The 62,698-nt window shown below is 52.1% G+C and overlaps 1 protein-coding gene across 1 annotated transcript; it reads left to right on the top strand.

The window, feature by feature from the left end:
- The first annotated feature begins 2,941 nt into the window (after positions 1-2,941).
- On the top strand, positions 2,942-22,526 carry CD101 (CD101 molecule). The gene is given in 11 exon segments (XM_059816912.1): positions 2,942-2,987; positions 3,771-3,776; positions 4,171-4,548; positions 5,479-5,895; positions 9,055-9,438; positions 10,214-10,597; positions 11,568-11,972; positions 16,935-17,342; positions 18,194-18,589; positions 22,329-22,504; positions 22,506-22,526. Coding segments are annotated over 11 exon segments (3,021 nt in total).
- The last annotated feature ends 40,172 nt before the right edge of the window (positions 22,527-62,698 follow it).

Here is a 62,698-nt window from a genome sequence, read left to right as displayed (position 1 = left end):
GGTCAGCACTTGTCTGTCCAGGAGGTTTCCAAGTCACCGTGAATGCTGCCGATTGCTGCTGTGCTCTTTCAGGCAGAGTCTAACTTCACCCTGGCTGCACTGGGCTTGGTAAAACTTTCCATGCTGCATTTTTGGTGGTGTTTTTCTGGAAAGCTTTGACCCAAAGTGGCTGACCAGCATCCAAAAAGGGTGCCTGCAAAGGGATCCAGGGAGGCAAGAGGAAGGAGAATGGGTATGGAGGCATGCCATTAAAGATGGTCATCACCTGCGTGAAAGCCAAAGCCAGTGCTGTGGGCAAATTGCCTCCCAGCCTTGTGCTCTGGAGTGGGAGATGGCGGTACTCTGCGGGGGTGTGCTGAGAGGTGGCCCTGCTGCTTGGGTGCTGGCAGTAGCCGTGCTGTGCCAAGGGCTGGAGGTCAATAGCGTTTAATCCCCATGGCCCTGGTGCAGCACTTCAGCTCACCAGGTGAGGTGCACGGGCGCAGGCACCGCCTGGCTCGGAGGCGGCAAATCCTCTCCTCCTTGTAGGTATGGGCAGAGACCGCCCCTAAGAAGCATGTTTCCCCCTCACTTCCCATCTGGTGTCATCCCCAGGAAAATAGGGTAAGGGGATCTTTCTCCCCATGGATTTGGCTTCCCTGATGTGGTTTCTAACAGCAATGCTGTCTTAAAGAATTCTCTGAGCCTCTTCCTTTGCCCTGCCTTGCGTGGTTAATAGTCCTGCTGTATGTCTGGTTGCACTGATTTCCCAGGGAGGAAGAGAGTAGGTTTTAGACTGCACAGTCCCAGGAAGAGGGAGCTGTTGGTTTTGTTCACAGACCATCATCATTGCTGGTGATAGGCCTGGGCCAAGCAATCCTATTCTCCCTGGTTTCTCTGTTGCAAATGTAAACAGCGACTCATGCATCATTAGAGTTGCAAACTTGGAGTTAAACTGTCCCCGTGTGTGTGTTTATCTGCACACTGACTGTCGGAAGCTCACTGAGTTTGAACTCCAAGTTTCCTTTCCATTTACTCTGTTGCTGTAGCAGAGATGCTTTTCCCTCCTCCAAAGTGGTAAGTGGGTTGGCTTACTGTCAGCAGGATCATCCCTGGGGCACTGCTAGCAGCGGGTTGCTCTTGGAAGGCAAACCTCTTAATCCCTTTCCTTCTGAGAAGGGAGGGTTTCATCCTGCAGTGGGGAACGGAAGCTTACCGTGCAACTATGGCTATATGCGTGGCTGTGTCCTACTGCTTATGGGACATGGGCCCTCCTCACCAAGAGGTGTGCTGGGGCACTCCACCACTTGCCAGCCTCTGCCCTATCTGCTCTCACCTCCTCTGTGGAGGCAGTGTGTGGGTTCCAGCCCTGTTTTGCATCCTTTTCCCCAAAAACAGGTGCTGCTCCTCCACTCCATTTCATTGCAACAATGGTGGGTGGCAGGGGACAGGTGAGATCCCGCAGGGACCTCTCTGTCTGCTGCAACAGCCCATCCCTCTGGCCTGCATTTGGCTTTCTGGAGAGCTGCGTAGTGCTACAGGAGCTGCGCACGCAGGCTGACGAGGAGGCGGCTAATGGAGACGCAAGCCTTGCAGCGAGGAGCCTCTGCCTCTATTTCCTGGCCCTGCAGGCTGTCGTATGAATCAGTTTATTAAACTGGGGAAGGAGGGACCTTGTGTTTGTTTTGGTTCGTTACATGAATCTTGTTCCTTCTAGGAGTCCCATGGGATCAAGCAAAAGGACTTGTTTTATGGTTGGTTTTTGCTTGTGAATCCCTGAGCTAATTTAGCCATTCAGCTGATGCCCCAGCAGCGCAGTGGGAGCAGCGTGGCTCAGGGGTAAATGCTTTGTGCTACCATTCTTCCTGGGGGGTAAAAAAAAAACACCAACCCCCCCTGAACAACCAAAACAACCCTCCCCCAAACATCCCTAATCATCTATTCTGGTTTGAGCCCCTTGCTAGTGTTTGGCTGCGTGCCCGAGAGGCTGGGTTTCCCAAGCCCGGGGTGTACCCCTGTCAGCCTCCCACCATGTCCCTGGCACCTGCCGTCAGGAGCAGGCCTCAGGCCACGTGGTGCCGATGGCGCGATGCCGATGCCACTGCTGCGCTTGCCTCTGGGGCTGCGGCCAGCAGTCACCTAGCCTCAGCCTTCCCAGCGCGGCTCCCTGTGGCCTTACTGTCCCTGCAAGCAGTGGTGGTCCGGGGTGCCCTGCATGCAGGTACCTGCCCATGGGATGCGCTTATAGGAGAGTGTTCCCGGCTGATTTCTGGCTGAGTGGTGATCCTTCAAGAGCTGATAAGCCACCTGAGCTGGGCTGGCTGTTACGATGGAGGGTATCCTGCCTGTGTAGCTGATGGACTGGTGGGGATGCTGTGGGAGAGACAGTCCACTTGGGGTGCTCTACTGCACCCCAAGGCAGAGCTTGGTCAGCCATCCTCGGGGAGCACTGTGCCAACCCAGCCTGTACCTGAGGCATCATGCTGCAGTCTGCAGCTATGGAAAATAAATAGCTGGGGGGAGGTTCAGCCCTAGAAATCTGCCCCCATCCCTCCCTGGGGTCTGGCTCCTTGCCCCCTCTGTTAGCAGGGAGCAAGCTACTCCACGCAACAAAGCGGGAGTTGCGAGGCAGAGGGTTAGCCTGTGAGCTGCTGTGGGACAGCAAAGCCACAGCCGGTAGCGCTGGGCACCTGGCCTGCACACAGTGGCAGGAGGGGCCTTGGGCATGGGCATCGCCCTTGCCCAGGCGGCGTGAGGCCGGAGTGCCGGCTGTCACCTCCCAGAGGCATGTTACTTTGCACCCCGCTCCCCAACCTCTCTCCGCCGTTTCTAAGCAGAGGAAACCACCACCACCAGGCAGCTTCCTCCTAGCCACTTTCAAAATTGTGGGGTGGCTGTCGCCATCACTCACAAGAGCCTTCCACCACCCCCCTGGGAGATGACCCAAGCAGAGCCCTTTCCCATGGGGCTGGCGCGGTGCCTGGCGGCTGCCTTCCTCCTCCTCCCAGGTGAGTGCCCTGCACTGTGTTGGGGGCTTTCCTTGGGCAGGTGAGGGGGAAGTAAAGCACCCCCTTAGTGAGGATGGGACCTTTGCAGGTGGGTGGCTCAGTGGGGCACCTTGCTAGGGCTGTGGGGCCAGGATGGTCCTGCTGTGGGGAGTGCTGCTCTGGCTTGGTGGCTGTGGGAAGAGGTGTGGCGGCATGTTCTCTTTTCGGCACTGTAGTTTCACTCCAAAGTGATAGCCCAGACCGGGGTAAGGTCTCGGGGAGGGGACGTGTGTGCCCCTGTTGCGTGGCTGCTGGGAGTGTGGAGGGGGTTACCTCACCCCCCTGCTTCCCTGGGAGGGGTTTTCTGAGGGTTTCTTAGGCTGTGCTGCCACCAGCTCTCTTCTCTGGCCCTGTGTCCGTGGTTGGTTTTTGACTCAGTGCCCACGTCCTGTGGGCATTTTGCTCGGTGTGCGTGCTGGGCACCAGAGTAGAGTGAGTGTCACCACTGGGAGCTCTGCAGGAGGGGAGGGTGCATGGGTGGCCATCACCTCCCCAAACCCTCTGCAGGCAAAATGGAGGGAGCCCTTGATGCCTCTCAGTGCCCCTTGCCTTCAGAGGAGCTCTTGCTGGCCCCCTCTCCCACACCCTCCCCAGTTTCTGTCCATGGAGCACCTCTGCAGCACCCAGCCTGCCAGTTCCCTTCACTGTCCCACGTCCTTTGGCTTCTGCGTTGCATCTCCTTTTCTGATAGTGGTCAGCTCTGGTACCTGCTCCCTTCCCCCCACAGCTTATGTAGGACTTGAGTCCTTGGTCCTCTTAATTTTAGCACACCACAAGCTTCCTCCAGTGATCTCAGCCTGGTTGCTCCTCCCCCTGAACAGCTGGCTGAGAGATGCTCTCCAGCCATGAACAAGCTTGACAGCCCTCTGGCCACCATGGTCTGGTCTCTGTCGTGTGACCCAGTGTGCTCGGAGACAAGAAAGTTCGGAGGTGGAGGTCTGTTGTTACAGGACTTGTTCTTACAATTGCAAGGAGCGTGAAGTCCCTTGGACTTCGTGCTTCAAAGAATGAGACGGCACAGCAATTCTTTTCAGTATTACATTGCGGTCCTGTGCACGTCCAGACTCACTGCCATTTTGGGTGCGCAGCTCTCCGGTAGCATATACCCCTGCAAACACCACATGAGCTGACTGTTTGCCGGCAGGTTTGAGCACTGGCCAACGGGTGGTGACTGTTCAGAAGGGGCCCCTCTACCGTGTGAGGGGGTCCCACGTCACGCTGTGGTGCAAGGTGAGCGGCTACCAGGGCCCGGCGGAGCAGAACTTCCAGTGGTCCGTCTACCTGCCCTCGGCCCCCGAACGGGAGGTGCAGATCGTCAGCACCGTCGACCCCTCCTTCCCCTATGCCGTCTACACCCAGCGTGTGCGCAGCCGGGGGATCTACGTGGAACGGGTGCAGGGGGACGCTGTCCTGCTGCACATCACCGAGCTGCAGGACCGGGACGCTGGGGAGTACGAGTGCCACACGCCCAACACCGACGAGAGGTACTTTGGGAGTTACAGCGCCAAGACGAACCTCTCAGGTCAGTCCTGAAGGAGAGCCCTGCTCTATGCTGGGCAGGGGTGCAGGCAGGCTTCCCCTGCCGCTCCCTTCGCACTGGGTAGAACTACTCATCTCCTGGTCCCTGACAGAGCAGCAGCTGGGGAATGGGGAGATTAATGGGACTGGTGGACACAAATTTTCCTTCTCCCCTCCTCACTGTGGGATTGCTATCCTACCCCTGGGTGGCCAAAGTTGGGATGCCCAGAGGTCCCTCAGCAGGTTGCTCTGGCCATTGCCTCCCAGCCCGGGCAAGGGAAGGGAGAGGAAGCCCTTGCTGTCCCATGGCCTGACTTTGCCTTCAGTTCCTGATGTAGCCACAGCATTTCACAGCCAAATGCGTAGGAGGGCAGGAGTTTTCAGGCTCTGTGCATTAGCTGTTGGTGTCCTCTCAGGTCAGGGTATGGGACTCGACCCAAGCAGCATACCCACAGAAAGAGGGAGGGAGCAGCTCCTGCAGAACACTGGGAGGAGGGAATGCAATGGGGTGAGGAAGCAAATGGAAAGGTCCTCTGTGACCCCACCAAGTCTACACAGTGGTATGGTGCTTCCATCTGGTATTCAACCATTTCCTCCTCTATCCTGGTCGTGTGCCAACCTGTACTTGGGATCATGAGGGGCTGCTCGTTAATCTCCTTGGGGTTGCCTAATTAATACTGCCTATAGTTTGTCTGAAGAGGGTACTGGAGAGAGATTCACTGTGCTTTCTTCCCTGCTGAGGTTTTAACCACTTCACACCTTGGTGTAGGCTGATAGAAGCCTTGTCAATCAGCTACAAAAGAGATTTCTCCTACTCTGTCAGATCCCTCAGGGCCTGGCTACAGTTTCATAGTGACCAGCAGGTTGCCCATCGAGGCCAAGAAATAATTTTTCCCGTGACCCGCTGCTCTCTGTGTTTCTCCCCCATGCTCAGTGATCGCGGACACCCTCTCGGCTTCCATGGTGCCCCAGGTCCTCACCCGTGCCGAAGGGGAGGCGGTGGAGCTCACCTGTGAGGTGTCCAAGTCCACTGCCCAGCACACGCATCTCTCTGTTGGCTGGTACCGTCTTCAGGGAGCAGGAAAGAGCCATGCTGATGAGGTCCTCACCCTCTCTAAGGACTTCGTCTTGAGGCCTGGGCCCTCTTACGCGCAGAGGTTTCTGGTGGGGAACGTGCGGCTGAACAAGGTTGGGAACACCACGTACAAGCTCTCCATCGGGGGATTGGAACCGTCCGACTGGGGGCAGCTGTACTGCGAGGCGGCAGAGTGGATTGAGGATCCTGATGAGACATGGAAGGACATCTCCCGCAAGCAAACAGGGAGGACGTCGCTGGCGGTCATGAGCCGGGGTAAGGCCCCTGCAAACTCACATGTTGGCTCCAACTCCTTTGTGCATTCAAGGGTCTATAGCAGCAGCCTTCAGTGGCCTTTGCCTGCCTCTGCCACAGCCCAGGGACCCACCGGTGGGTCTGGCTGCCTCTGCCAGGCACTGAGGGGGGCAGGCTGGGCTCAGGGCCATGGCAGCCCCTGGTTTGGGAGCTGTTGGTGCTTCTCGCTTTGGAGGTTCACGCAGCCAAATCTCCGATGCCAGAAGCGATCACGCAACCTCACGGGCCCACGTGAGGTGGTAGCAGAGAGAGCAGCGTGTGCCTGCAGCAGCCTGCCACAGCTCTTGGCAGTGTTAAGCTCCAGTGTGCGGAAAACTGCATTGTTAGACTGCCTCGGGGGTCTCATGGCCTCAAAAACTGAAGTACACAGCAATCAGCTGCCTGTTGTGGTGCCTCGGCCACGGGCACTGAGGGACACGGGGATGTGCTGTGTGTGCTGCAGGGCTCTAGTGTCTGCTGGAGGTGGCTTGTCTGTCCGTGCTGTCACAAGTCTGATGGTCTCCAGAGTAACTGGTGTTGCTGTTTATTAGACCATGCCTGTGTCTCCTCCTAGTAGTTCATATATGGCAGTAATGAGACTGTGGGTCAGACTGGGCTTTGAAGCGGGCGCACCAAGCTCCTGGCTTATGCTCTAGGAAAATGTAGTATTAGGTATTGAGAAAGAGGAGACTTAGACCTGCTACCACGTATGAGATGGATTAAAATAGGAAAGTTTGAAAACCAGCCCCTTGCCAGTGCTGCCCATCCTCCCCCACTACACTGTCTCTGCCAGGCACCTCCTGTTCCCTCTGCCCAGCAGCTTCCTATGGCTCCTGGCATCTGCAAGCTCTGCATCATCTCGCCCAGGGCCAGTGGGAAAACCCCTCTCTCCCCGCTGCCCTGGGATGGTTACAGCGCTGTGTGTTTGCTGCTGCTCCTCTGAGCACCCTGCCTGCCATCCCTCCTGCCACAAGCCTTTTGCTGGCTGCAGTCCCTCACCCTGCTCTTCCCCCAGCTGCGTGTGGGTAGCTGTGCCCAGAGGAAGGGAAAATCCCTCTTTCCCACCAGTAAGTTTTACCTCAAAGCAGCCAAGACAAGGCTGTGTGTAGTAGTATGCAGTAGCATGCAGTGAAACGGGAGCAAGTCTCTCACTGAAAACCTGCCTGGGGAGGTGGTGTACCCTGTCCCCACGCCTCAGGGCAGATGGAGGAGGCGGTGAGGGGAACCGGGAACTGGGAACCTGGGTCTTGCGGGGGAGGGTGGTGAGTCAGAGCAGGAAACCAAAGAAATGGATGAGTAAGGGCCAAGCACCCCATGTGCAGCTCAGGGGGGCAAGGTATTGGGGGAGGGAAGTGCAGTCTCCCACTGTTGGAGCCTGGTTCCCCAAACCTGGCTGACTGGCAAAGCTTTATTCCCCTTATTACGCACTGTTTGCAGCAATGGCTTTCCATGTCTGCTCCTGCCTGGAGGGCAATGGCAGTCGGTGCGCTTTCCTGCATCTGCTTGTTTAAGAGGGTTCATCATGACTGGTAGTGTGTGGCTTCAGGTACCGGTGCCACAGGATCGTTTAGAAGTAGAGAAACCTTGTCAGTTTAATCTTTGCCCTGTGGTAGCTGTTAAGGGTAGAAAGGAGACAGATGGGCTATATGGTGGTTGTATTAGAGCTGCTGGTATTGCTGGGGAGGAAACAGCGGCGGGTGTATGAGACCTACATCACATCTGCAGGGCCAGGGCCTCACTCCAGCATGCCATGGGAGAGCCTGAGCTGTGGGACTGAGTGCCCCGTCACGCCGGGAGCCGGCGACCACTCTGACTGTGGCCAACTGCTCCATCAGTTTCTATAAACTCTCCAGCAAATATTTGGGAATGCCAAACATAACTGCAGTGGCTGGGATTCCTGCTCACAAACTGTTTATAAACCGGTGTTTAAATTCACAGGGTACTCTGCTTTCAATAAATCATTTGAGTCCTTCCAGTGGCAATCTGGGAGCTGCTCTGTTTTATCTCCAAACTACAGCACGTAGCCTTGCCCTTGTTGTTAAACACGGGGTCACCACAGTGACCCAAGGAGATGGAGTGGTGTGAGCCAGGCTGCCTGCCCAGGGAGTCGGGGCTCAGCCCTATCTCCTGTTTTTCAGTCATGCCAATGCTGTGTGGGGTCACGGTGCAGGGTTTCGGGGTGCCCTGCGGGTCTCTGCCTGCAGCTGCTCTCCAGCTGGGCTGAAGCCGGGAACCAGGGGTCATTAAAGGCAGAGGTTTTGCATGCCCCGTGAGGAAGGTGAATCGTGCCATAGGACCCAGAGTCAGGGTCCTTATCTCAGGTGCGGCTGACTGGCCAAGAAGGTCTGCCAAGGAGAAGATGGCTTTGTGCTCCCCCTCTTTGCTTGGCACCTGCTGCTGGTCAGTATGGGGGGCAGGACAGGGGTTAGGAGATGACCTCCACCTCCTCTTGCTTCCCTCCGACCTCCCCATGTTGCGACAAGTCTTGACATTTCTGCTTTCTGTAGGAACTGACCCCAAACTTCTCCAACTTTGAGAGTGTCTCTTGCCCACATCCTGCAGCAGCCGGTGAGGGCTGCAGCACACGGGACCAGCAGCATCAGATTCGGACAAGCAGCTTGAATGACAGCCCTCCATGCACCTTCTCCCACCACAGACAGCAGAGTTAAAAACACCGCTGAGCGATAAAGCCCCTTTGTGCCGCTTTCTGGTTTAGGGGATATTTGTGACATGAAGCAGAACAGCTCCAGGAGACAAGACAGAGCAGCCCCCCCAAAAAGCTTATGTCTCTGGGTTAGGGTAGCCCTCAGTTTGGATGCCTGAGCTGAGCAAAGGGTGGCTGTGGCCTAAGGCTGTCCCAGCGGGTGCTCTGTGCTGAGGAGGTTAGCTGCCCCGAAGTGGGGAGCTCAGCTCCTCAGGGCTCTGGTGGTTCTTCCACCTGCCGCTACTGGTTAGTGCCTGGATCTGGTAATTGTCTCCCCATAGGCAAAATTTTCCATCCTGATCACTTTTCTAGTGAAAGAAAATGTTTCAGTAGCGAATTCCCTCTAGTTTCCCTCTGCAAGGCCATTGGTGCTGCCAGGTGGGAGGGAAGTGTGGGCAGCGCCACCCAGCACCTTCTTTGCTTTTGATTGCCCACAGGCAGAGACCTCTCCGTGGACATTGCTGCTGCTGAAAGCTCCCTTTCTGAAGGTGATACCTTGCAGCTAAATTGCATGGTGGGAGCCCAGAAGAGCAGCAGCAGGCAATTCCAAGTGCTTTGGCTCCTCAATGGCATGGAAGTGGCCAAAGTTGACCCCCATGGGGTATTGATTTGGGAGGAAGAATATGAGGAGAGAGCCAAGCTGGGGCAGCTCCGAGCATTCAAGCAAAGCAACACAGTTTATGTTCTCATCATCTATGAGGTGGGACTGAAGGACAACGGCACATACCACTGCTCTGTTTCGGAGGTGAACACTCCTGGAGACTTTCACAGCATCCAAACCAATCTGTCATCAGGCATCCAAGTCGACGTGAAGCCAATAGGTTAGTAAAACCTAATGGCTGCTCTTCTGGGTAAAACCTACAGTGATCCCCAACTGGGGAACGCCTCAAGTCTGGCTTCATGTTGGCAGGGGTAACACACCTGCTGTTTGCAGAAAGAGTGCAAAGGTGGCATAGATTTTGGTAGATAATAATGGGAAAAGCACTTGCTCTGGCAAACATTAGCATGACAGATGTAGCAGCTGTCAACAAAGTGTAAACCTTTAGCTCAGTCTCTTTGCAGTAAGTTTTGGGGCAAATAGGTAGAGTTCTGGGGAGGCTGGGTCCTCTGGTGTCTTTGGTACAGAAAATTGGGAGCAATGCCTGTTGCTACTCCTGAGGATCACAGGATGACCCAGCAGAACAGGTACTTCTGGACGGGGGGGTCATTGCCATTTCCATCAGGGTGCTTGCTCTCACTGTTTTGGAGGGATGACTTGTGAGAAAACACTCTAAAAAAAGGTGTGTAAGAGACTCTTGGTTTCCTTGTAATAGCTAGACAATGACTATTCTGATGTAGCAGGAGCTGCCTGTTGGGACTCTATTTCTTAAGTATTTCTTTATGCATCCATGTCCCAGGAAAGACATTAAAGAAGAAAAAAAAACCCAAAATCTCTCCCCAAAGTTATAAGAAAAGGCTGGTTGAAAATTTCAGACAATTCCTCTCTTATTCCAATGTCAAGATTTATCTAGTCTCTCCATTTAATGCCACAGTATCTCTGGCTTTCTCTGAGGAGCACAACAATGTCCCCTCCGACACAGTAACTGTTGTTTGCAGAGAGCCACATGCGCCTGTCCGTGTCCACCAGCACGCCACAGGTCATGGCAGGAGATGCCTTGATCCTTCTTTGCGAGGTGCAAGGAGCGACCAGCCCTGTGTCAGTGCAGTGGTGGCACTTGCCACCACAGCACCCGGGTCCTCGGGTGCCGGTGGCCACCATGGAGCAGGACGGCACCCTGATCCTGGGCAGCGCCTACTGGGACAGCAGGACTCGAGGGAGCCTCCGGCTGGAGAAAGCAAACTCCAGCGCTTTCACCCTGGTGATCCCCAACACGTTGGATGAGGGCGACAGCGGGCGGTACGGGTGTGAAGCAACTGAGTGGTCCCGAGGCCAGAGCTGGACAGAGGAGGGGGAGACAGCAGTAACAGTCAGCTCCATGGGTGAGTTGGGCCATCCCTGTTTCTGGGCTTTCAAGCTGGGCATGCTGGAGGCAAGGCTGGAGAAGTGGGTGGACACATGTGGGTAGGACAGAGGTCTGCTGTGCCCTGAGCTCCGCTGCTGATGCAGGGTGACCTGGGGCTGATCACTTGGCCCTGGAGTGCCTCAGTTTCCCCATTTCTAGCAGGGTGTTTGAGTCCTCCATGAGATGTTTTTGGGAGAAACAAGTGGGACACAAGAGCTAAAACGCCCGGAGACCTGAAAGGCAGTGGCTTGCTCAGCAGGTCTCTCTGACTGTCTCTTTAACTTGAAATACAAAATATCCATTCTAGCAGCATAATTACAGTAATTAAGCTCAACAAAGGCACTTGCTGAGTTGTATGGTGGTCTTTGTCAGAGTTACACCCCGGGTGCTGGCATCTGATCGCTTCTCCTGCCCTCCTGTCTGAGCACAGAGCTGCTAACCTCCCCGGCATGCAATGCCCACACTGTTTCTTCTTTTGATTGCTGGAATGGGTGCCTATACGGAGAGGCAGCTTTTGGCTGTGATTTAGGGTGTTTTTCCTTTCTTATTGCTGGGCTGGGTCCCTGAGAGCACCAGTCGGGCCACAGGAGTTGTTAGGTTTTTGTGGGGGTGGAAAGAAGGAGCGAACAAGGCAGCAGCATCAGCAGAGGATCGCTGGCTCCCTGACATGGGGTGGGACTGGGGAGCCTGGAAGAGAGGGTGCTTGGGGGGGCTGGGGGTGGGAGAGCAGGGGGTGAGGAAGGAGAGGCCAGGAACTGTGTGGGGCTGGAAGAGCACAGTGAAACTCGGGGGAGAGCGGCATCGGCAGAGGAGCAGCAGGACTGCTGGCTGCCATGGGGCTGCGGTGGCTGGAGCAGTGGGGATGGGGCTACATGGGAAGGGTGGTGGCAAGGTGGCATGGGGCAGGATTTCTGTCCTGGTGCCAAAGGCTCTCTCCTCCCGAGCAGGTCTTGGTCTGCACACCACGCTGAGAAGCCGAATTGCCACCGTCAGATATGGGCAGAGTTTTGAACTTTTCTGCCAAGTGAGCGCCAGCTACACCCTTGAGGAGGTGCCGATGTCCGTGGGGTGGCTTTTCCAGCCCAGCCCACCCACGGGCCACTACCACGAGTTGGTCCGGGTCTTTCCCAGTGGCACTGTGGCCTGGGGGACAACACAGCCACACTTCCAGGGGAAAGCCCAGCTGACAAAGGCTGCCACCTCCTTCAGGCTGCGCATCCACAATGCCGTAGCTGCTGATGAGGGAACGTACCAGTGTGAGGTGGAGGTCTGGAGGAGGAACATCCTGCCGCTGGGGCAGGCGGCAGCCACCGCCAGGTCCAATGCTGTGGGGATAAACGTGGTGCTGCCAGGTAAGCAGCGCCACGGGCACTTCATCAGCACAGGTCTCTTCTTCTGCAACTTTTAAATCCATCAAACATAACTAGGGCCAACCAGGACGACTGATGGCTGGGATGTCCCCAGCGGGGTCACCTTCCAGGGCCACACTAGATGTTTCTGCCTGCCCTGTTTCTTCCTCAGAACCCACAGCTCCTGACGACACTCTTGGAGGCAAATTTGGTGTTGGGGAGCGGCAATGTCTGTTTGTTTGCAGATTATGCCAAGCATGTAGGGATCAGCCTTGCCACTAGGATTTTAAGCCTTGTTTCTGGGAAGAAGTAGTCCTCCCAAAGAGCCCAGTTGAATGATGGGGGTGCGAGGTGCCTCCCATGGTGTGGGCTTCTGGGGTGCTGGAGGGCAGTGGAGAGAAACCGTCCCCCAAAGCTGGTGCTGGGATATGTCTGTGTCCCCCTGGGCTTCCTCCAGTGTATTTGAGGTGCGCTGAGAAAGCGCCAGGGCTCTGCCGGGCTGGGAGCCAGCACTGAGCTGCAAGGTGCTAGGGGCTCTGGGTGGAAGTACCTCCTCCCGGGCACGGCTGGGCTGCGCAGCTGGGGGCCTGCCCAGGGTTCCCTTTTATGGCCACCTCTGCAGGCAGGGTCCGCGCCGCCACTGCGCCTGCCAGCACCGCACAGGGAGCCTCGTCCTCTTATGGAAAAGAGATGTTGCAAATGCACTGCAGCCTCTCAGCCGGCTCACCGTGTGCCTGCTCCCCGCCACCCCCGGCAGCAGCACGGTGTCGGCTTGCTCTGCTCAAGGCTGGGGCTGTTGGAGGAATTGAAGGGGTTGTCCCGGACAAAACCTCTGAGTTGGTGGAAGCAGGCATGAGAATACGGGTTGGTTTTTTCCCCCTTGTGTCTGTTCTGCCAGCAAAGGAGAGTTCTTGCTCTTTTTTCATGCATTAAGTGCTTCTTCCTCTAATCCTTGGATTTTTGGGATCACAACCCAGGGAACTGAAATTATGCATTTTCTCTGTTTTTTAACTGATGGGTTTGCTGTAACGTAAGCTGATACATTTCCTTCCCTGTTCGGGTTCGTTTCCATGGTGCTCTCCCTCCTGCTCCGCTGCTGCTCCTTCCTCGCCCCTGCTGAGCTGGGTGCTGGGGTGCTCCATGTTATACCTGAGCTACAGCCAGCCAGGGGCAGGGGGGTCTGCGGCGTGGTACTGAGGCTAGGGGTGACAACAGACAACATCTGTGAGCGTATGTTAGTAGTGTAAATGGCATTAAAACAAGCAGGCATAATTGGGCATAATTGTAGAGTGTCTACACAGAGGAGACAGTCGCAGCGGAGCAGCAAGATACGATGATGTTTGCCTCCAAATGTATTGCAGCTGTTACTGGATACTGCGACGCTGTAAAGATGGTGGGAACTGGGAGAGGGCGGTGCACAGTGGGAGGTGGCTGCTGGCTTCTCTCAGAAAGGCAGCATCAGCCAACAAAGGATATTTGGGAAGGTAGAGAAGTAAGCCTGGGAAGGAAGCCGGCTCTAGCAGGAATGGGATGAGGCGAAGCTGCAGAAAATGAAGCTGCAAAACATGAAAATCACCAGCCTGTTCCTTCAAGTGTAAAATCTTATGGTTGGAGCCTGCAGAGATACTGGAGTTCTTGACTTTTGTTTTGGCACTTTGTTTACCACTCAGTGTCAGTCGGTGCTTTAGGAGTTTAAATGCCACTGTGGATCTGGCCTGTAGATTCAAACAGGAGGGATGTGTGTGAAAGTTCGTAACAGGAGAGAAAGGAGGACATGTCTTTTCCATTTCCAGCTTCTTCAGTAGTTCAGCATCTGACCCATGGTGGGGTCCCACAATTAATGCCCTGGGCAGGCAGGTGCTGTACAACCCTAGCAGGGATGCTCCCATTAGCCTCTCAGCGCAGCTGCCCGCGGTGGCTTCCCCAGCTCCGGAGCGAGCTGCGGGGTTGCTTTGCACGAGCCGCCCCTCCAGCCGGCCAGCCCACACAGGTCCCTGCAGCGGCCATGCCCTTCCCTGTGCTCCGCTGCTCCCAGGCCGGGCAGAAAGTGCGGAGTCAGCAGGCAGGGTTCACAGCAAGATGGGCAGCGAGAGGCTTGGCTTGGTTAATTAAACGGAAAATGAAAGGGAAAACAGCACTACACTTTTCCGTGCCAAAGGAAAAGGCAAGCGGCTGCTCTGCCCTTTTGGGTAATTGATCTTTAGCAGGAGTGAGCGGAGACTTGGAGTTGAAAGAAGGACGCTTTGCAGCAAGTGCTCTTCTTCCTCTTGAGGTGATCTTCTCCAAGAGCGTAACAGCAATTTTTCTCATCAAAATCAAGTGCTCACAGCAGCGGTTCCCATGGCTCCTCTCTGAGCTCTAGTAGCTTTTGCTTCTCTGGAGCATTTTCTGCCCTGGTGGGTGTCAGGCCGGGCCGTACGCGAGTGAGACCCGTCCTGGGCAGTTTGCTGTCTCCTGTGCTGGCAGCCTCTCTGGGTTTGGGGAAAGGTCCTGGGTTTTACCCGCCTGCCCCTGACCACAGCAGCGCTGCCAGGAGGAGCATGCTTTGAGTGAGGTACACATTTTTGTCCAGCTTTTCTGCAGCTCTTTTTTGCTGGGAGATGTGGCAGAGCTGCTTGCGATGGCAGCTGCAGCTGGGGAAGGCACATCCATGTGTCTGACGTGGGAAGACTGTTCCCAATGTCCACCACCACCTCCCCTGGTCCTGCCTGCTCCTCTCCTGTGGCCTTTGAAATGGGAGCAAAGTCTCCAGTTAAAATACCTGGGAGTACTTTTTCTTTCCCTTTGGCAGAGTTCACTTCTGGGTCCCTGAATAAAGCTCCTGGACTTCAGCAGGTTGGCTGCGTGATATTCCTGCTGTACTGAGCAGCTGAAGTTAAGAACCCAAGGGTCTTACTTTTTCCAGTGTGATCAGTTCACCTGTCACAGAAACACAGGATGGCTGAGGTTGGGAGGGACCTCTGGAGGTCATCTGGTCTAACCCTCTGCTCAAGCAGGGCCACCTAGAGCCGGTTGCCCAGGACCATCTCCAGATGGCTTTTGAATATCTCCAAGAAGGGAGACTCTCCCACTCTGAAGGTTTGTGCTTTCTTAGAGCTGACTCTGGACTGGGTGCGCTTTTAACTGCTGAAGTTGGAAGACATCAACTTGCATCTGGTTCCTAAGTACGCCCGAGTCTACTTGGTCTCTGTGTGTGTGGATATGATGAATTTGCACAGCTTCCTAATTAGGGTGATTGCCTTCCTGTCTCTTCTGCTTCTTGGCCTTACCCATTCCTTCAGAGCAGGGCATGTGCACCGTGAAATGCAGGACAGCACCTTGTTGATCCCTTGGGAGCGGCCACCTCCCAGTGACTGTCACTGCCGAAATCCTCACCGCTGAGGTGAGGCAGTAAGCAGATATTGGGACTTACGGACATGCAAGTCCTACTATAGAGGAAACTGTCTACCTTTTGGTGAAAATGTGTCTGTTTGCAGTGTGGAGAGAAGAGGAGGAAGTGCAATAGGGTGCAAAGAGAAAAAAGCAGTGTAAGTGGATGTGAGCAGGGAGATTTTGTTCGCAAATTTGAGACGGAGGCAGCGACAATGGACAGGGATGTCAAGGGCCATCAGTTGGGATATTTGGCACTGATGGGCCTCGAGAGACAGTAACAGTCTCTGAAGTGGTTTGCTTGAGTTTCAAGAAGAAATGCTTGAAGGCAGAGGAAGTGTGTGGGCTCTCTCCTGCGGTGTCCCTCGTCCCCATCAGCACCTGCAGGAGAAGCCGCAACTCCCTTCTGGTCCACAAACTTTCTTCCTAACCCGCTGCTGTCGCATCCCCTGGGGAGATGCCGTGGAGGACAGCACCCTGCTCAGCCTGCGGCCGAGGGCATGGGACTGAGCCACTCCGCAGGGGCATCTCAGCGTGTCCTCTGCAGCCCGTCCCTGAACCAGCACCCGGCACGGAGCTTAAGGGAGCTTGGTTGCCCTCAGCGTCCGTGGCACAAGGTGTCCCGCTGCTCAGCTTGTACACAAGGAAAATCCCAAGAATGGGAACTCTGCCTACAGTCCCTTAAAACCCTGACGGTGTCTCGTGCTGAGTAATTTCTGTCTATCCATAGGTAGATATCTGTGTGTACTCCTTCACCTGACTGCTGGCTCCATCTGACAGAGGTGGTGTCTCAGCATGGAGGGGAGGGCTGAGGGGAAACACAGGCAGTCGGAGGCCCTTTGAAGAGACCGGTTCACAGCCTTTCCGCTGCTGGAGAAGGAAAGGCACCAGCAACGGGTGCTGTGCAGCGGGAAGGGGGTCCCTCAGACCAGGAGCAGCAAAGGCGCATCGGCCGGGAGTGACCGTGTACCCTGCCAGGGGGGCAGAGCTGCAGGCAGCACTGAAGCTCTCCTCTCCTGAGCTGCTCAGTGCTAAATTGAACAATCGCTGGGTATAATCACAGCAGATGTTCAGGACCGTGTTATGTGATTTATGGTTAATAACCACAGCAAACACCTGAGATGGCAACTGTTAGTGAAACCCATGCACTCTCTATAGTCTCTCTGACATAAGACATTTGTTCACAGTCTCTAAAGCCATGGGCTGGTTTTGTCACATATGTGTGAGCCTGCCAATAGAAGCAGTGGTAGATGGACAAGTTTGCTTCAGACAGAGGCTTTGCCTCCAACATGGCGGCTGCCTCAATCCCCACGTTCCTGCCCCATGGTCCCACAGATGCCTCCTCCGCTACTCCCCTGCCCAGTAGTGATTCCCTGCCACAGTTCAAATAAGGGTGTGTGGTTTCTCTCCTTCCCTCCTTCCCCCATCCCCCTTAGCGCTCCTGCTCCAGCATCCCCTAATGGGTCTTTGTCCTCTGAGCATCTTCTTCCTCCCTCTTCTTTCTGGGGTCTCTCAGGCCAGCCTTGTTCCTCTCCTTGCCAGCATCCCTGTATTGGCAGCTGCAGCCAGCATGATTATTTTGTTTCTCCATTTTAGAAAGCAAGCTTCAGGTATCTACGAAAGAGAGCTCTGTGGAGATTGCTGGTGGTGCCAACACAGCCATTGAGTGCAAGATCGTGTTTGCCCAGAACAGTTCTCAGTTTGCCATTACCTGGTACCTCCTACCTCCTTCTCCGGCAGATGCAACCCCCTTGCAAATCGTAAGGGCTGACTACAGCAGCATACTGGAATATGGGGCTGAGTTCAGCTCTCCTGCACAAAAGTCCCGGTTTCTGAGCCAGAGGGTGTCCAGCAACGTTTTCTGGCTGCGGATATTCTCTGCGAACCCTGGGGACCAGGGCAGGTACTTCTGTGTGGTAGAGGAATGGCTGTGGCTGGTGGATGGCTGGTACAAACTTGGAGAGGGAGCATCGGGAAGGACCACGCTGGAGTTCAAGCTCCCAGGTGAGCGGCAGTTATCTCTTGCATAGGTGCTGCTGGAGGAGGTTGGAGCTATTTATGATAGAGGACTTGCCAGGCCTCTCCTAAGCTGTCAGGACACAGGAGAACCAGCGGCTCTGGTGCTGGATCTGAGACTGAGGTGTCAGTGCCTCTCAAAGGGAAATAGGGGATTAGGAGGGTTTACCACATCCCAAACCAACCAAGCTGGTATTTTTGCCACTGGCAGATGATGTCTAATGCTTCAGAACAAAGTGAATCATGGCATTTTCTTTTCCCTCCAACACATGGTGCGCTTGGTTGGTTGCACAGTGCTGTGAATAGAGAATTAGTCCTTTCCTGGTATTCCCAAGCACCCTGAAGCAAGAGACAGTGTTTTTCCCCACCCTGCTCCCCACAGCCACAGAGAACAAGGCTGAATGCTCAGCTGCTCCCACCTTGGGTACTGCACCGCTGGGGTGCATGGTCGGTCTGCCTGGCTCAGTTCTTCCCTCTCTCTCAGCATGACCTGGCTTATGGTTGCAGCCCTAAATAAAGTGGATCAGAGAATTCCAGCTTCCTAAATAGCTTTTGGTCCAAAGGATGCGTTATCACTTATTTGGAGGGGGTGGGAAGTATTACAGCAGAGGGTCGTGAACAGTGGGCAGAGATGATGGGGGGAAAAAAACACCCCAGGGAGAGAATGAGTCACAGGAGCAAGGGGGCCCGTGGGTGTCCTGGAGATGCTCTTCCAAGAGGCCATCCTAATCCCCCACGCTTCACTCCAGAAGATTTCCTTCAGGCTGTGGGCACAGGCAGGAGTATTTCTATGACAGCACAACAGCACAATGACTCTTTCTGCTTGTCTCCCACCCCAGAGCGTGAACTGCACCTGGAGAAAACCAACCACAGCATTTCAGTGAGGGAGGGCGAGGAGGTGACGCTGCATTGCCTGCTGCGGGGTGCCCGCCCGCCCACCGCCCGCCTCTCGGCCACCTGGTTTCGGGGGGAGAAGAGCAGCCATGCCAGGCCCCTGCTCACCCTCCACCACAACGGCGTCATCGAGTACCCCCAGGAGAGGCTGGCAGGGAGGCTGCACCTCCGCCGCCCCGCTGCCGGCGACTTCAGCCTGACGCTGCACAGCGTGGAGGAGGGCGATGCTGGTGTGTATCACTGCCAGGTGCAGGAGTGGCAGCAGCAGAGCGAGGAGAAGGACTGGGCTCTGCAAGCCTTGGCGTGCTCGGGGTACACCCAGCTCACCACCACCCCGCCAGGTAATGCAGCTGGGCGCGAGGGGCTGCTTAACCCGCACCGGTTCCCCCTTAGCTGCGCTGGCATGCGTGGAGGGGATAACAACAGCTCTCTGCTGGTGATGCCGGCTGCAATGGCAAGGATGCAGCGGGGCCGGGAGGACTTGCTAAGGGATCGCGGTGGGGGTCAGTCCTGGGGAGATTGCCAGAGTTGTGTTGGGAGCCAGGGGAGGGAGGGGCGCCCTTCGAGGGACACGCACTATCGGTCTGGCAGAGGAGGCAATGAGATCCCAGTCCCACCGATCTGCCAGGGCTGAAACCCGGGTGCTTGGCATTGTAAACATTGGAGGTGGTGATCAGATGAGACACCAAGAGCTCCACCTGTGAGGCAGGTGGTCCAGAGGGTACTGTTGAGTCCACCTGTGTCTGCAGTGCTTTGCAGCTTGTGGGCTCTCTGTGGGACTATGGGCACAAACCCCTGCTCCCAGTCGTGCCATTTGGGCCAGAATGCTAACTGTTTTGGGGAAAAATCTCTTGGTGTGATTTTTCTGGCAAGTCTATCTCCAGTTAGGTCTCTAAAAAAAGCCTCTGTCCTCTTGAGGTGAGTTGGGGTGCATGCTGGATGCAAAAATAGAACTGGATTCTTGTGGTGGGCTGACCCTGGCTGGATGCCAGGTGCCCTCCAAAGCCACTCTATCACTCCCTTTCCTCAGCTGAACAGGGGAGAGAAAATATAACAAAAGGCTCATGGGTCGAGATAAGGACGGATCACTCACCATTACTGTCACGGGCAAAACAGACTCGAATTGGGGAAATTGGTTTAATTTATTACCAATCAAAATCAGAGTAGGATAATGAGAAATAAAACCTTAAAAACACCTTCCTTAAAAACATCTTACCCCCACCCCTCCCTTCTTCCGGGGCTTAACTTCACTCACCATTTTCTCTACCTTCTCCCTCCGAGGGGGACAGGGAATGGGGGTTGCGGTCAGTTCATCACATGTCATTTCTGCCACTCCTTCCTCCTCACACTCTTCCCCTGCTCCAGCGTGGGGTCCCTCCCATTGGAGACAGTTCTCTGTGAACTTCTCCAATTCCCACAGGCTGCAGTTCTTCACAAACTGCTCCAGCCTGGGTCCTTTCCACAGGGTGCAGTCCTTCAGGAACTGCTTCAGGACTGCTCCAGTGTGGGTCCCTGTGGGGTCACAAGTCCTGCCAGCAAACCTGCTCCTGCATGGGCCCCTCTCTCCACGGGTCCACAGGTCCTGCCAGGAGCCTGCTCCAGTGCAGGCTTCCCATGGGGTCACAGCCTCCTTCAGGCATCCACCTGCTCTGGCGTGGGGTCCTCCACGGGCTGCAGGTGGATATCTGCTCCACCGTGGACCTCCATGGGCTGCAGGGGCTCAGCCTGCCTCACCATGGTCTTCACCACGGGCTGCAGGGGAATCTCTGCTCCAGCGCCTGGAGCACCTCCTCCCCCTCCTTCTTCACTGACCTTGGGGTCTGCAGGGTTGTTTCTCTCACATATTCTCACTCCTCTCCTCCAGCTGCAATTGCTCAGGTTTTTTTTTCCTCCCCTTCTTAAATATGTTATCCCAGAGGCACTACCACCGCTGCTGGTTGGCTCAGCCTTGGCCAGCAGCAGGTCCCTCTTGGAGCCGGCTAGCATTGGCTCTATCGGACACAGGGGAAGCTTCTAGCAGCTTCTCACAGAAGCCACCCCTATAGCTCCCCCCCCCCACTACCAAAATCTTGCCATGCAAACCCAATACAATTCTGCATACCGAATTTCAAAAAAATAAAAGCAAAGGTTTCAGTGAGGCGCACACAATGTTTTTAGGGAGGTAACAGGCAGGAAAAAAGTACTCTCTTGTTGCTTCTTTGGGGAAATAGGAGGCTTGGATGACTCATGTCTAGGAAAAAATATGAACTGTGAAATCAATCATGTTGCACCCAGCTGAGAATATCCTGCAGTTCTTCTCGTGCCTTCAGCCCTGAGGTTGCCATGCCCAAAGCCAGCCTGGGTGCCCATGCGCGGTTATAGCTTCTGCAGCAATTACCAACACCGACCAACATGGAAGAGCTCAGGGGGACCCTGTAGAGCCCTCCCTTGTGCCTGCTACAGGCACAGGCAGGCACGGAGCCTCCTTGCATGACTCTGCACCTACAGCAGAGCTAATCTGAATTTAATTGCACAGGGAAGGACTGACAGCACTTCATCCCCCTGCTGTTACATTCCTGCTGTTGTCCATCACCGCTCCCTCTAGCACTCAGATTTCTCCTTCACCAGCTTCCTCTGTCTCTTGTTACCCGGTACTGGTGGAGTAACCATTGCTAAAATTGCTCAGTAACTGCTGGAAAATTCTCCTCCAATTGTTGCGTAAGTGTTTTTGCCAAATGGTTTTCACGTTTTTCACAAAGTCCAAGAGATTAGCTGGGTGGTGTTTTTTCTTTCTCTTTTTGTATGTGTTTCTCCAGTGATGCAGGTATCTCAAAAATGCCCCTCTGGCTCACAGATCTCAATGTTTTGGAGAGGAAGCTTTCTGAGGAGTAATGACACAGCCAAGTACAAGTATACCCATAACCAGGAGTAATTTCAGCTCTAGTGCCTGATGTGGATGCTGCCCATTAGGATACCTCCCTAGTACTACAGAGGCATTCGTGTAGTGGAGACTTCACCCCGTTTTTCTACAAGAGAGTAAATGCTGCTTCTGTCTATATGGATGGGGCACAGAGCTTCAGAGGTAGAGAGGTAAAAGCCAGTTTCACAGCCAGGAGTAGCCCCCAGGTTGGTTCATCCCTAGGGTCACACCTAGCCCACCAGGCTGTGTGGGTCCCCCATGGACAGCTTCAAATCAGCAGACCCACATGCTCAGCATGGTTCTGCAGAGCAAGCATAAAGCATCTGCACATGCATTTTGGGTGAGGAGGAGAACTGAGGAACAACACTTTGAGATGGATAAAACAGACCCAAAGGAATTGGCGTGACCCTTCATGGTAGGGCAGGTGCATCTGAGGCCAGTCTGTGGTGTTGAAGCTGTGTGCCAGTGAAGAGGTTTTGATGGCCAGGATTAGTTGGTGGCTGTAAGGACCCCGGGACAAAAATGGAGAGGCTGAAAACGAGAGCTTTTCAGCTAGCATGGGGCTGACCAAACCCAGTCTTTTGCAGTACCCAGAGGGTCCTGCAGCAGTACAGGCAGCCTCCACCTCAACCAGCAGCTGTTCTGCAGGAGCTGCTGGGGATGGGGCTTGCAGCTGCCTGCAGCTCAGCATGGCTGAAATAGGATAGCAGAGTGGCAGAAGCAAGGAGGGGCAGGTGTTTGGGGGAGATAGGGACCTCCTTGATCTGGTTTCCTTTGCATTCCTCTTGTCCCTCCTTGTTCTGTGGTGCAGCCTCTGGCAGACCTCTGCCTCACCCCACTGTCACTGGTGTCGGGTAGGGACCCAGGGGGTGAAGAGTATGTGGCTTTTCCTTAGTGAGTGCAGTCTGGAATGGGTTAGCCAAAGAGCCATGCTGTTTATGTTGGGATGCTTCAGCTGAATGAGCCAGAGCCCTGTCTGACTTCCCAAAACAAGAAATTGAGGCAAATTACCTGGTTTCTCTCCCCCTTCTCCTCAGGTAGCCAGTATGAATTCTTAAAAATTGGTAGGTGTTGAAGACTGAGGGAAAAGCAGTAAGATAACCTATAGAAACAGTAGGAGAGAGAAACTCGAACTAGCTTGGGGCCTCACCTACTTTTTTTTTCTTTCATTTTCCCTCCAGAGTCAACGGTGTTTTCTAGGATCTGCTCATCCCCACCACTACTGAACTTCATCCTATACTTACCCCTGGTTCTGATCCTTCTCTTGGCCCTTGCTGGCTTCTGCTGGTACTTCAAATTCAGAAAAAGCAAAAAGGGCAACGTCACAGGAGACCAGCTGATGGAACTGCAAAGCGACTGGAGAGGTCAAGAAAACCTAGCTGGTCTATAACAGCAGATGTAACTTGAAGGAGCAGAGCTGGACAGCTGAGAAGGACTGAGTACTTGCAGAGGAGCTTTTTATTGTTTTGCAGTAGCTCTTGCAATGAATCCTTGAAATTGTATGTTTACTTTCAATGGAACAAAGCGGCTTTGAATTACTAAGCAAATAGGGTTTTCGTCACGAGTGTTCCTGTCTCTTAGGTTAGATACCCACCCCTTTCACACTCTGTTCATTGTGGTATATTTGAGGTCCTTGAAGTATGTGTCTCCCAGTGTGGGTGGAAGTGGTCTTACTCCCCTACAGGTGTAAGGGAAAAAACAGCTCTTTTTGCACTGCGACACAAAAGTATCAAATTGCTGCTTATTTTAGGTGACTTAAAGAAATTTGTGCGGTGTGCAGGCTAAAAACCAGTGCCAGAGCCTGAAATGGAGTCTTGGTGTCCCTTTTAAGGCATTGCACTTGCCTTTGCCCATCCCTTGCTGGGGAAGCTCTCAGACACTCATCCCTCGTTCTGAGAGCGCCTGTGCCCAAAGAGCATCTTCTCCAAAAGGAAATGGATCTTCATCATAAAACCTGTCACAGGAAGATGAGGGCTGAGCAAGGCTGGCTGGGGCTGAAGAAAGTCCATAGCAGGAGCACCACAGCCATCCACAAAAAAGGAATCCTGTTGACCCAATAAGGGACCCACATGGAGTCTTAGATCCCAGAAGGAAGAAGCGGATACCAAGCTATCTTGGAAGTGACTGCACAATGACTTGCCAGTTCCTTCCTTTGCTGGGACTGCTGTAGGAGAAGACAGCATCCAGCCACATGTGCCTGGGCTGTCTGTGGGTCAGGAAGCTACACAGCTGGGACCTGGTATTAGACGTCTCCAGGCTGTACCATGTAATAACATTGGGATGCAAGTGGGATCAGCCACGAGCACAGGAGCAGCCTATATCTGTAAAGGGTTGTGTATGTAATGTAGTAGTAAATTGGGGGTACTTCTTGACCTGAGCTGCTGCAGAGCTGGTACCAAGCCCCCCATTGCCTGGAGAGACATCCTGGCAGATTCCCAACTGTATCTTAGGGCAGTGTGGAGATAATATAAAATGTAAATCCCCAGGGCTCTCACCTATGTATAGAGGAGGTCTTACTGGTCTGCGTGCTGGATGGACAATGAATCCCTGCACCTTTCCTCTTGGAGAGGGGCCTTCCTGAGCCCTTACGGTAGCTGCAAAACTACCTGAGTCCTCGTAGCTGCCACTGAGTCATACACAGGCTATGCCCCAGAAATTTGGCACGAGAAGCCAGTAAGACACTGTCTAAGGGGTCTGTTCCTCCTGGCAAAGCCATGCGTATGCTTGCAGGGCAGCTGCTCTATGCCCTGGGATCCCACTCAGACTCACCTTTTCAAGGCTGAAGAGGTGTGCTACCTGAAGGCTGGCTGGCTGATGCATTAGAGGAAAAGTACTCAACCTCTAGTTGTGCAAAGTGAGCCATGGTCCCAGCGAGTTGTAAGGTCAGGTGTCAGGGTGGCACTCAAAGCACCATCCTCAAACAAAAGCAGCCATATGGAAATCATGGCAGATGTTTATGGACATGCTTCCTTTGACCAGAGGGAGGGTTGGAGGCACCACAGCCCCTCTAGATGATCTGTTCAAGTCCTTCACTTTCCTTACAACTAGAAAATGCTGTCTGCCCTGTATCCCAAGGAACTGGGAGGTGCTTCTGTCCCTTTCTCCTTGAAAAAGCACTTTTTGCATAAGTTTGAAGACTTACTGCTCCCATTTCCCTGTTCAGCCACCTCCTCTGTCTGTACTGGTTGGCTCCAGCTTGCTCAGCCTTTCCCTGTGGGTTATGTTTTCTGGACCTCGTGCAGCTTTTCCCTTTGCTGCCCTGACCCTAGCTGTCTCTCCTACGGTGTGAGTGCTCAGAGCTGCACGCGGGCTGCTCTGCAGAGGTTTCCCCCCTGCCATGTGGGTTATGTCCCGTTTACATATCCCAGTAGGATGTTTGATCTTCTGTGTGCACGTGACAGCGCGGCACTGTTTGCGCTTGGCTCACTATTGGCAGGCTCCTCTCCTGCAGATTTGCTGTCTAGCAAGTTGTTTCTCCACTGTGTGTTCAGGCTGTTGACTTTTCCTATCTAATTGAAGCACCGTTTGCATCGGTCTGTTGAACAGCTTTCTGCACCAGTTTGCAAAGCATCCTGCTGTCTGTTTGTCTTAGTCCTGTCTTGATAATTCTTTAACTCATGGACCAGATTCAGTCTGTTTTGATGGAGAAGCAGATGCTCCCAGGACATTAAACTCCTACAAGTTTCATGAAAAGTGGCAGCTGGATGAAGGAGAGGAGGCAGGCGAGTTGTCCCACCAAAGAAAGGCTGCAGTGTGAGTTGCCCAACAGCCAGCCCTGAGCCAGCCATACGCTGGCTGCCTGGTGCCCAGATCATAATTAGGGGATACAGAAAGGAGGTGTAGGTGTGTTAGGGTGTGGGAAAGGAAAGAAGGAACCATTTTTGACCATAAACTGTTAACAATTAATCTGTGCACATTTTGTGCTGTTCCTCTGTGTTTTCGTTTGGATTGTTTCCTTAGCTTGCCCATAAGAGTACCTTGGGACCATACTTCACAAGCCTTGGTAAAGTCAAGAATATATGATGCCTACTGCTTACCCCTTCCCACAAGGCTTGCAGCCTTCTTGCAGGTGGATTAGATAGGTCTGACATGCTCTTTTCTTGTTTAAAACAAACCAAAAAAAGTTTCTTTTCTTTTTCTTGCATTCTCCTAGGTGCTTGTAAGTACTTTGTCCCTGTATCTCCCTGAGGATTGCAGTTAAGAAGATGCAGGTGTTCAGTTTCCCCTTCTTTTTAAAAATAATTTTGCCCTTTTCTTGTCACTGGTGTCTCACACCTCCTCAGGTGTTACCACAGCAAACCACTAACAGACGCCTTGACAGCCGATTCTTTACATGTCTTAGGATGAACCTCATCAAGACCAGCCTTCTGTTCAAAAATCTAACTTATTTAGGTTGCTGCTCATTACCAGAGCGCTGGGATGGTGGTGTGGGGCAGCCCATACCCTGCTGCAACAGTGACGTGTGTGGGTCAGTCTCTGCAAGCTGTGCAAGCCCTACGAGTGACCTGGCTAGGTTTGGTGCATCCCCCAAGCCCACACTGGCCCCTCGCTTGGCCACCTCAGCGCTCTGTTGCGGGTCTGTGGAGGTGTCTTTGCTGCCATCTGATCTTCATGTAAAAAGCTGCAGACTCTACTGCAACATGAGATTTTTTGTGTCTGGCGGACTGGGGGAAGAAGGTGGGCAGAGAGAGGGGGGTTTCTCCATCAACAGGGCACTTTCTTTTTCTGTCCCATTTTTGCTCAGTTAACCTGAGGCCTGTGTAAGTAGCAGCTTTCTATTCATGTAGGTTTAGAGGTTTTAATTTAAGTTTGTAAAGTGTGCCTAGGGCCTTGATGAAAGGGTCTGCAAGAAGAATGTGTGGTTTTGCAGTGGTGGGGTTTTTTCCTCTTTATTTTTTTTCTGGCTTTGCTGGGTCACCGCCAAACCTTTTGGCTATATTTTTTAAGATGTATTTTTTTCCATGAGTGAACTTAGAAAGAGTTGTAACTCATCACAGCAAAAGCTCCCAAATAGCCCTATTTTTAAAGAGAACATTTCACTTGGCTGAGGTAAGTATATGAGAGGGAGAGACACATGTGCATGGTGGGTAAGGGGATGGTGTTGATTTTGATGCAAGGTCTTTTGGCCACCTTCACCCATTCCCATCGCCATCTTTTTTCCAAATCCAGCTTCTGATGTAAATCAGAACAGCTGCTAAAATATATATTTAGCTGTTATAGCCCCGTGGGTGAAAACAGTGCAACAGCGCAGACCCTGCAGCACAGGGGTGCCCCTGTGGCACCCCGTCCCTCAGATGTGCCCTTGCCCAGAGAATGTCCTCTGTGAGGGCAGCGTGCGCTGGGAAGGTCCAGGGTCCTTACATAGGTTTTAAAGCAGCTTGAAGGGGCTACAGGGCAACGCAGAGCTGGGTCCAAGAGGAATTAATGCCCTGGGAAACGGTTGCATGGGGCTGTAGAAACACAGGAGGTGTGTTGTGCTCTTATGTTTCTATAGGAAGGTATGGAAACTGTAAGGCAAGGGGAGAGCAGCGCTGTCTCCCAGGCAAGTGAGCACAACCCTGAAGCTTGGCAGACCCTCGCTGTTTAGACGATGGATGATGTGAGGACGTGATGAGTGGGGATATAACCCCTGCATTTTGTTGCCTTCCTGGAACGCTTCTATGGCACCTGCCTTTGGGCAGGAGCAAGGCCAGTGCTCAGTGACTGCCGGGACGGCTCACCCAACATGCAGTGGGACAAAGGATCACCCCAGTGACTCTCTCACCCAAAGATGGGTGCACTGAGAACCTTTCGCTGCAAATCTCCTCTATCCTGTGAGGAGGGAGGGTGGGTGGGTGATGAGTTAGTTGCTGTGCAGGAGCAGTGGAAAGTGGCTTGCAAGCAAGGAGATACTTTGCATCCTCTGGCAGCCGATGGCTCAGGGTTTCCCGGCCTGCCCTGCTCCCTGGGAGCAGAGGACACAGCAGCAGTGTGCTGTCCTCTACTACCAGGGCAAGGTTGTCGAGGAAGGTTGCCAAACTTTCAAGAAATGCTTCCAAACAAATGACTTGGAGTTCTCCTGGGATGTTCCCTCTCAAGCAGCATCTATTCATTCCTTCCTATTAACTCTGAGTTGGTTTTGAAATTTGACATTCAGTTTTCTTCCTGTGATAAAATATTTAAAAACTGGAAATAAAATATGCAGTTTTGATATGTGCTTTGGTCTCACTTGATGTCATTTTGCATTCCAGCTGGTTCCTGCAGCCCCAGCTTGTTTCGCACGTCCTTCAGCCTCAGTCTTTGGCACCTAAGACAAAGCAGAACAGCTCCTAGGACTCTAAACCTTCCTTAACCACTAAGAAACTGCTGCATCGTATCTGCTGACTGCTGGTTTTTTGGTCCTTCTTCTCCAGTCCTCTGCCTCCTCCCTTTTTTCTTCCAGCAGATAACATGGGATTACAGTCCTGTTGTACAAGGCAGGAAAAGGCAGCCCTTGCTCTAGAGTGATGCTTTCCAAGGCAGAAGCAGTACAAACCGTGGAGCTCGAGGTGGGAAGGATGTGCGAGAGGTAATGGGTATCTGGGTCGCTCTGCTGCCGCAGGAGGGACCAGCTCAGCTTCCTTTCAGCCAGCTGCACTCACCAGCAAAGACGCTGGTTGTGTTGGTATGGGACTGACAAAATTAATGATCCCCTACCTGCTTGGGCATTTTAAAAAAAAAAAAAAAAAAGTATTTTCATGGACATCGTTTAAACCAAATATCAGTGTGTTTCTCTAGCAGCTCCTATTTAGAAATGCACCCAGGAAAGCAAGGCCCAGACGTTACTTGCTTCTGCAATCTGGACAGGAAACAGAATACCACAGGCAACAAGTTTGAGCATGTGCTCATCTGGGCTTTCTTGCTTTCATTCATTCATTAAATTTTTTTCCTGTATGTTTCTAAGGGGAGTTATGTGTTTATAAATGACGCTGGTAGGGAGCTGAGCCCTCCTCTACAGCCAGTGCCAGTGAGCTCTCCAGGGACACGTGGGTGCAAGCTTGCTACTGCCGTTGCAAACCACTTGCCTCCATCAGCAGCTTTATTTAAAAAGTATGATCTGAGCAGGGGTTATTTTGGTTTTTAATTGACACTGTGCTCGTTCCCCCCCCAGGCACCCGTCATGTGCTCGGGCTGCTGGGCAAAGCGAGGGGAGAGGGAGGGAGCTGCTCCTCCAGCATCCCCGGAGCCTGCCCCTCACGATGGGTGCTGTCCTCAGACCCCTCCTTGGGGACCATCACGAAAGCGTGCATGGTGGGGGTGGCTGTGAAGCAGGGGGTGACCTGGGCACTGGCCTTGCGTGTGTGGTACCTGCTCCTTGTAGGGGTGGGGGGAGCATTTGTTGCTGGAACTGTCGACTAAGTGTGAAAATCCACCAACGGGGGGGAAATACTGGTTTTATCGTTATTTTAAGCGTGAGGGAATGAATGGGTGAATGCTGGGAGCAGTATGGCAAACCACGAGGGGCTGTGACTCCTCGCAGCCCCCTCATGGGATGCTAATAGGGAGGAGAGGCCCACTGTCCCGTTTGAAAGAGAAGGGCCGTGACCAATCGCTGTTAAATGTGGCAGTAATGCCTCACGCGGTGGCCACAGGATAAAAGGCAGAGGCAGCCTGAACTGTAAAGACGTTTCATTTCCCTGGTAATGAGGGAGACACACTGTGGCAATGAAACCAGAGAGAGAGAGACCGTGAGATGCTAATTTCTGTTCCTGCTGCCACTGCTGCTTTGATCTGAAGCAAATGCCCGTTTTAAATTGCAAGCGGATGCAAGTCAGATATCATCCAGCCAGTGGCTTACAGGCTTAATGAAGTGGGACATACGCTTCTGCCTGATAATGTTAGGAGAGGCAGGCAATTCGGAGAGGAATTACTGACAGTCTAAAGAGACAGGGAGGAAGGATGGGGATGTTGCAGGGTAACTCTCACCACCATCAGTGTGGCACAAAGTCCCCTGCTTTCTGTCTTTGGGAAGCTATGCCTGTGGCTAAGCTCCTAGCCCCTCTGTGCCTAGAGAGAAAGCTATGAACATACCATCCTGCTATTCAGTGTCTATGTTTTAAGGCACACATCCTGTAAAGGCAACGCAAGATCATCCTACTCTTTGGTCTCAGAGTGTGAACATCAATTTGGTGTGTTCCCCAGGTGAGGCAAAGGTGTGGGAGGCTAAGAAGCTCATTTTGTGCTATCACTTGGACATTTAATTGGACTTGAGCAAGACAAAACATGTTGTGACTTGACTGATGAGGCCGTTCTGGGGCAGACCCAGAGGCTCCTGGGAATGGGGTCATCAAGCCAGAAGCAGTGATCTGGGAGCCTGGTAGCTCACACTGGACTACTGCATCTTCTTGGGTCTCTGTACATGCAAAGATCAGACCTGTTTTGAAGAACAAATGTCTAAAGGGATATTTATTACACTCTTCACTAATGCAAGGCACTTGGGCCCTAGGATCAGGCCAGAGTTTGTTGGGTATCTTGCATGGGTACTCAGAGGCTTGGATGGCAAAAGGAGTCAGTGAGCATCTGGGTGAGAAAAATCGCATAGATGTAGTCTGTGCAGAGCCAAAAGAGTCTCCATGATGTCCACAATGTCCATCATCAGGATCTTACAGAAACTAAGTAACGACGGGATAAGACTGGCAGGTCCTTGCATAGATAAACTACTTGTTAAAAATACAAGGCAGAAAAGAAAGTAAATAGTTCTGACAGAAAAGGGAGGTCACCAGTGATGAGACCTGTGCTGCTCAACAAACACATAAACGGTCTGGAAAACAGCAAAGAAAGATAGTATTAAGTCAGCCAAGGCATTAGGACAAGGGCTGGCTTGGACGCAATGCACAGGGTTGTTATGAGACTGAGTGACTGGGCAATGAAACAGCAGATGACATTGTGTGTAGATGACTGTAAAGTGAGACATGGTGGCGAAAAAATCAGTCTCAGCTTCGCATATAAAATGATGGACTCTGAGCTGACCATTATCATTCAGTAGCAAGATCTTGACGTGAGAATAGCCAGGTGTATGTAACATCCGCCTGGTGTTCAGAGGAGCCAGGATAGCAAACAAGAAGTTGTGAGTTATCAGGAAAGAAATACAGACCAAAACAGAGAGCATCATTTTGCTGCTGTGTAGACCTGTGGTGCATGCACGCCTTCTGTGCAGGGCCATTCCTCCACCCCAAGAGAGGACAGCAGATCTGGCAAGGGCGCAGGGAGGGCTGGCAGTGACTGATGAAAGCCATTGCATGGCTTCCAGGTGGGGAATGGCTGAACCACCCGGGCCTGTCAGTCTGTGGGAGATAACCCCAGGTTAGTGAGAGAAGCCTCAAATGGCAAGGAAAGGATTGACAGCAATTGGGCTTTCCTTCTCTCCCTGCATGAGAGCGGTGGGACATTGAAGAAGCTAGCTGGCAGCAGCTGCAAAACGAAAGCAATGAAAAGGAGTGGGGTTTTCACACGAGATGAAGTTGGAAAGCTCCTTGTTTTGGGATGTTGTGCTATAATTTTGTGTTTTCCAGGAGAAAACAAACAAGAAGGGAATCTACTGAGCATTGCTAACCATGAAGTAGCCATCCTGGTAAGTCCTGAGCTGTGGATAGGTAGGGGTTTGGGGAAGTATCGCATACGACTGCTCTGCTTTTCTCTTCTGCTTTAGGCCTGTGCTTTTGGCCATTGCTCAGACAAGGTGAGGAGGTAGATAGTCTGACCATCTAGACTTTTTTTATGTTCTTATTCTGTGTTTATTTTGTAGCTGTACATACAACTGTATAAGATGCAAAAAAGGCACATACCCCCTCACATTTTCTCTTCCTCTTATACTGCCTATCAGGGCTTTTTTTCCCTAAAAGTGCTTCTAAAAGCATTAGAATCCTCTTTCAGTAGAGTAAGTCATGTTAATCTGTAGGCCACTAGGCAAGATGAAGTTTTTAGATTATCCTTTCTTTTTCTACAGCATCTTCCCTTCAAGGTCTTCACACCCTCACAATAGCATAGTTGAGAATTTTCTCTGCTTAACAAATGAGGGAACTTAGACACAGCAGTTTGCTGTGAAACAGGCAAAGAAATAATAAATCTGCTTTTTTAGAACATCTCTAGGGAAGGAGACAGGACGGAAGACTGACTCCAAAAGTGAGAATCAAAGGAAAAAATCTCTCTGCTGGACCCAAAATAAGTTTCCGTGGAAACAAATTTTTCTGAAATTGAATTACAGCAGTATGAAGTGAAGACTGTGGATCTAATTCTGCAAAATATTTAAGCATGTTCTTTGCTTATCTCTATTCAGCTCAGGATGCAAGCATGTGATTTCCATGGAGGCTTATGTGCTTTATTTGATGGATGTAGAAATAAGGACAAGCTGTGTTGAATTGGGATCCGGGCTTTCTTGGGCTTCCTTGCTGCAGACAAACTTGCAACTTATTTTTTTTATGACAGCATGTGTTGCTTTGCTACTGAAAGTATAGACCCCTGTGCTTCAGTCTGGGAGTTCAGCACGAAGTTCCAGCAGGCTATTCCCATTAATGGGGACTGGAGTCAGCAGAGTGTTTACATTGCTGGGTACTTTATTGTTTTGTTAATTAACTCTTTTTCTATTTACATGCGGATTTAAATTTGCATAGGATATTTATTCAGTAAATGAACGCCATGGTGATTATCAGATAATTAACTCGAGAATTGATGGCATAAGAGGTTGAGATTTCTTCCAAATCTATCTTTTGTGGACCTCTATTTATGGCCCATAGACATTTTAAAGACAGGATAGGTTCTTAATATCTTGCATGCTAATTGCTTTTATTGTGAATGTGTGCTGGTAAATGATTGGTTTTAGTTTAAGCTATTTAACACTGTTTTGTATCTCTTTTTTCCCCTCTGTTTTGACTTTATGCTCAGCCAAATTAATAGGACAAATAAGGTCTGACTCAGAGTTTTATTCCCATTTGCTATACTTGGAATAGACGAAGCTTTTGTGTAGCCAAGCTGCAGCTACTCTTCTTCATGCAAACTTTCCATCTTCTTATTCCCTCTTATTTCACACTGGCTTTCAACTTTTTATTTGGGGAGGTGTCTATTTGTAGACCCCCCTCTAAACACTTCCCAGCAGCACTCTAGAGCCCCACATAATGAATTTAAGTCTACTGATGATAGTCCTTTGGGACTCTGAGGCTGAAGAACAAATAATCTTCATGGAAATTTTATCTAGTTTTCTTGTTCCCTCCCCTGGGCCCCTGGGCCTGTCCCAGCCAAAACAAACTCTCAAGGCATTTAAACAATCCATCTTAATGTAATGTTTGACATGGAAACCATTGACTTGCTGTTGAGTCCATATGAACAATCTCCCCTGCTTGTCACCCATCAGTCCACCAGTGCTGTCGCCGCAACGGGCTCTTGCACGCACCGGGGTGGTGACGGTCACTGGCAGCGAAGCTGGTGCTGGAGCCTGGGTCGTTGGAGAGGGGTAAGATGAAATTGTCCCTTAGCACTGCTGGGCTTTGGTTTTCCCTTACAGCAGGAAAATATTCTTTCTCAAAATTTTCTCTGACGGGGAGATGGAAGACACACTTCATCTCCCAGAGAATCAGTTGTTTCTTAGTGTTTGTGGAGAGCCACACTTGCTGTGCAGTCATCCTCCCCTCCTCCTCCCTGCTTTGGGACAGATCTTTTGTTTTGTCAGTGCCTGCCATGCTGTTACCATCAAAAGCGCATGCTAGCAATGGCAGCAGTTACGTCTCTCATTTGGTGGTGGTTTTCAGCTCTAAGATTTTCAAGGTCTGGGGAAAGGATGCTGTCAAAGGAAATTACATCCCTCCAGCAAGACCAGTGAGGGGAGCTGCAGGTGCCTGATGGACAGTCTTTCTCCTCGAATGCATTCAAATCCCTGAGGAGGCCTGTGACCTGTGTCAGTGTACGACCTGTTGAACAGATTTGCATGGGAAGAGCAACTTCTGTTGCCCTTCTCTTCTGAGCGGGGCCCCTGATCCCGCATGCCTAGTAGTGACCTTCACCCAGTGCAGAAAGTAACCCTGCCCACTGCCCAGCCACTCTTGCCTGGGTCTCCCCCGGGAGGTGTCCCAGGCCCACGAAACAAGTCGTGGTGCTGCACGCACCTTCCTCCACGCTGCAGGCGTGAGCCGGGTGGGTACATCCCCGCATGGGCCATCTCTGCCGGCCTTCTTGCCAGGCACATTTCCTCTCTGAACTTGCAAAGTCTGCTGTTCGCATGCCAAATTGAAGTCATGAAAATGAATAAAAACAGTCTATTTTTAATGCAGTGTGAGATCTCTTACTCTTGGATGTGTTTTTCATAATTGGTTCTGTTTTCTGTTAATGATTTGAAATTTAGCATCTATTCCTGCCTCGGAGTGTTACTTTGATAACTGGTGTTAAGGAAGAAGATTAAGACCGTTGTTAGTAGTGGAGGCTGCAGGACATATGGGTGCTGCAGATCTGTTAGTGATAGACAGAAAGTTGTTTTGAGGCAGTGGGACAGATTGTCTGGGAATCCTGGCTTAGCAGCAATGAAGGGCTGATGAGGTAAGCAGTGCTGGGAAAATCCTGTTAGGGAAGGAAAAAAGCAGACTGGAACTGAGTGATCACAGGACGCCTGGTATTGACTATGCAGTTTCTCTACAAAATTGAATTCACTTTTGGCACAGAAATGTGATTCTTATTTCTCTCCCTATTGCCCTTGCTTCATTAGCAGGTTTGTAAGGCGCTCTGAACTTTCCAGTATTTAGTAATGGATTAGCACCAAAAACTCGTCCTGAACCTTTGAGGTAGTTGGTTCGGGTTTGAATCAGACGTTTCCACCTCCATCTCATTTGCAGATGCTGTACAGTGGGATGAAGGATCCAAAACAGCATCCCCAGATCTGGCCCTTGTTGATGTGACAGAGGTTAGATACTCTGGAGCAGAAATGTTCCTTGCTGAGCGGGAGGGGAGTTATTGCCGAATTCAGGCAGGGCAGCATGGGCAATAGAGATGTGTACACACACGTATAGTGAAACCTTTGGGTAACTACCAGCACCGTCTCTCCAGTGCTGGGAGTTGCCCTGTAGCTGGAGTCTATGTTTCCACATTGGCCGTGTTCTGCAGCACTCCTCCTAAAGTACTTCCCTGGCTCTGTTTGGTCAGTGGGTGATTTGTTTCCAGTTCTTCCACAAGAGGTAGATTAGTTGTGGTTTATTTGGGACAGGGTTGGGACTGGTGATGTGTGTGCTCTTGTGAGTGTAGGAGTTGTGTGATCTCATGGTGAAGGGTGATTGCTGTGCAGTGCAAGGGGACAGATTAGGATAAACATCACGGGAGTCTGGATCCATCGGCTGAATGGGTATGTGGGTGGGATACCCCAAATCCTTCAAGTTCCTAAATACAGACTCTCCCATTCCCTGCACCCTTCGGATTAGGAGCAACAAAGTGGCAGACTTGTCTCCCTTTTTATTTTCTGCTTTTTGAGGAGATGGGGGGATGAGCAAAGGAACAAATCCTCATCTGGAAGAAAAGAAGCAGTGAGGGGTCTGCAAGCAGAGACAAGACTTCTCCTGTAAAGGGCACATGCTGTCTCAGGATGGCGCAGTCACAGTTCCCCCTTGTAAGAGGCAGGGGAGGGGACCCTGGGAGGAATGGCTGGAGGCAGTGTCCCTGGGTAGCCGGGAAACTGCCTGGGGCAGGGGGCTGCATGGGCCAGGAGGTGCAAAGACCTGGATGGAGTGTGGGATCTGGAGGCAGGATGCGTCTCATAGAACAGCCCAGATTGGAAGGAGCTTCGAAAGATCATCTGGTCCAACCTTTTGTGGAAAAGGGAGCCTAAAAGAGATTATCTGGCACCCTGTCCAGTCGCGTCTTGAAAACCTCCAGTGATGGGGACTCCACCACGTCCCTGGGAAAGTTGTGTTCCAGTGACTGATTGTTCTCACTGTGAAAAATTTCTTTCTTATATCAAGATGGAATCTCTCCTGGTGCAACTTGTGTCTGTTGCCCCTTGTCCTCTCCATGTGACTTCTTGTGAAGAGAGAGCCTCTGTCCAATTTGTAGCCACCCTTAGGTACAGGAAAACTGTGATGAGGTCACCTCTGAGCCTTCTCTCGTCCAGGGAGAAGAGACCTGAGTCCTTCAGTTGCTCCTCACAGGGCAGGTTCTCCAGCATTTTGATCATCTTTGTGGCCCTCCTTTGGACCCTCTCCATTCTGTCCGCATCTTTTTTGAATTGTGGGGACCAGAACTGGACACAATATGCTAGATGCGGCCTGACAAGTGCTGAGTAGAGTGGGATGATCACGTCTCTATCTCTGCTAGTAATGTCCCTGTGGATGCAGCCCAGGATCCTATTTGCCTTCATTGCTGCAGTGGACACCCTGGTCCTTGAGTCCCTCCACACAAGTGAAGCCAGGAGAGCCCTAGGGGGTGGATGGTTTGTCTGCAGGGTTTGTGTTTCTGCGAGGGGTACTACTCAACTTGTCTGGTCGACACACTGCAGTGCCTTCCCTTTTCCCCAGCGAAAGGGGAGCCGGCCACCAGGCGTGAGTGGCAGGGGTTGTTTGCATGCTGAGGGTGGACAAAGTGGTTGCAACATTGGTCCGGAACTCTTTGATGCAACAGGAACCCCAAGGTGCCGAGACATGTGGCCCCCCCACCCCTGCTGAGCAGCAGCTTCTCCTTTCTCATGGGAAACACTGAGCCCTGGGGCTGGGGGGGGATGCCACCAGCACCCATGCTGTGGCTCCTGCCTTGCAGGTTTGCTGCCCGCCGTGGGCTCTGTGTGTACACATCTTCCAGGCAAGGCTCTGTCCAGCTGGCACGGGTATTTGGAAAGTATTTTCCTGATGCTCATCTGGAAACTGCTTACGTCTATTTCTGTGAAATGCCATTTTTCTCTTCAAAATCCCTATCTTCCACATCTCTGAGTTGCGGAGCTGACCCTCATCATCCCAAGTCTCCATATGGAGCCATCGCTTCCCTGCCCGCCTGATTATTTCTTAGCTTTTCATGCATCGTGGGAGTGAGCTGGACAAAAGCCTTCCTGTTTCCCTTGTTGCAACTCAGCACTCTGTCAGCCACAGCAAAACTGCAAGTGTCTTGTCAACTTTTTTGCTAGTCTTAGTAAAAACTTTGAACCTCTGTGAAAATCTAGCAGCTGCATGAGCTACAGACTCAGCAAGATGAGCAATATCTGGCAGTAGATGAATCTGGTCAGAAAGACAGCCTGGAAAATGAGAAGGGACGGACATACAGAGCTGTGGAAACATGGGTGCAGACAGAGGGGGAGCAGAGCCCATCAGACATCTATCATCTGGTGGAAGCAACCTGTGGACTCTTCAGCTAGATTTTGGGGAGTTCAAGCTGCCCCATCCTCCCCACAAAGAGGTATGATGGTGGGTAGGAGGAGTGTCAGACTTCCACCTGAAGCCCATTAGCTGTTATCAGCTCTATTGGCTGTCGAGTCCTGTCTTTTCCTTTGAAATCCAGCTGTGGGTTAGGACAAGTCTCTGGTTTTGAAACGTGTTCAGGAGGAACTGAAGAAGTGTGGCTTGCAGAGCTGTGACGCTGGTCCCAGAGCCGTGGCCCACAGAGCAGTAAGGAGTGATCCAAGGAAGCGAGGGCCCCTGTGGGGTTTCTGGCTAAGAGACAGACAAGGAGGCTGCAGGGTGATCTACAAGAAAGTCAAATTAAAACGATGATTTGTTGCTTCAAAATGTTGAGAATCACCAAACCGTGGCAAACCTGGAAGAAACCACCATGGGATTTTGGTTTGGTGGTCAAACCCAACATTATTACCAGCAGGATCCTGCCACATCTTTGTGGGCTGAAGGGGTTCATACCTGAAAAATCAGTATTACCTCCAGCCTCATAAGCAGTTGCTAGAGAGAGAAGTATTCTGCTGGCCTTGTGAGCAACTCTGCCTGGGCCTGGAAGAGCATCTGCTCAGCTTTGAGCTCAGCGAAGGTGACACTAAGTCAGGAGGGGCATGTTGCAAGACACAGGCTCTCTCCCGCAGCGCAGCCCCTGTCTTTCACTGCTGCTCAGTTCGGAAAACACCTGGTAATTTCACCATCGGACAGAGGCCCTGCTCTCCCCTGGCTTGAGGTTTGAGACCTCTTGCCCACCGATGTGTCTGGGCACCAGCAGCGCTGCTTGTCCCACCTCCCCAGAGGGGACTGGCACTGCTGGGGGCCCGCCGCCCCGCCGGCTGGCCAGCCCAGCCTCGGCAGCCAGACGTGCCGGGAGGCGAAGCACAGCTCACCGCTCCCGTGTGGTGCCACCGGCTGCCACCACCACCGGCTCGGTCTCGCTGGTGGCGTGACTTGCAACTGCCGCCTGACAGACAGCTCAGAACTGTGGTGGTTTCCCCACCCCGTTACCAGGCCACACATCACACCTCTCAGACACCTCTTAAAAGCTTTTAGAGAGGGCCGGCGGCTTGTGGTTCTCCGTCAGACCTGACTGAACGTCATCTGGCTGTGAGGGACGCTGGGGGCCCGGGGACCCCTGGCACTGGGGTGGTGGCAGTGGCCACCTTGCCCGCCCCTCTTCAGCGCCTCTCAGGGTGGTATAGGGGAGCGAGAGGCCCCGATTAGGTGCTGTGTGGCCATTAATCACATTGCATGGCTGGTCTGGCTGGTGTCTTGGAGGGAGCGGGGCCTGAGCGCAGTGATGTGTGTCAGGGGGGCGATGTGTGGGACTTGGAGTCAGGAAGGCCGCCAGAGCATTTTGGCTGACCTTGGTCAGGACAGAGCTTTTCACCTGGGTGTCTGGTGTTAGGTCGGAATAATGTTGCTGTGATGAAGATGTTAAGGTGGAGAGATTCCAGCCCTCCACTTGGCGTGAACTACAGTGGGTAATTATCTTCCCAGCTAAGAGCACATGGCTTTTTTTCCTGATAGCGCTCGTCTGGCTCTAAATTTCAGCCACTGACTCTTCTTTTACCTTTCTCCACCGAATTATTAAAGACTCTCATGAAGGTACTTGCTTAAAGCATCTCACAAGTGGTTTTGGATAACCCAGACTAAGCCCTTCATGCTCTTCACCGGACAGCATTTTTCCCAGTCTTAGAAGATCAAAATGGGTTTAAGCGGGCAGAAGCCTAGAGGTGTAAAAGCATTGATTTCCCGAGTAACCCACACCGGAAGGTCTGTTTAAATATTTGAGGATCATTTGATTCACCTGTACTTAAGAGAGAGCAATTAAAGAAACTAAAGATGGTCTTGAAGGGCTGAATAATTCCTTCACATTAGTTTCCACTACAGAGGTGGCTCTGGAGGTGCTTAGTCAGACCTTGCTCTTTTCTGGACAAAGATGAGATACCATCAGAAACTGAGAGGAGGAGCTGGAACAACCAGACTGTGTATCAGTAAGCTGCCAGGTCATGATGACATACAGCCAAGAGGTCTCAGGGAACATGAGGATGAAAAGGCTGCATCTCGAAAAGAAATATTTCTTCTCTCCTTGAAGAAAAAAAAAAAACCCACAAACCCAGAAGAAAAAGCAGTGCTTGATCAGAATGAAGAATGTTATACTCACATTTTTAACAGCTCTTGGGATGATCTGGAGAATTACAGGCCTGTTCGACATGCATGCAAATGAATGCAATACGTAGCAAATTAAGAGAATTGGCCGTGACGCTTACACGGGTAAGACTGCTCGGAGGTGCAACCTGCAGAGATTCTGCAAAAGGAAACCGCATTTCCTGAACTCTTGCAAGTCTTTGAACAAACCGGTGAATTGGCTGAGAAAGAAGAACTGTCTGACATAATTTATTTAGCTTTTTCACCAGGCTTTTTGCAAAGGCACGTTCAAGACGTGGCTGCAGACATCCAGCTAACAGTGCAGGAAGCGGCTTATCGCTATGGCTCCAACACCAGCTGGGAGGTGGGCGAGCGGGTGGTCAGTGGTGGTGTGGGGGATGAGGTGCCAGTGCAGTGCCCTGATCAGCCATGGCACGGTAAGCTCTGGGAACAGGGATACATGTGCCAAACCTGCAGCGAAGCTTAGGTTACTCAAGAAGGAGGAGGAGAGGTGGGTGGAAGACCTCAAGGGGTAAGTGATGGATTCGCTTGGAGGGTAGAAGGAAAAGGGATTGACAGGAAGGGGTACCTATGTCAAGGATGGTGCCAGGAAGAGGTACTGAGGGGTGAAAGTCATTGTCTCCTCTGCATTGCATGTTTATGTCGTTGATACTGAAGATCTGGGTGTGTAGGACACCAGCAGGCTGGCAGCACAGACAAAGCTGCTTTGCCGGGCCATTTCAGGGGTCTGTGTTAGACCAGTCCCAGGGGAAATGTTGAAAGAAATCCAGAATAGGTGACGATCCGAAAAGGGAGTATGTAGGGAGAAGAGAGGACCCCCTTCTTAATAACAGCCAAGTCGATAACCTCCAGGCATGGAGGTCCAGGCTCTTGATGAGCTACTGAAGCACATCTGATCAATAACTCAAAATCCCAACTTGCACATTAGCAGAGTCAATTATCAGCTCTGCTCTCTGCTTCCTTGATTATTATTTCAGCATGTAGCAGCTGTTTCGCAAGTGTTATGGCCCATCACGCTCTGAAGGGACTGAGTTAAATGCAGATTATTGACCAATGAGGCCATAAGAATGTACTGTAAAATATACAGTCATGTTCGCCCGTAAATCCCCAGCGAGAGCGCTTTTTAAAGAAATTCGTCTTGCAGTGGGAGTGCTCTGGGTCACTGTCAAGGCCCTGAAAAATGGTTTTTCCACCCGATTCCCACCACCTCCTCTGTGACATTGTTGTCTCTCTTGGCATTGCATCTTCTTGTGAACGAGTGGTTCTCCCTCCTTCGAGGTGCTCATCCGGACCCCTGGGCTTCAGCGGGGATGCTTGGATTATGGCTGATTCTGCACGTGGGCAAGGTGAACTGTATTTAATGTTTCTGCTCTGGCCCTGGGTTTTCTGTTGCTCCTGAGTTTCTTAAGTTGCTTCAAGTTCCTTATTTTTGGCTGAGGCTGTGGGCTTACTGTTTAAGGCAGTCTGAATTCTAGCAAGCATGAGCAGGCTAAATCGTGAGCTGTTTGAATACCAGGTAATGACAGCTTTCCCTCCTCTGCCAGTCTGATACATTGCTGGCCATCAGTCGTCTAGTTCATGGAGGCAGGCAGAAGTGCCCGGGTCATTTTGCTTTGCAAATCTCATTGGCTTCAGGATTCAAACCTATTTCAAGGGAAGGGTTGCATGTCTTTATGGTTATGAATTGGGAATGCTGTGCATCTACACTGAAAATCTCTCTATTTACAATACCGGTAGCTAGGTCAACAGTGCTGCAGTACTCAGCAGCTCATTAGCTTGGTGGTGTCCTTTGTCCAAAACCTTAGAGCAGCCTGGGCTCTTCTTGAGCAGGTTATTGGTAGCTGGTCATTGCAAGCATAGCCCATGCTGACAGCTTGTTTACACATACACGTGTCCCTCTTCTGCTCTAGTGGCTAGGCATCAGAGGAGATCACTGGTTTTGATCACTGCCCCCAAGCTGAGAGACACAGTGTTTTAGCCCAGACGGTGAGGTCTAGTGCCCTCGAAGCTGGGTCGCTGCTGCTGGCAGCCTGCTGAGGCTTCCTTAGTGCTTCTAAGGATTTCTTGATCTGCTTTTCCCCAGGGTCCTCCCCTTCCAAGGACGGAGAGGGGATTTCACATGCTTGAGCTGGAGCCCTAAGAGATGGCTAATTTAGAGCTTGACGCATTACGAAAGTGTTTTGGGGGTTGTTTTTAATATATTTTTGACATGACTCTGAAGCTTTCTCAAGTGCAGCATCCTGGCCAGAATTATGGTTGCAAATGTTTTTAAAACCTTTCACTGTTGGAGCAACTGAGATCCTCAGGGCCAGGCCCTCACAGGTTCCTGGGGAGGCTGGCTGAAGCCACCGGGCTGGTGCCAGCAGCTGTAGGGGGAGTCTTGCTGGTCACACCTCCTGGGACCCAGTGCTGAGTCCCAGCTACTGCAGTGTCTTCATGTCATACAGATAAAAGCACTACAAGAAGCAAAGAGACAGAGAGCACTCCCCGCCGTAGCACGGACACCACAGCAACTTCGCGGACATTTCTTGGGGGTGAAGAATAAGCTTTCTGGTGTCTTCTACCCTTGTGCTTACTGCTGTGAGAGTTGTCTGCCCTTCAGAAAGGACTGCGATGGCCAGCTGATGTGTGTTGGGGAGCAGAGCTGGCCAGAGGAGTAACCAGAGTTGCTTCCTGTTACGGGGGGTGGCAGAGGAAGGGACGTGCTGCCCTGTGGGGTAATGGTGCCGTGAGAGTCCAGGCAGGGCAGCCAGGGACCAGGGAAGTGGGAACCCAGTTCCCAGTCTTGCTCCCCACCTTGGGGAAGTTGTTCTGTTCTCAGCAGTACCCGTGTCCAGATCTGGTATTTTTACTTTCACAGGGGAAGGAGGCAAACATCACAAGGGCAGCTGACAAGAGTGCCAAGGTGGCTGAGTGCAAGACCACCCTGGGAACGGCAGCACGAGGGGAGGAGGCACGGCTCTAGAGCTTGTGACTTTTCCAAGAGTATCTGATGTTAGGAGTAATGCCGGGAGGTCTTTCCCTGCTGTGGGCAAGGAGACCCAGCACAGGCACATAGATACTCCGGGGTGCATTTGGTCTGATGCTCCCTTGGCTTGCTTTTCCCATCACAGGGACAATTTCTACCTGTACCTCAAACATACATTGAGCCTAAACTGATGCAGTGGTGTTATTTGCAACCCGCTGACACTTTCTCTCTGTGTCTCAGGCTGGGGAGTGAACAAAGAGGTGGTCAGGACTAGGGCAAGGGAGGCAGCAAAAATTCGAGTCAGGAATTTTGGGTTTGTCATAGGCCCTTTTGCAGGCCACCACAGTAAACCCTCTGGGTGGCTTGCTGGCCTGTCCATAATTTGGATGGGGGTTGGCAGCTGCCACCACATTTTGTTTCTCTCCCTCCTGCCTGGCCTATCGAGCAATGTCTCCTGCTGCTCAGCAGCTCTCGCTGAGGTTACCTACCCCTGGACATGTGATGTTTTAGCCTTGAAGGCTAAATGCGGTGGTTGGGGGTGGGTGGTGGGAGGGCTCATCGCATGTGGCTGGGAGGCTGATACAGTCATGCTGTGTGCTTGTGCCTCACCCCAGCTACCGGTAAAGAAGTTAACACAGCTGTACTGCTTGGTCCGTGTCCTGTCCCTTGTCCCACCCACATGCCACAGCATGTTGTCCCCCACTGCAAACTCTGTCCCAGGAAGGGCCGTGCACAGCAGCACATGGCATGGCCACAGATGTGCAGCTGGTGGAGTGGTTGCAATAGGATCACACCACGTGAGTGGTGTGAATTCCTTGGTGTGTGCTTTCTTTAGCTCCATTTTAATCTCATTTTGTGTTCCTGGGGGTGTTTGTCTGTTAACACAGCTGTGTCACGCACATTTAATTTCACTACCAGGGTAAATCTCTCATATCTTCTCTGCCAGGGTAAAGCTCTCATAGCAGCCCTGCACAAATTCCTCTCCTTTCCCTCTCTCTTCCACACCCTGCATATGCTTGAAACACCTTTGTTTAAGTACCAGCCTGGGAAGAGAGGTTTGCTGGTGATGGAGTTGGCCTCCTTGTCAAGGACATCACTGCAGTGGGGCTGAACTCATCAAGAAGGAACAAAAACTTTTGAAGAGTGTCTGGAAAAGGATCACTGCGAAGTGACCTCTGTCCCTTCAAAGGTCTGAGGTATGTGGAAAAGCCAATGAGCTACTGAATTTTTTTCTTGCTTGTCATTGTTGTAGAAGTCTAGCCAGCTTGGAGTCTCGTAACTGCCTCATGCAACACGTCTGGAGGTCCAGATAATATCTCCAGCACTTGTTATGTATGCACCAATGTTCATTGCTGCCTTTTCTGCTCTAGAAATGTCAGGCTACACACAATGAGTCCCGTGGTGTGATATGAAACCTCTACACAAACTGCGAGCAACTGAAACCACACTGCACCAGCACAGGCTGTTCATGTGACACTTCCAGTCCTGCAGCAGTTTTCAGAATGGCTTTCTCTCACTTTTCTTAAAATCTTCCATGTCCCCACACTCAAAGACTCATGGGCTAGACATACAGCTGTCACCTGGTCAAAGTTGATGGGTGCATGCCAGATCTACACCAGTTTATACACTGGTCTTCAGGCTGAGTCCTCCCACAGCTCCCCAGATGTGTCTCACCAGTCCCCTTGGACATGTCCTTGGCTTCAGCCTGGGGCAATTACCTGAATACCAATGCAGGTATGGAACTAGATGTTGTTATATTGGCTCTTTCAGGGATGGAGGTTAGGCTCCCATAGCCCTAACTGTGTCCTTTGATGTCTGAGAGATGTGAAAAGACTTCAGTTTTTGGAGAGGAGGAGGCTGGCAGGGAATACAAATGAGGTTTGCTAAACCACAGAGGCAGTGAACAGGGAGTTGTTGTTCACCCAGCCCTGCATCACAGCCACCATGCAACACTCACTGAAACTCCTACACCTCTTTGAAAAAAGCTACGAGAGGAAGCACGTCTTCATGCAGCAGGTCCTAGACCCCAGCCCTCGCTGCCTCCAGGGAGGCAGGCAGCACCGGCAGGCTCGGGCAAGGTGAGAGGCATTTGAGGACAGCAGGCTCAGGAGTGGGGTACTTGAAGGGATGGGAAGTGCCCCCTCACACCCTTGGCTCTGCGATGACCGGTGCTGTGGGAGGATGGTGGGGACAGACCCCAGGAGTGGTCGACCCTGTGTGCTCTCTCCCATGGCCACGGTGGGAGACAGGGTTAGACAGCCGGTCGGTCTCTCCCAGACAGGCATTTCCTGGGTGGCTAATCCCAAGAATTAAAGCCTTGAGAGAAATCTCCCTCTCTCTGAGCACAACTGAGGATTTGGAAACTGAGAGGTAATACCGACAGAGGGAATTATCAGGAGGTTAAATACACGAAATCACACCAGTGTCCTCGATTTTTCTGCTCCTGATTTCTCTGCTATGGCAATGTTCAAACCAGAGTGTGTCCTGCTGGGTGACATCTCATCTTTTCTTGCAGCAACACAGAGGTCGTGGTTTGTGGCTGTGGGCCCCACTGGTGGAAGCGACTCAGCAAGAACCAAACAAGCTGAAGCCTCAGATTAAAAATGCCCCCATGGGGAGGACATACCTAACCGTGCCCCGGAGAGCCATAGCTGCCTGGTGGGAGCCGAGCAAAGGCCAGCATGCTGACGGAGTCTCGATCCTCTATTCGCTCACCTACATTTGTGGAAATACAGGATATAAGTCAAGGAGACCTTAATATAGCTGAGAATGCTACCCTGTCAATCAAATGTCATTGCAGCTTGAAGAGAGGGCAGTGAGTACTCATCCATGAGGATGGGCAAAACGCTCTCTTAGGCCTCTTTACTGTGGAAACCATCCTGGAAATAAACCTCAGCTAGAGTGAGGCTTCATCTAGGGGTGCTTTTGAGGCTGGCAGCGGCAGGGTGTCTGCTAACACCTGGCAGTGCTGCTGGGGTGGCACTGCCTGCCTGCTGCCAGATCCCATCCAGCCGGGCTAGCAATCACACTGACATACACACACATGCATGCAGGCTGCGAGGAGCAGTGCAGAGAGGATGCTTTCACTGCCGAGCACTTGACTAAGTATGTCTGCTGGGAGGTGCTGGAGGTGAAGGAGAAACGCCCGCCATGAGGCAGAGAGCCTTGTCAGCCAGAGGCACTGTTGGCCCAACCTCAGCAGAGAGACACAGGTGTTTATAAAGCAAGGCTGAAGCACCTGCAACCCCCCAATAAGTAGGAGAGAGTTACACATGCTCGCGTCTGTAAGTTGCAGGGCAGGGGCAGGGGAGAGGTAAGGTGGCCACATCCTAAGGACAAGGCTGGAGGGGCTGTGGACACAGAGCTGGGCTGCCTGCTGGAGGAGGAGTTTGGGACGATGCTGCTCGGGGAGTGCGTATAGGGAGAAGAGAGGGGCATGGCTCATACGTGTAAGGGAGGGCTGGGGCTGTGTGTTCCCTGGCCATCTGGGCAGCAGCAGAAGCCTTAGGGTCAGACTGGGGAAGGTCTCCAGCATGCAAAGCCACCTGGTCTTCCTGACTGGCTTGGGAAAAGCCTTCGGGTTAGAGAGCAGGGTTTGGTGATGCAGTGCCCTGTATGAGCACCTGGACTGGAGGGAAGGTGAGGGCACTTACTGGGGGAAAGCAAAGCTGAACAGGCAGCTCTCTGCCAGACAGCTCCCACATTCAGGCTCGAGCAGTAAGTCCCCTCCTGGGGCGCTGGGCTGTTGGTCCCAGCCCTGCTTTCCAGAGGGGCTCTACTCGCTCAGCTCTCCCAGGCTCCAGGTCACAGTGGCGTGCCTGGAACAGTGGTGTCATGGTTTTAAATAACATGTGGGTGATCCCAGCTGTTGGGTGTAAATGAGAAACGGGTGGGCTCTCTGCTCTGTAATTTAAAAGCTGACTTTTGTTTAGCTGTGACTGCATCACTACCAGCTGGGACCACCAAAGCCTGTGTGGCTGTTGCTAGGTCAGCAGTTTTCAGTCCTTGCTGTGCAGCTCCCTGCAGAAGCCTGTCCTGCCCTTTGGGGTCTGAGGTACATGAGTCTGCTGTCTGCTAGCCATCTTCCCCAGCACAAGGGCACATGTCCTCCATTGGAAAGCACTCTGGGCTCCACAAGCGATTGAAAGCCTTTGGCTTAGTGGGGAAATGCCTAGCGCTTGTTGTGTGGCACAGACCCACCCTCATTGCAGGATGGACCCCATGCCACCCTGGGTCACGCATAGATGTATTTTTACTTAGAAGGCCCGCCTAGGTCAGGTGGACTCTCTTTGCTTTTGCCTGGTGCACTGCTTTCTCCCAGGGCATCGCTGCCCTTTGAGCCCCTCCCCAGCCTGCAACCCCTGCAAAGAGGAGCCTTTTGAGGTGCCTGCTCCTCTGCCTGCCTGCCCACCTCCGCACCTTGGGATGCTGCTTTTCCAGGCCAGCCCAGCAGTGCTGGCTATTGAGTTACCCCCTCCCCTTGTCACGGAAACACCTCAGTGTGGCTTCCCAGGCAGCTGGTCCTTGAGTTGACACAGCCTCCTGCATTTTCACCAGTCTCTGGCACAGTCCTGCTAGGAGAGAGGAGGGGATTGCTGCTGTGGGGGCCCCAGGTATCCGCGGAGAGCCTGGGGCACCCTGTGGTCAGCAGGAAGGGCCCATTATCCCTGTGCCTGAGCCCAGGGGAAAGTCTCCTAACTGGCTGAACTGTCGTCAGCACTGAAACACACACACACCCCCCCCGCTCTGGTGTTCCTCTGCTGGCATTCGACATGGAAATGATCCTGATTTATTCTGGAATAATAGGATGAAATGGTGCAAAGGAAAAATTTACACTGAGGATCAAGATAAATTGCCCAGAGCAAAGTCAGCCAAGAGAAGGGAGAGGGGAAACTCCATTGCTCTGGTCATTCAGAGGACCAAACATCATTGCACTGGAAAATAAAACGTTGGAAACAAAGCGATGCTGGCCAAGGAGCGTTGGCTGAATTAAAAGGGCTGGGTGCTGACCTTCTCACAGCCTCTGGGGTTTTACTAGCGGTTAACGCAGGGCCTCCCCAAGTCTCGCACCCCTACGTGCCGCCCTTGCCCCCCGCCGCCAGCCGGGGGGGGAAGCAGGCGGCAGCCCCCGGGGCCCCCAGCGGAGCTTGAGCCGGGGCCGGGCTCCCGGAGGGTTTCTGACAGTCTGGCACCATCTGCTGGGGTTTCCCGGGAAATAAAGCGGGTTTTAGGGAGGCGGCTGTGCCTCAGGACAGCAGTCTGAGGGCTGGGGACAGCGAGGCAGCCGTGGGGCCCGGGGGCTTGTCTCCACGCCAGCCTTCCCTGCCGCCCCGGGGAGAGCAGAGATCACCCTCTCCTCCTCCTCCTCCCGGTCACTGCTTCGCAGTCAACGTGTCCTTAGGAGCACGGTGGCAAAAGTGACTGATGGCCTATCTTTACAGACCCAGGGCCAGCGTCCAGCTCGGGCCAAGCTGGTGACCCATCACTACCACACGCAGCCCCTTTGCTTTGGAGAAGGATGTGTGCCTTTTCTCGCGCCTGGCAAGGTCCACTTTTTTGCTACCAAGTTTCTCTCATATTCTTGTTTCCCCTTGCCAGAAGGTGGTGGTCACTCCTGTCCCTGGTACCTGGTTTGCTGCCCAAGCGCTCTTGACCTGTGCTCCGAGGCTGTGCTAGCGATGGGAAAGCATCCCATGGCCACTGGGAGGAGGATCCTGGGATAGATGGAGGTTCACTGAGGCAAGCGCTTCCTCTTCCAGACAAGCCCCTGCCCGGGTGTGCTGGGGCTTGCATTGCTCCCTTGGAGAGGGCTGAGAAGGAGCAGCATCAAGGCTAGTGCACTTCGTGACCCCTCGCTGGGCAGCTCCTGGGAACAGCCCTCTGCCCACCACTTGCAGGAAGGAGGAAGCCCTCCCTGCCTGCACAATCTGGCAGCGTGGGTCTGGGCATGGCTGTGTTTGCAGAAGCCACCGTCAGCCCTATTGCCTTTACGCTGAGGTAGCTGGGCAGCAAGAGCGGCTCCCTGTTGCAGCGAGGCTGCCCCTTTCTGATTTTGCCCACAGCTCCTGGGTGACGCTGTGCCTGGCTCCAGCCCCTGCCTTACGCAAGCAATAGGCAAGAAACGTCCTGCATTCACATGCGCTTGTCCTTATTAGGGGCTCCAGCAGAGGAGGAAGGGAGGGAGGGAGATGGAGAGAGGCAGAAGTCTGCCTCCAGCAAGATGGTCTGCACAAATGGACTGGCTTATAAATGAATTTATAAGTTGAAATTGGCCTATAATGAGAGAGTTACTGAGAAAAAAGGACTCTGCACTGCAAACCACTTAGGAATCTGAGATCTCAGTGCATTACGCAAAGCCAGAGGGGAAATGCCTGGTCCTGTGAGCAAAGGCATCACAGGTTGCTCCGAGCAGTGACAGGCAAGATAAGGCCAGTTATGTTGCCTACCCCACAGTCCTTCACTGGCCTTGGGTGTCCTCCCCAGAAAGCATTCCCCTCCTCTGATAAAATTGCAAGAGCACTGGGCTCTTGAAACTGCTGCTAAACGCCATCGTTAAAAATGGTTTTATTTCAAGGCAGCTTTTACTAGTAATGGTTCTAGAGTTAGTTCTCCAGAGAAATATGGTAGTTTTGAGGTTTTTCTTTCTAAAAATAAAGCAGTCTCGCAAGCCTACTGCTGTGGTTGGGCTTTGTGCTTACAGGCTTCTGTCGACAGCTTGCTTAATGAATGAAGATGTGAGGGAAGAAAAGCTTTTCAGTGAGGAGGCTATGTGCTTCCCAGGGCTGGAACAGTAAACAAGACGTAAGCAGTGATAGAAAACATGACATCCACCTCCCGGTACTCCCTAACACATGCAGAATCGATTTCATCTTTTGAATTCCTTGAAACTGGAGAACAAGTTGGTGTGCCTCCATGCATGTAACCCATCGGTTATCTGTTTGAGAAGCGTGCAAAGATTCAGGCTTGTTTGAGTTATGTACAGCCGGTAGGTGTGGGGAAGTTCAGCCTACGATCTTCCTTCTCCCAACAGTAATCTGACCCCCAAAGCTGTCCAGAAACCTGTTGCCTCTGATTTCAGCCTCCCCCAGCAGCTAACCGCCATCCTAGCGCTGCCTTTCTGAGGTGCAGGGACTAAGCATTTCTCTCCTTTGAGCCTGAAATGATGTCAGGTACCACCCCAGCTGTGAACATAAGGCGTTCACATTGTCCTGTCGCCGGTTGTGCCTTGCTCCCGTGCCTACAGCTGGGGGGACGAGGGATGGAGACCAAGTGAGCTCACCAGGAGGGTCTGTGGGTCCCCTGTGTTTCCCCACTGTCTCGTTCCACAGCAAATCCACTCTTTGCATGAGGGAAAGCCATCCTTCTCTTAAAAAGCTCAGCAAGCCTGGCTTCTTCCTAGCCCTGTGTGCCACCAGCACGGCTGGTGACATACTCTTCTTGCCTGTGCAGAGCTGCTTCACCTTGCAGGGCTGCTGCCTCTGGGAAGCTGCTGCCTTTCCTGCAGTCTGACGTGGAGTTTCTCTTCCTATTTTGGGAGCGTGTTAGCGTATTTTCTCTCCTTACTGTCACATGCAGCTATCAAATAGACTCTCAATTGGCCTGGGAGCTTCCAGAGACCACTAATAGAGAAAAACAGCATCTATATAAAGAAAATCAGCCTCAACATTCAGCTGGCACTGCTCAAAGCTGAAAGGCTTGCAAACCTCCTCTGTAACAGGGAAGACAAGTCTTAGGCAATGGGAAGAAATACCAAGCAAGGAGTAAGAGCCAGGAGGTACTGCTGTAGCATCTGTGCAACTGGGAGCTCGTGAAGACCCGGCGCAGTTCCAACATGCAAGAGGCACCGAGTGCTCACCGGCACGGCTCCTGTCCCTCCACAGTGCTGGGCTCACAGGGCAGCAGCAAACCTTCTGAGACGTCTGCTGGGCCCTGTTTCCCCAGCAGGGTACAGAGTACAGACAGAGATCAGCTTTCTGGAGTCATTTTTAAATGAATTCTCCCATCAGAAATGGTTCTCCAGCTCATGCAGGATAAAAGGGGACCTAGAGGACGTTGGTGTGCATTGACCCAAAAATGCACATCAAAGAGGATGCATTTGATATCAGCCAGAAATCCAATAGAAATGTCTTCGTGGACACAAACCTCCCCTGCATAGAAGTGAACAACCAAATTTCTCTGGCTATTACCTCTCCTGCGAATATCTGACATAACACTGAGGCATGATTTTTTCTTTTTCTTAGAAGTGCAGCGCGTCTGTGTTTTCTGCTGAGGTCAATTAGATCTATGGGAGATCAGAGGCTGTTGAAAAATGAGTGCCTTGCTATTGTCTTGCCTCCTGAAGTAGAGATTCTTTGATTTCTGGGCTATAGTAAAGCACTTACTTTGGCGTCACATGAAGAGCTCTTGTCTGCTCCTGTCTCTTCCCCAGGGCAAGGAGGCAACCAGCTGGCTAGATCCCCTCCTGAAGGAAGACAAAAGGATGGCAGCTGGTTTGGTTGGCCACCTTTCTTCCACCCCATTCCCTGTGCAGCAGCATGCCCTAGAGGGCATGATCCTGTCAGTTGCTGGGGCTTGCTTGCCCAATGGGTGCTTGCCCCCTGCCTCCTTGTTTCTTAGCATCTGCAGATGCAACTGGAGGCCCACAGCCTTGCAGAACACATTGGTGCAGGAAGCACTGGCGCTGCACTGGTATTTCCACTAGTCTTTTGTACAAGAGCTAATGCCCAGGCTTGTTTCAGCGCCTCACTTTCTCGTTAAATGGCTTGACCCCGGGACCGCTGCCTGCATCTCTCCTGGCTATTCTCACAAGGGCTGCCTGCCTCTGCAAGGCTTGTCAGTGCCGTGGCAGGGAAGGAGGGAAGGGGGGATGGAGTTGCCTCGCTGCTGATGTGACTCCGCTCTCAGGGATACAGCTGGGCACAGCTCCCATCCGCCTCCTGCTCAGGGGTGCAGCAGCACCTGGAAGAGCGCCGTCCTCCTGCCCGCAAACACCAAGGACCAAGCAACGCTCGGCGCTCGGCTTACGCCACATCCTCCTGCTCCCTGTGCCGAGGCTGCTGTGTTTTTGTCACTGGGGGAGAGCCAGCCAGCTGTTTGCTGTATGACAGTGCCTGGCTGACATCCCAAAGTGTTTTGCTGCTTTCCCTCCCCTCCTGACAGATGAGTGGGATTATTTGGCTGAAGGAGGTTTTTCCCAGCACCGGCCTCTCTGGTGGCGACCTTAGAAAGGGGTCATCCATTTGGCAGTGGAAGAAAGGCACCACCTTCCCTGGCACTGATACATCCAATAGGGCAGTTTCCCGAATTCCACTAAAATCGGAGAGGCCCCTGGACTGATGCCAAGTCAGGAGCCACCACCTCTCTGCTTAAGGACACGTGCATGCAGCGTGTGCCAAATACCTGCCCTGACAGCGCAGAAGACTTGGTGGTCTGCCTCTTCCAGAGGGACAGGAGGTCTCCTGCGGGCGGTGCGGAGCCCCTGGCAGCCAGGGGCAGGTGAGACCCAGCACTTCTGGGGCAGCTGGGAGAGGCAGGTCACCTACTGCTGGGCTCTGGCTCTGCCTGGCGTGGGAAAGCAAGCTGCTGGGAGGTCACTCATACTTGGTGGAAAAAGGGTCCCTGACATGCCAGAGTCAATGGTGGGGGAACTAAACACTCACAAAGCATTTCTGAGAAGTTCCTTCGCTTGGTGCTGTGCAAGGGAAAAGTCTGGACGACGTTTAAGAGGTCTGGCTTTGGTTAGAGCCATGTAAGGAAAGCTGGAGCCGCAGCTGCTCCAGTGAAACCCAAGAGACAGGAGAGAATGTCTGTGTGATTTGGGGGCATTTTAGGCAGGTTTTGTCCTATTCTGTCCGCAAGTTTAGTGACTGCGGTATCTGCAGGGACAGAAGGAGAACAAAGCCAGTTTCCTGCACGTAGAGTGCTGGTAGGGGCCATGCTCCTCTGTGCTGGCCCTGTGAAGCGTGCCTGCACCCCTCTCCTGGGAGAAAGGGGCTTCTGCAAGTCAAGAAAGAACTGACTGCATCTGCGAGCCATAGGTGGTGCACGACTGGGGGTCTCGGCCAGACCCCCTGCTGCTGCATGGGATGCCAGTAAGAAACTTAACTAATGACTCTGCCCGTGAGCTGGCTTGTGTCGCCTCAGCATCATGGCACAGGGGGATGCCAGGTCTCCAGGGCTTGGCATCTCACTCCCGCTTTTGCTTGCAGTGGCTGAAGGATGATACCAGTGTGTGACAAGCTGATCCCACCAGCCACAGACTGACCAGGTTTCAACACATGTTTTTAATGCCTTGCAAATTCTCCTCTTCACCATGATCTAGCCAGCATGTCACTGTGCCACAGCCGCCTGACAGGCTTCCCTTCTACAGATCCACGGAGACCTGCCCATCTCATGTTAGCCTTAAGGAGTCCAAAGCATGTGACTAGAAGAAGCAGGTTTTTTGCTCTCAAATGCAAATGAAAAGCAGCAACACTAATAGTAGCAGATAGCTTCTCTATGGCTTAGCTCCCCCTCGCAACCCTCCAGCTGATGCATGAGACGAGCATCTGGTGAGTGATGCTATGGGTTGGACACCTGCTTGGCCCTGCTGCAACCTGCTCCTCTGCAGCCTTCCCCTTGCACCACTGCTGCACAGCTGGCAGAAATTGTCATAAAAATGGATAAAGATGTGTTGTTTCTATGCTTGGGGCAAAAGGCAGGGCCATTTCCAGGGAGCGCGTGGCACGGTCTGTCACATGTTGCTGTCTCCCAGTGCTGTGCTAGCCACGTGTGAGCCTCGTTTCCCCTTGAATGACAGCATTCAGACAGCAGAAATTCAGAAGAGAGTTCCACCAGTTGGCAGGGTCTTTCCAGTTTTTTTTGCACAGGGTTTAGGGGCTGTACCTGGTCCCAGCTGGCCTGGGAGCCTGTTAATCCCTGGAGATGTGTCCCCTTTTGCTGTGTCCTGGTGGCACAGCGACAGCGTGGCCAGGCTGTGCTGTTGTGCTGCACAGCCCTGTGATATGGGGTAAAGGCAGCGCTTTGTGTTTACCTCTGGGGTAAAAGCAGGAGAGGGGGAAAACCCCTGCTCCTGTGAACGCTGACAGCTCAAGGTTAGGTAGGTAGGGCAAATGAATTACTACATCACCTGTGGTGCTGGGTGGGGTGGTACCCCACACCCTCTTTTCAAAAATGCTGGCCTCTCCCTCTCCAGCTGCTCCTAATAGATCTAAAGGGTATGTGGGCTTATAGCCTGATTGGGGGCAAAACATGTGCTTGCTAATGAGCTTCTGTATAGGCAGAGCAGTGGCTCCCTCCCACCAGAAGGCATGCCTCTCCGGTGGCGGTCTGGGAGAGCTCCCTGTGTGTCTGACAATAAAACCAGCACCTCTGACCTGGTGTAAGGGCTTGTTTGCCAGCCATCTTGCACAGCATCCACCCCTCTCCGTGGGACAATGCCTCAGCCAGTGCAGAAGTGGGCTGTGACAAGGTAAATTGTGTGAGATGTCTTTAGAGGTTGTTTGTGTCCAGATGCTGGAGAAAGCAGAGCTGGGGAGGAGACTTGGAGACAGGAATAGGTAACCCTGCCTTGGACTAGCGACAGACTGGCCCCAAGGCAGCTCCCAATTCAGGGACTGCCTTGTTTGCCAAACCACAGCGGGGAGCGTCCCCCTGGGAAAGGGGGACAGGTGATGGGAAAGGGATATTTCCAACTGGATTTGCCAACTGGAGGTTACACTGTGGTAGAGCTGGAGAATGAAAGGTTTGGAGAAGGGATGGATCAAGTTAAAGGACAGCAGGGTTGCTGGCCCTGCTTTTGGCTCGCTGGGGCTCATCCTCTCAGTTTTGTTGGTAGGCACTGCAGTTGCCAAACACTTGCTGTGGGTACCTGGAAAGATGCCTTGCCTGCTCCAGCAGGTCTGGAGTGGGGAGGAAGATGCTCAGGGGAGAGAAAGAAAGCTTTAGCTGGTCATGTGGGTCTGCCCTAAAAAAAGAGCAGGTACTTTTTGAATACCACCCAATGGGTATCACCAGGTTGAGAATCGGAAAAGGAGTTGGCTTACATTTGTACATTGTTTGCAGACGATGCCAAGTAGGGCAGGAGTGTTGATCTGCTGGAGCGTTGGAAGGCTCTGCAGAGGGATCTGGACAGGCTGGATCGATGGGCCGAGGCCAATTGTATGAGGTTCAACAAGGCCAAGTGCCGGGTCCTGCACTTTGGTCACAACAACCCCATGCAAAGCTACAGCCTTGGGGAAGAGTGGCTGGAAAGCTGCCTGGTGGAAAAGGACCTGGGGGTGTTGGTCGACGGCCAGCTGAAGATCAGTCAGCAGTGTGCCCAGGTGGCCAAGAAGGCCAATGGCATCCTGGCCTGTATCAGAAATAGTGTGGCCAGCAGGAGTAGGGAGGTGATCGTGCCCCTGTACTCGGCACTGCTGAGGTCGCACCTCGAATACTGTGTTCAGTTTTAGGCCCCTCACTGCAAGAAGGACACTGAGGTGCTGGAGCATGTCCAGAGAAGGGCGACGAAGCTGGTGAGGGGTCTGGAGCACAAGTCTTATGAGGAGCGGCTGAGGGAACTGGGGTTGTTCAGTCTGGAGAAGAGGAGGCTGAGGGGAGACCTCATCGCTCTCTACAACTACCTGAAAGGGGGTTGCAGAGAGGTGGGTGTTGGTCTCTTCTCCCAAGTGACTAGCAACAGGACAAGAGGAAATGGCCTCAAGTTGTGCCAGGGGAGGTTTAGGCTGGATATTAGGAAAAATTTCTGTACTGAGAGAGTGGTGAAGCACTGGGACAGGCTGCCCAGGTGGAGTCACCATCCCTGGAGGTATTCAAGGAACGTGTGGACATGGCATTGTGGGACATGGTTTAATGGGCATGGTGGTGTTGGTTGACGGTTGGACTTGATGATCTTATAGGTCTTTTCTAACCATGGTGATTCTGTGATTCTGTGTTTCTTACATTTGTTTCTCACTGCCCTGCTGCTCAGGCAAATTACGGGATGCTCTAAGCAGGGCAGTCAGAGTACAGAGAAATTTCCTCGTGCTGGATGGGTTGCTTGTCAGCCCCAGCTACCTCTCACCCTTCTTGTGTTGCTGTTTTTTCCCCATGTCTTGTCTTTTGGAGGAGACTAGAATTAAGGGTAGGGCTTATCACAGCCTGCCTTTGGGAACAGTAGATTTATAGACAGAAGATTCCATATGCTGTAAAAGGTAATCACATCTAAATAGCAAAAGAAGAAGCTTTAGTTCTTCCCGCCTATGGCCAGGGTGAGGTCTAGGAGAGCTGACAGCCTGGGGTGAGGAAGGGATGGCTTCTGGAGGGAGGAATGGCCTCCTGTCTTATTTTTTTGCATGGCTCTTATGCTAGTGTAGAAAAGCAGCCCTCAGGCCTTGGAGCCCCAAATCCTGAGCTTGTTATTAAACCCTAATGTACACAGCACTTCACAAAATAAGAGGATGCCCATGCTGTATTGTCAGGGATGAGGTTTGGAGGCTCCCGTAGCACTGCTCCCAGGGGAGGAGGGTCTCTGTGCTTCTCTTAGCCCTTGTCCTGTACTGAGCCCCAGCAAAATAAACCCTCCAGCAGAGGGGGAAGGCTTTCTTGCAACAAACCTTATCCATGGGGACTAGGATTAAGCTACAGTGCTCCGTGACTCATTTACCACACTCCACCAAACAGCCTTTGGTTGGTAATAATTTTCACTTGCTGCAGTTCTGTGTTTGGAAAATTAATTGCTTTAATAAGGAGCTTAATTAGAAGTGCAAAAGTAGGATAAACAGCAGAGATGTTGGATAAGTGCTGAAGACCGCTTCCGTAAAGAGAGATGCTGCTCTGCCGCCCTCCCGGTAGGAAGGGGTATTAGGGCAGGAGGATTGGATCACCATACCCTGCAGCCAGGTTTCACACCTCGCTGCTTCCATGGTGTGGCACAGGGGCCCTGTGGCAAGGGGAGCTCTGAGATGTTCTGTTTGTAATGTCTTGTAACGTCCTGGGAGAAGTGTCAGGGCACCAGAGCAGAAGCAGGGGCTGCAGCCCTCCCCATGCCAGCATGCAGTGCAAGGAGCCGCATCGGGGAGATGCACCTTGTCACCCCTTGACTCCAGGCTGATTTCACAGCCTGGTCATTCCCACAGCAAAGATGAACATTTCTGACTCCAGCTGAGTTAAAGAGCTTCAAGAACAAATGAACTCCAAGGTAGAAATAGGCTATTTTCCCTCTGCCCCTGAAGCAGCTATCAGCAAGGAAAAAAAACCCCTCAATTTTCAGGGCAACTGAATCCATTTGCAAATGCATGTCAAGTTCAACAAATAGTTTGGGCTTAAATAATGGAAGGTGGCTTTTTTTCAATCTAAATGTTTTATTCCCACAGTTTCTAAACAAAACATTTCAATTTTTCATTTTGAGATAATGTGCTGTTGTGAAATATGATTTTTTTTTTAAAAAAAAGCATAAAGCAAAACACAAGCCCTGAAAATGAAGTAAATGGCACTGAACTTTTGTGTCAAAAGTGAGGATTTAGCCAACCCATGATGTTTATTTTTTCCATGGTAAGTGCCAGCAAGAAAACTGGAAAATCTGCATTTCCAGGCAGCTGAAATTATTCTTTTTTTTTTCCACCTCTAACAGTGAACTCGGAAATCAATTTTCACAGGTCCATTTTCTGAGCAATCTCATTGCTGCTGTCAAAACAATCTCTCTACTCTTATTTGTACCCAAAATGGACAGATAAGAAGATTCCCAAAATAGAGGTGCAATTCCTCTTCCTGCGTCAGTCAAGCCCGTTGGCATCACTCTGATCTAAATAAGATGGATCCCTTTCTCCCTTGTCCCTGGGGCAGCTCGCCTTGCAGGTGGCAGTGGTTGCAGGATCAGTGCCATCGCCTTGCTCTCCGGTAGCACCTGAACTTCCCAGTGCCCTTATTAATTGAGCCTTGCAATGATGCTGTGAGGTACATGTAGCACACACAGTTATTGCTTTAGATGCTGCCAAAATCCTCATCTGTCAATGTGCGGTCTCTTCTCCATGCTTTTTCTCTCTCAGCCCCACTCTGCACTTGGGCTTTTCCAGCCATTCCTTTCTGCCTTTGTGGGCAAATTGGCTGATGGCTTATCTATCCTATGCAGTCAGGCAAATCACACTGGTGCAAATTATTTGGTCCCCTGAGCATTGTTTGATTAACTTGGTTGGCTGGCACTATGGGGGTGTGTACCTGGTGTCTCACCAGCGGACAGAGGGAGCCAAGGACCCAAGCTACTTTAATCTGTTGTGTCCCTTGCAAGACCGGGGCAGCTCCTGCAGAGTACTGCCCAGGAGAAGTCTCAGGTGAAACCCAGCCACCAGCGAGCTGCCATGCAGCTCTTTATCCAGCAGCCAGCACGTACCAGCCTGAGCAGTAGCAGGGCTTTGCTTGGGCAGCCTCGGGTTTTAACTGTAGCATGCAGACCATTCCAGCAACGTGTCAGCCGGTACCATGGTGCTCTAGCTCAGCTTTACAGGGGAAGCAGCTTATGAAACCCATCCCCGATTTCAGAATGAACAAAAGTCCTCCCCCTTTCTTGACATTTCCCTCAGAGGCTCCCTAGTCATCTGCCAGGGTCTAATCTTTCGCTATCAAGGACTCGCCGCTTGCTCCTTTGCCTGGTACTGGTGGGTGTCTAACGCCCTGCTTGCTGTGCGAGTGTGCATGTCCTGTCCCACACAAAAAGCAGGGGAAAAGGCAGGTCTGAGTCCTCTTCTCTTTGTTACTAACACTTAGCCATCAGCTGTGAGAAAAGGCCCCCGCATCTTCCCACCCTCTGGCTGGCTGGTTTCGTATTTGCTTCTCTGTGGTCCTGGCTGCTGGTCCTGGCAAGCATCCCTGCCCGTCTCTTAGAGTAAGAGCCGGTGGTTCCTACAGGCAGAGGAGCTGTAACTGTGGAAATGCAAAGGCAGCTGCCAAGAGAGGGCGTTGAGGCACTGTCAGTGGCGAGGCTGGCTGGGGACGAGCCCGAGGTGTTCCGCGGGCGGCCCTGCCGGGACAGGGGCTGCTGCGCTCCGAGCTGCTCCAGCGCATGTGGCTGTTGGTTTTGCCTGTGACTTCTGCTCTGTAGGCACAGAGAAAAGTTGGTGCTTTTGTGAAGGGCTCGGCGGTGCTCCACGGCTGAGACAGCTGGACAGCCTGGTCTGCTGCACCATCCCACCCATGTGGGCTATGAGAGGACCCACCTGGGCACCTGCCTACCCGTGCCTGAAATGATGGGGAAACATGTGCTCTGCCTCTCCATACACCCCAAACACACATGGGTGCTCCCTGCATGCATGTATGGAGCAGGCTGCCGGGAAGGATGGTTATCCTCCCATGCTCCCTGCTCCCCACATCTCTGTCTAACCCTTGCAGAGAGAGTGTGGGAGTGGGGTCCAGGGACAGCAGACCCAGCGTGTAGGTGGTTGATGATAGGGCAGGGTTCTCCTTGCCTTTCTCTTCTCCAGCCTCAGAGATGGGAAGTCCATGTCCTAAACTGCTCTCTGGTTGTGAGCCATGGGAGGGAATGCCCAAGCCACCTCCCTTTCTGTGGAGATGAGCCTTGCACCAGCTTCACCTGCACCTTCAATGAGGAAGGCAGGGGCTGTCACCAGCCAAAGTGCCCATCCACCTCCTAGGCTTGTGTCAGCCATGTTGGTGTTGCTCCCTAATGGAGCAAAACCATCCAACTGCTCTTTAAGCGGCTATCTGCACTACTGAGATGAACAGCAATGGAACATATAGATGAACATTTATGGAAATGTATATATTGTTTAAGGTGAAGCCAGGGTCAGTGTGTACCTCAGAGGAGAATCTCAACCAGAGCATGAAAAGCATTTCATGTTGATTTCTAAAATCTTTATCTGTCTTTTCCGTAAGAGAGATGCTGTTTTTGAAAGTGAACGTTCAAAAGTAGCAAGTGAGGCTTTGCATCTGGGGAAAATAAGGGCCAGGGTTTGCCACACCAACTTGTTCTGTATCCCCCAGAAAGCCACTGAGCTCTGGGGCTTTGGTCTTCTCTTTGGTAAGGGGCGATATTAATACTGACCTAGATGCTGGGGAAGAATGGTAGAGCAGGCAAGTCTCGGGACTCGGTCAGTAGACCACAATAGGCAATCTTACGGCAGTATCATTTCAAATGCCAGAGCAAGGAATTTATGTTGGAAAAACTGTTCTGAGCTCATTCTTTGGATATAAACACTTACTGGCTTGTAAATGGGTTTTGACCAGTGGCATATACCCACAGTGGTGAGATGTCCCCTGTGTTTGAGTGACAGCATCTGGATGTACATTTGCCTGGTAAAGATTTATTGCTTTGATTTTGGGCCTGGGCATCACATTTTGGAGGCTATGGGTGCCTGTGGGATAGAAGGAGCTAGATCAATACAATGAGGAAGGAGTCAAAAATGAAGGCAGCTGTATTTGTTGCAGGGAGAATGAATGGAGGCTGCGGAAAGCAATCACTGTTACGAGCAAGAGAGTGATGGGATCCAATCACGAGACAAGGAAAGAGTACATTTCGGACCAGTAACTGGTGTTAGCTTTCTGTTAACTGTAATAATAACTATATCCTGGAGTGATCGCCCAGTTCATTTAGACCCAGATACAATTATTGCATTGTGTGCAACAAGCACCCTCAATTTGCTCTGTGATATTGAGTTGAAGTCAGCTCCCTTGCGGGCTCCAGTTTCCAGAGGCTGGGTTGCTAACGAAGTGCCCTCTCACTTTCATGCACCATCACTCACTGCGTGTTCACACACCTCTATATTCTCTGATAAAATCAGCTAAATGCCAGGCAGTATTTCTTTCAGAAAATTCTCTGTCTTCCTGGCAGCAGCAGCCTGGGAGTCCCTTGTTGTGGACTCGGAGTGCTCTGTGCTTGGAAAAAAACCAGTCTGCTTGTCAAGTCCCCAGCTCCTCAGTCCCCAGTTTGGGACTGGGGCAGTTGGGCTCTGTTGCAGGTGCGTTTTGGCCAGAGAGTCACGGAAATCACGTGATGCAGGGAACTCGGCAGCCATTGGAAACATTCTCATTAATTTCAGCAGCCTTGGCGTTGCCTCTGCCAGACACAACAGAAGCCCTTGGGAGTAATAAGGCTGACACACCCCAAGCTTAAATTTGGACAAGCTTTTTAATACCCAGCTGAAGAGATTACAGGAATGACCTACTTGTTTATATGTGGTGGATCTGTGAAATGTGAAGAAGGTTTTGCTCATTAGGAGAAGAGGTCTGCAGGGTGGAGTTGTCCCCCAGCACCAGAGCTGCAGCCAAATGCGCAGATCAGATGGTGCCTCCGAGGAGCTGGGCTCTTGCCTGTCTTTGGATATTCCCCACCCTGCCCCTAATTCTTACAGACAAAATGCCTTGTGCTGTGAGGCAGGAGCGGCTAATCCCAGCCTCTAAAGCCAGTGGAGGTTTGCAAGCATTTAAGGCTCATCTGCAAAGCCAGTGCTACCTTGTGCTGTGGGCCTGGGACATAGAGGCAAGGCAAGGGCATGCTGTGCCCTACGAGCCACTCCACAAACCCAAGTGGGTTTTGTGAGTGCTGAGGCATGCTGTGCTGTAATCTGGGATCCACCACTCCTGCATCCTGATCTTCCATATCAGCATTAATAAATGTGTTTTGGACACATGCAACATCTTCTCTTTTCTACTATACAAAAACTTCCGGGGGGGGCGGGGGGGGGGGGATATAACAGGGAGAAGCTGTGACCCACAGCCCCAAGGTGATCGAGTGCCGGATGAGTGAACACCGGCCCATTGCATGGTTCCTCAGGGGAGAGGAAAATGTAACCTGGTACAGAGGCAGCTTCCTTGAGAGATGAGTTTGTCCAGTCTTCTGCTGGCTGAAAGTACAAAGGCCTCAAGAGCATTACTATTACCCAGGGACTTACCCTGGTCTGGATTTTGAGGGCTTCCTAAAATGGGATCCAGTGAAAGAGCTGGAAGGTGTGTTATAACTTGATGAATATGATAACTCGGGTTTTCTGTGCAGTGGTCAGCCTCTCCCACAGCATGCCATGCTGGAAGGTGCAGGAAAAGGGCATTTGTGGCTCAGGCGATGGGAGCAGGTTGCCCAGCTTATCCTCCGAGACCCTTGAATACTCGGAGCCTATTTGATGAGCAGAGTCAGAGGAGTGGTTTCCCTCTACATTCACCGGGGTGCTCCAAAGCATGCTGTGCATGGCTATTGCAGTGACTCTCAAACATCTCATGGTCTTACAACTTCAAGGAGGATGGAGACGTGCAGCTGGGGCCTGTCTGGAGAGAGAAGTGTTCGGCTCAGTGAGTCTTTCAGCGGGGAGGGAAGGTCAGTGTGAATCCTTCATACTGTTAATCAGCCAAAGCACGCAACCATCTGCACGACTATATTGACAGACTTGGTCCTGGTGTGACGCAAGACATGACCCCTGTGCTGTCCCCATTTGGAGCAGCCTGACCCCAAATTCCTCTGTGCCTGCTGCCAGCCAGGGAGGGACCCCGGGCTGTCGTGTTGCTCTGATACATCTGTGTGGGGGGATGGGACAGGCCTGCTGGAGTAAAGGTGGCACCTACAAGGGTTCCTCCAGCCTTGCTGCTCCTCCTGTGTCCCAGCCAAGTAAACAGGCAGGCGGTATGGGCAAACAACAACCTGGGTCCCAGGGGTCACAGCAGTGCGGGTGCAGCTGCCGAGTCCTTGGGACAGTGACAAGGAGAAAAAGTGTGTTGTTATAAATCTACAACCTGGTCTTAATAGCTTTGTGCTACAGACACGTAGATTAAATCTCAGCCCTATATTTCATGGAAGTCACACGGTGGCATGTCAAGGCACTATAACTGAGCAGCCCTCTGATGGCGTGTTGGATGTCTGGTAGGTGGAGTAACTAGAGCAATGAAATAAAGCATAACAACATGTAGGCTGAAGAACGGGAGAATTTCTTAGTGGTGAGATCAGGGCTGTAAAACAGCATCTTGGGGAACTGATGGAAGCTCCTCCATGACTGGGTTATCTAAAAAAAGATTGGACAAATACTAGATGGTGTATATTAGCCTAGTGGTGTGAAAATGGTGGCAATTTTGTCAGAAAAAGGATGACAGAGGGGCATGCTGTTCCATTTTCAGCAACTTCACTCTGAATGCTGTTTACTTTGGAGAGTTAGGAGGAAGTTTGGATCATTATTTTTCTGTTTGGGAAGGGGAGGTTTCATTAGCTGTTAATCCTATACAAAAGGAGATATCTTCATTCTTAAGTTTTAGCTTGTGCACTTTCCCGTGGATGCAAGAGGGACTGGAGGAAGGTTACTTGCACCCCATAAGGATAATCTCCCACAACACAGGTTTAGACATGCTCCGCGCAAGTTGTACAAAAGGATGTCTCTCCGTGGTTGTTAGACGCTGGGAAGGGCAGAGGGAGAAGGGCACAGATCAGATGCCCATCAGCTGATGCACGGCACAAGTGTGGGTGCCACCTTGCTGGACGCCGCTCTGCAGTGGCTTCCTTTTGGGCTGCCCCGTTTCGTCTGTACATGGCTGTACTGGAAAGCTGCAGCACAGCGGCAAGGCTGTTTTCTGCAGCTGTGCACAGTGGATGAGGGAAGCAACAGGCCAGCAGTTAGGATTTCCCAGCCTCGTTCCCCTACAAAACCGTCCCTGATCACATCAGCCTTACCCTTCCTACCTGCCCCTGTTTCTCAATAGTCCCAACATGGCTTTTCCCAGTCTGTATGGTGCTGCCAGCTGGTATCAGCTCAGCCAGGAGGAGAGACCAGCAGCAAGTGTTTTGCCCACAAGCAAAGACAGCCCTTACCCTAGCACTGGAAATGAAGGGTCTTTCTCTCCAGCCATAGCCTCCTTCAGCCCACAGCCTGTTCCTGACTCTCCTCCCCTGTGTGATGGCAGCAAAGCCCCTAGATCTCTGAACACCCTGCCGCAGCAGCTGGCTCTATCAAGCCCAGCAGCAGTGCTGTGCCCTCTGTGAGCTGCAGGGACCAGCCCCTGGCCCTACGAGCTTGCTTGCACCTTATGTCAGTGGTGGCACACGAGATCCCTGTTTGGGGTGGCAGCTGGCCAGGACCAGGTGGGAAGGGGC

This window comes from Gavia stellata, chromosome 1 (genome assembly GCF_030936135.1).
Source record: "Gavia stellata isolate bGavSte3 chromosome 1, bGavSte3.hap2, whole genome shotgun sequence".
Classification (NCBI taxonomy): Eukaryota; Metazoa; Chordata; class Aves; order Gaviiformes; family Gaviidae; genus Gavia; species Gavia stellata.
Note: the sequence above shows the minus strand (reverse complement) of the source record. Positions and strands in the feature narration are given on the sequence as shown.